We start from the raw sequence: 72,089 nt of genomic DNA, 5'->3' as shown, positions 1-72,089 counted from the left end.
GCATATGGCAACACTACATATACTTGATATGTGACATATGATCAAGGCAGTCAATTGCATTACAAGCCATATGTGTCACTTGTGCAGATGCTGATTGGGATGCATACCATTTGTGGGTGCATATGTGTGCACACACATATCATGATGGTGTGTAGCAATAACTGCTATGTGTACTATTGCGGTCACAATACCTGGCAGGGGAATAGTAGCATGGGCCATCATCATGAGCCAGTAGTTGGCCAGTCAGGCCTGCAAATGTTCCCCAAACCTGCATGTGTGCATGCTAAACATGTGCACAGCCCTTGGAGGTCATACAGTACCATCACTAATGCCATGTGGTCAGGGTTGCCTGCCACACTTCATGACCTTGACTGTGTGCAGATACAACCATTCTCAGTGGGTATGTCTCTCCCCTCCAGTGCACTGCTGTGTTTCAGGATGACACACCCTCACCATTTCCTGCTACATTGCAAATGCTCAACATCTGTGGCCTAAACATGTGTGTCATATTGCAGTATCCCAAACTAGGAACACCATGTGTACTGGCATATTCCTTGCCAATGCAGGGCAAACATGCAGGTGTACAGTGGCACCAGCATTGTACAGATGGGGATGTCATCCATGGGTTGGGGTAAGGTGTGGATTGTGCAGCACATGTATTATAACTGCACCTTCCTGGACTTCCCCAACATGGTGCTGGTACATCAGAACACATTGCAACAAATGGCTATGGTAATGTCTCACCATTATGTAGGTCATATCTGTATTGAGCCCTGGCTGATGCTGCCTGTGGTGCACATAGGTTCATAGGTGAGTACTGGTCTATTGGTCCTGGGGCCTACATAAGCCTAGCCACAGGGGTTCCCAGGCATGCATCACCCAATAATGTCATTCCCCTGTGCCCCTGACAGGCTGTGGCACAGACGTACTGCTCAGGGTGAATGCCCCATTTCCCATCCAGTTGTCAAGTGTTTTTTAAAGTGGGCCAATGAGTGGCATTGCCTGACATGAATGGGTTGTCTGTTCCAGAGTATGGGAATTCCCCAGGACAGGGCCCTATCCCTCCAGTATGTTCTGTGTAATGTGTTGATGAGTTATAGGACCCTGGAGCATGTGTTTGCATAGGGATTGGGATTTCCTTATGTGTAGCGTGTTCAACTGCTATGTGTATGACATAGCTGTGTATGTTAGGCAGATGTCAGCTGTGCATGTGCAATGTGCACAGGAGCATAGCTACTGTTGTCTGAGATGGTCTGTGTATTGCATGTGGTTGAGGCTAGTAATCCCATTAGTGAGGTGTGTGCTCTGTCAGTGAACATGTACAGCATGCATTATGGGTAGGTGTGTTAGATGTGTTCATGGCCTACACCTTAGCTATGACATGCACAGTGTATTGCCAAGCATGACCTTAAACCATACTCACCAGCATCTGGCCGCTGCCTTGCTGGTATCCCAGAGCTTTGGGATGAGATAGAGTTGATGTCAGTAGCCACAGCTGTGGCATTGCTACAGGGTGGGTGCAATATTACAGTAAAACAACAGTTGAAGTCCACAGTACTACAGCTTATGCACACCTGATTATCAGTATTACACAGCAACAGACTTCACATCTCACATATGCATGATCTACCTGTACAGATGCATACACAAATGTGGTCTACTGAGATGCCCTGGAACCTTACCTGCATGTTCCATGTCTGGTGTGTGGGTAGCACCCACCTCCATGACGGTATATGTCTGCAGCTCTTGTGGGTGGGCAGGTGCCACCAGGCTCATGAGCAGCTCCTCAACTCTGGTTAGGAGGGGATGGATGTTATGGTCCCCCCTGTTGCAAGGTGGTCACCCCGCACAGCAGTAGCACGGTGATGTACATGGCGGAGCAGGTCACTACAATGATGGCGGACCTGCTCATATGTACAGCTGTGCATGCCCACCTTATTTACCCTGTGGGCCACATCATTCCACATGGCGGTGCACTCATGCTGGTCATGACTTGTCCTGGAGAACAGCAGCTGATAGTGCTGGACGAGGCTGGTGAGTATGATGTCATCCTCTGCAGCCCTGTATGCTGGATTCCTTCGGTGTGCCATTGTCCCTGAAAGACATAAAGATGAAAATATGTCTGAGAAACTCATATGGCATGGTTACCATACCATAATACAATACACATATCAGTCTACTGCCACCATATCAGCTCCAACTTAATGTTCACACAACGCAAGTGGTATGCGTCTGGTTTATCTGTCATTGGGGCATATATTGTATTGTACAACACTTTCTGCTATGTGCTTATAGACATGCTCCCTGTGGGGATACTAGAGTTGCTGGGCTGTTACAGAGTATTTCACCTGCATGCCATTGTCACTGCCACTATGTTTTCACATATGCATGTGGTATGCTTTCTATGTGATTGCTACACATCTGCCATTCTGTGCTATTGGGGATATCTATGCATGTTGTTGGACATGTACTGGGATTGTGTGGACTATTATAACCCACATATGTTCCATGACAGTGACACAAAAGTATGTGTAGGGATTATTTGCCAGCAGGAACACCACTCCCACCTAATGTGGACATGTTACCAGGCCGCATCACATCTGCGACCCACCATGGAACCTCATTATCTACTGTTCCGGCACTAACTTCATGTGGAACCACCTCAGGGGATGGTGTGCTCCCCCCCCTCCCCCAGGAGCACACACAGACGTATGTCTGTCACCAACAGTTAGGTCCAGGGTCTGGTGCATAGGGAGCTCCACAGAGACAAGGGGTATGTGCTACATCACTTGGTGGCATGCAGTACAAATACATAAGGTTAGACATGCATGTTCGTCCTGCTTAGCCCACAGCCCAGACACCTTTATGACCATGTAGATGCTGTCATGACTGTCCATGGGTGGGCACCATATTCCCTTTGTTCCCATATGGGGGCTCAATGGCCTCCACATTCCAAAGGAAACTACCCATCACCAGTGTTTACCCACCACATGTGTCATATACTGGCCCTGTATGCTGTCTTGTTTGTCTCCCAACCAAACCTACATACCACTATGTGCCTACTACCCTTCAACAACATATAAATATCTCACCTTCTCAAACAATTGCATTGTGTTCCCAACATGGATTACACACCACACTCCACATTCCATTTTGCAGCCATGTACTGGTGTTTAGATATGTTGTGTATTGATGTGTGACATTCTCTCACACATGTCATGGCAAGGGACATGAATTGACATATATATACATATATATATACATATATATATATATATATATATATATATATATATATATATATATCGTATATATATATATATATATATATATATATATATATATATATATATATATATATATATATATATATATATATATATATATATATACATATATATATATATATATATATATATATATATATATCTACCTATACATGTCAGTATTATGTATATGTGTGTATGTGTGTGTTTGTGTATATATAAATATATATATATATATATATATAGACATACACACACACACACACAAACACACACACATGTATATATATGTATGTATATATATGTATATATATATATATATATATATATATATATATATATATATATATATATCATGTGTTGTTTATATACCTATATATATGTATAACTGTCCGAGGTTCTGTAGACATACACAGCTGTGAATATATATCACACATATATTTATCTGTATGTGGGGTGCATACAAACATCTGGTCCATACTCTTGTAGCTCTCTTTACTTCACAGCTGAACTGTTCTGCCTTGCTACAACATAGACAGGTGTCACATGTGAACACAGACTAACATTAGGGGGTTATATATGGTGACAGATTTTAGATAAGCATATTATACTGCTATGGCAGTTGGGCATGATATTCTACACTTTGACATGACTGTCCTGCAGGTGGTGGGCTCTCACACCCATGTGTCTATCATGGCAGTATTAATACCACCATACGTTGGCCACAGTAATGTACAGAACACATATATCATGGGTCACATCTTTGCCATTCACTGCTTATCTGCACAGTTTACAGGTATATCCCACTACTCACAGGGACAGACACTATTGTCCAGAGCAGTTGTTGAGCAGAACATCATTACAGGAACAACTACCGATGGCACATATAAATCATTTCACATTATATATCCTATTATTCTACACAATATACTACATGCAAGTAAATACATATCTGTTTCACATACCTTTTATATTTTTTCCCGCTGTAACAAATCCCTGAGCTTTGTTATTTGTTTCTAATTAATTTTTTTTTCTTTTTTTCTCTCTCTGTCTTTCTCTCTCAGTCTCTCCAGTAGAGTGATTGAGCTGGTTTGAATAGATTGCACTAAAGTTGGTGCGCCTTGTTTGCTGTGGCATAGACTGGATTCGGGCCTGCTGGATCTAGCTTTGTTTGTGTAAATTAAGCACTAATCCAGGCATTCTCTAAAGTATTCAATTGTATTTATTACTGCTTGGTAGTAACTTGATTAAAGTGTAGCTATCATTCTAAGTCTTTTGGATTAAGCACTTGGGCTTCAGACCAGTTGTTTTACATTAGGAAGGTTTGTGGCATGCACTGTGGTGGCAGGACAGGTAGCTTTCATCCTTCTAAGTTGGAAACTGCTGATTGAGAGCCCAGTGTCTGTTATTCTTAAAGTGTATTAGTTCTGGTTTAAGCACTTGGGCTTCAGGCCAGTTATTTTACATTAAGAAGGTTTGTGGTCTGCACTCTTGTGGGAGAAGAGGCTGGACTCTGCCCTTCTGAGCTGGGAATTTCTGGTTAAAGGTTTATAGTGCCTGAATATTTGAACTGTATCTTACTGAAATTGGTACACCTTGTTTGCTGTAGCATAGACTAGATCCAGGCCTGCTGAATCTAGCTTTGTTTATATGCTTGTTGTTTGTTTGCTTGTTATTTCCCTGGAACACTAATTCCACCTAATACGCAGCTTCTCAGCGCTTCTGTGGATCACTAGTGATATCTGCAATGCTTACTGTACTTATTTCCTTATTTCACTTGAAAGAAACTTACTGTTTGTCGTTTTTACATTTAAGTTACCTGTAACACATTGCACTTAAGTTACCTGGCACTTGCTCACTAAAGCAATTATATAAGTCAGTACTAAAAATTAAAAGCACTACACCCTCACTCCCCACTGGCCCTGGTTTTCAATTATTACGGAATTCCCAATATTATTCTAGCATGTCCAAAGGTCAGTTGTCAATCTCCTCTCCGGTCCAGCTGGTGAATCTGGGAATCTTGAGGCAATGTTACAACTGCCTCATGTACAGAGACAACCCTCTCCTCCTCCCAACAAATTCCAACACATGTGAGAGATGCAACCATATAGCCAAACTGGAGGCTAAGCTCTCTCAACTCAGTACTGGCATAACCAGTCAGGAGGAGAAGGAAACCACACTCACTACAATTCCAGTCTCACATAGACCTACCACGACAGCAAACCAAACACATAATCACACAAAAACATACTCGGAGGCTCTAAATAAAGATCTGCCGAAGCAGCAGAGACCTCCAAAGCAGACACCCAAGCAGCCTCTACCCCAAAACAAAACACGTGCAACACATATCTCACAAAGCCAGTGTGCTGAACAGTCACAGCCCTTAAGACTAAACAACACACCTGATACACTTGTAATAGGTGACTCTATCATCAGGCACACTGACGTCCCGCTCACCAGGCTGAACAAGGAGAGGGTCACGGTGAGCAGCCTGTCGGGCGTTGGGATCCGCCACATAACACAAGCACTCAGGTCACTCCAAGGCAAGTACAAATATGACTCAGTCATTGTCCATGCTGGTGTGAATGACCTGAGATGTACCTCCCTAGACTACATGAAAAGAAACATAAAGGAGCTCTCTGAGCATGTAGCCCAGGCCGGTATGACCCTGACCTTGAGTAGCATCTTACCCTCACCAAGAATGATGCCACAATATGAAGACAAGATGATCAATTTCAACAATTGGCTTAAGTACTGGTGTCATTCAAAGGGGATCCAATGCCTGTCAGCTTGGAATGATATGCTCGACAAGCCACGTTGGGACCTGTCACCCCTGGGCTTTTGGATATTGGCAAAGGCTCTTGCTACCCCCATAGTGCCTTTTTTAGGCAAGACTCAAAAGACAAACCCACCTCCATAGGTATCACAAGGGATAAGAAACTAAGAGTAATGCTACTCAACGCCAGAAGTCTAAACCTCAAGATGCACGCACTCGAAACTCTCCTTAGCATGGAGAACATCAATATCTGTGCAGTAACAGAAACCTGGGTCAGGGCTCCCGAGAGCACCCCAGCACTACCAGGTTATACCTCATACCATGCTTTTCAGCCCCAAAACTTGGACCGAACCACAAAAGGAGGGGGAGTATTGATATTCATCAAAGATACCCACACCTCCAGGTTGGTGGCAAAGCACGAAGCATCAGAGACTATCCATGTGCAACTAAAAGTGGGTAAAACTGCCTTCCAGTTTATAGCCTGCTACAGACCACCCTCCCAAACCCAGGAACCCCACTCGGCCTTCCTGAGAACACTGGAAAATATGAAGGTCTCTCCAAATACCATTATATTGGGCGACTTCAACTACCCAAACATAGACTGGGAGCATTACTCTAGCTCCAACACCCTAGCCCAAAGGTTCCTAGAATTTATAAACTCAAATGCTATGGAACAACTTGTTACCACTCCCACAAGAGGGGAAAACATACTGGACCTGATCATCACCAACATGGGGACTCTATGCTCCAGACCAGAAGTATATCCCTCACTGGTAAGATCAGACCATAAACTAATCTCACTGGATATTTACATCCTGACCCCACCCCCTGCCCAGAAAACCACAGTGAAAAACTTCTCTAAAGCAAATTTCACACTCCTCAAAACTGAGGTGGAATCCTTCAAAGCCCCCGGGCCTGTGGAAAATACGGCCCAGACCACAGAATACTTTATAAACGCATTCTATGAACACCTTCAGGAATGCATGGATCATGCGATCCCAAATAAAACCAAGACCCAATCCTCCAAAGGCAGACGTCCTGTCTGGTGGACCCCAGCCATAAACAAACTACACAATAGAAGGAGGAAGCTACTAAATGATAGAGCAAAATCCCAAAAAGGGAAGGCATCACTGATCAGTATTAGCAAAAAACTACGGGCACACATAAAATTGTCTAAGGCCAGCTTCGAGAGAAAAATTGCACAGGACACTAAGGATAATCACAAGGCTTTCTTTAGTTATGTTAGGAACCTGGGTGGTAATTCCCAGATATGCACAGAAGTAGTCCAAAATGACAAAAAATACACCGACCCCACAGACATTGCCAACATCCTAGCTGACATGTTCAGTGCAAACTTCTCCCCCCCCCTCCCCACCAAAAGGGCAAATATCTATCCCAGCAGAGTGCTGCCCCCCTGACATCTCAGATGCTCAGGTAAGAGCCGCCCTCTCCAAAGCAAAAAACACAGCATCAATGGGACCAGATGGTGTCCCGGGCTGCGTCCTACATGAACTCCAAGAAGAGCTAAACCCAAACATAAAACTACTGTTCAATCTCAGCCTTACTACAGGATATGTGCCCAAAGAGTGGCGTACAGCAACAGTGGTCCCTCTCCATAAAGGTGGTGCCTCAACGGATCCTGGAAACTATCGCCCATAAGCCTGACTAGCTTGGTCTGCAAAGCTATGGAAAGGATCATCATGGACCTCATAAATAAAGATATTGGGGACCTACAAACACTGGATCCTACCCAGTTTGGCTTTGTTAAGGGCAGATCCTGCCTCTTAAACCTGATTGATTTCTTTGAAACAGTCACCAAGGCCATTGATGAGGGGAAGGTGGTCCACACAGCCTACCTGGACCTTGCAAAAGCCTTCGATACAATACCCCACTCGGGCATTATAGATAAGCTCACCAGCTTAAATATAAACCCCTATGTCACTAGATGGATTACAAACTGGCTCAAGGACAGAACCTACATGGTTAGAATTGCTTGAGCCATGTCAGACTCCAAACCAGTTACAAGTGGTGTCCCACAAGGCTCAGTCCTGGGACCTCTCTTGTTCGGTATATATTTCTCGGAGGTACAGGCCAACATGGAAGGACCGTGGCTGACCAAGTTCGCAGATGACTGCAAACTGGGCGCCATAATTGACTCTCCAGTCGACACAAGCATCCTCCAAAAGGGCCTCATAGAAACAGACAACTGGTGCCATAGCCATGGCCTCAAGCTAAATGCCAAAAAGTGTATAGTCATCCCCTTTGGCAAAAACAAAGTGCCCACAAATTACCACATAGGTGGTAATCCATTAAGTACAGAAGAAGTAATTAGGGACCTGGGGACCCAAGTTGATAGCAATCTTTCATTTGACAACCACGTGGCCAAAGTGGTTAGAAAAACATTTTATATGGCCCACCTAATCATGAAGGGATTCACATCTAGATCAGGGGACGTCATCATGCCTCTTTACTCATCCCTCATCAGGCCCATAATTGAGTACAATGCCCCTTTTGGGATATACCTTACCAGACACCTGCAGCAACTGGAAAGACCCCAAAAGTACCTCACCAAGAGGATCAAAGGGCTCAAACAGATGCCATATGCTGCCCGGTTAAAGAAACTCCAGCTCTACTCAGTGGCATGCCGCCTGTTCAGAGGCGATCTGTGCCTGACGTATAAAGCCATGTCCAACCCGGAATTAATGGACATGCTGCACCTCAGAAAATCCAAATCCCATCGAGCTACGTGTTCAAGAGACTTGAACCTCAGCAATGAAATAAATAGGACATGCTGGAGGGACAGATTCATAACCCAGAGGCTCCCTTCACTCTGGAATAAAATCCCAGTCCAGGTTAGGCAGAGTCCCTCATTAACTCTCTTCAAGAGGAATCTTGATGAGTGGATGGGAGATCATAGGTTTACCCCGGGTATCACTTCTGTGTCACTGTTAGACAGAGGCACAGTATACTAACCTCAAAAAAGGGCATAGCAAAATAAATTTAAAATGGGTGGTGAAAGCCAAACACATTCTGGCTAAGCTTATAAATGCCCTTGGGCAGACAGCCTAGTATGAACCTATGAACCTATGAACCTATGAACCTATGATCAGGTGATGGCCTCTGCACCAGTCATTGTCCACCAGTTGCTAATTGCATGCAGTCTGCTGTGTAGTACTTCAGATAACCACTGCCATGGCAACCCAGTACTAAAAAATGCTGACTTCTGTGGACGTTGTCCCTTCACCTTTCCAGTATGGAGGACATCCTTCCTGTGTGTGGACATCAGTGTTATAGACAGCAGGTAGCAATACCTCTTACAGCAGAACCTTCAGACATGGGTCAAATACACATTTGGGTAAGGTTCCAGACCTACAGGCAGCATGAGTAGTGTTGTTGTGTGCATTGTATCTTACTGGTCTTACAGGGTTTCTGTGTACATGGTACTTTTGCATGGAATGTTGTCTGTCTGCATAGCTCTCAACTGTGGGCCTATCCATATGATAAGCCAGATAATTGGCTGTTAGGTTTTGTCTGTGCATCACACAGGTATTGTCCCAGATATATCAGTGGCATTCTGTCTGTTGAGATACATGTCAAGCAGAGCACTTCTTTGACCCTCTTCAAAAGGAACCTTGATGATTGGATGGGAGAAAGGAAATTCACCCCGGGGATCATGTCAGTCACCCTGCTAGACAGGGGTCCAGGGAAGGAAATAGTGTGGGAAGAAATAGCCAAGGAATTGTTATGGCTAGGCTTGTATAAGCCCTAGGGCCAATAGCCTAGTACCAACCTATGGACCTATGAACCTATGAGTGCTAACAGTACATGGCTACATCCATTTTGTATTTCAATGTCATATTCCTGCATAAGGGTATGCTGCAACAAATCCTGTAACACCAGTAATTTCCAGGGTGTGTAACATCAGTAATGCAAATATGGCCCTGTGTTTCTGCCTCTGTCCTCCACATATATGCCAGTCTTTGTCCTGCTGTGATACAGAAACGGGTTGTTAGGTAATGGCCTATCATTATTTACTGCTAACATTACTGCTATCATCCCAGTCATGTCATGGACTCCCACACTAACTGCTGGGGAAAGTCCATATATGTGGGGGCAACAACTGGACAACACATATGTCCCCTTGTACAATCCAGAGGTCAGTGTGTGGTACACAGTGTTCCTTGCCCTTGTACAGCCTTTTATGGGGGGGGGGTGTTCAATGCCATTAACCTAGGCTGTGACACCTTTTCAGGGATATAAGTGTTAAGACAAGGGTCAGTCAGTGTGATAGTGTGATGTTAGGTTAAGCAATGTTATGTATGAGATACTGTGACATTACCACAAGTGCTACATTTCCCTCTAGGACTTGACTACAGGGAGTAATTGGAGGCTGCTGAACTACATTCTACTGTTGTACTAATTGAAGGCCTTGTCCTGGACAACATAGTATGGCATATATCCACATTGCTTGCATCTACTGTTTTGTGTGGGACTTGCATTCATCACTGATTACATATTTCAAAATGTATGTGGTGTAGGTACTGGCATAAATTATTATATAGTACACAAATAAAGGTTTTTCTGTGTATGCATACCTGTGTGTCGTGTTATGTCCTTTGAATTGTGGGTGGGTATATATTTAATGTAAGTATTCTCATTTGTGGGAATGGTTGCCTTACTACACATTTCACAGGTGCCAGTTACAGGGCTTGTTGCACCCAGTACTTCCACACTACTTCTATGTATGTATGGCTACTAATACCTTTTGTCTGTGTATATGTGTATGTACCTATAAATATATATATATATATATATACATATAAATATATATATATATATATATATATATATATATATATTTATATATATATATCATATAGCTATATATATATATATATATATATATATATGTATCTATCTATATGTATATTTATATACTCACACACAAACACACACACACACACACACACACATATATATATATATATATATATATATATATATATATATATATATATATATATATGAACATATTTATCTAGCTATAAACAATTGATGTTATGTGATATATATATATATATATATATATATATATATATATATATATATATATATATATATATATATATATATATATACATATAGCTATCTGTTTACATTTACAGATATATATCTGTCCATATGTCTATGCATGTGTGGATCATATTTTGGCCTGTACCTCATTCTCTTGGCAAATGACATGGATGATTGCAGCACTGAAGTCAGTAACTAGTGCCAACACTTTTGTGTTTCAGACTTCATCTCCTTCTACATGTGTTCTAATACATATAACTGTGTAACTAGCAACACTTTAAGTGTATTAGAGCAGTAGGTGACATATATCCCTATTTGTACCCACATTGTGGCACACTTTGCCCAGACTTCTTGCATTAACAGGTTGTGTGATATGATATTGCTACATTTCCTGTACTGTTGACTGATTGTGCTGGATGATATGTTTGTAAAAACATCAGGGTTATGTATATTTGCCATGGTTTAGTGGTAAATCACTTTGGGTATGGAGTGCAGGGTCCTGGGTTCAAGACTTGTAGAGGCAGTTTATTTTGTTGCTGGGCAGAACATGGCCCATTGGATAAAGAGTGATTAAGGCACTTTAAAGCAGTTGTAAGTGGGTTTGCATGGAGGTAAGCACTGTTAACTTCTGGCTACAGTTTCTGATACTCTGTTAGCTTTTAAATAGCTTAACCTGTGTAGGCATAGCTTACCCCAGCACAAACAGGCTGAACCCACTTACTGCTGCTTAAAAGTGCCTACTCCCACTTACCCCCATGCTAATGTCTTTAAAATAAAAGAAAAAGGGGTGATAGGAAAGTGGTAAAAAGAGGCACAAAGAGGTAAAGACTGTAGGCAAGATAGCTAGGGATGTGCAGTGAGGGTGTAGGGAAGGTCCATAGCTACCCATTTCTTCTACAGCAACAGCTGTGCATATGCAATGAATTTGGAGGTACATTTGAACACTCCAACCCCTGGGAGAGGGGTGAGGACAACAATAATATATTGTTATACCAATTAGACCAGATTACATGTGTCCAGTGGACATGTGTGCAAAATGGACAGATATGTATGGGGCGTGATTTTTTTTGGAAACAGATTGCTTTTTTTTTTTTTTTTAAGTTGAGAGTGGGATGTTGGGGAAGGAGAATAGGTATGCTCGGGGAAGATAAGTTGGATAGGATGACAGACAAAACAGACAAGACAGCATACAGGGGTGGTATATGACACATGTGGGGGGAACACCTAGGATGGGGAGGGGTCTTTGGAAGTCACAAGCCCATGAGCCCCCAAATGGAAACAGTGGGACTGAGGTCCCCACCCATGTGCATTCACCACTGCACCTTCACGGCCCCAAAGGTGGCTGTGTTGGGGGTTGTGTAGGAGGGGCAGGCTCAACCTCTAATTGCACCACTCGGCCCTCAAGCTGGCATAGCCGGTCTTGAAACTCCATATTGCGCTCCCTACACACCACGGCCCAGACCTGACGACAGGTGACATTTTCCTCTCCATGCCCGCTCGTGGGGGGGTGAGTCCCATCCCCTGCGACGGTTCCACCCAAAGGTGGTACAGGGCCAACGGAGGATGAGGTCCCAGACAAGCTGGGGCTCGGTGCCACGGCCAGCTGTGGTGGGACAGGTCAGTCCGCTGGGACCGGCCTTCCCATACGAGCTATGTTGTAGCAGGTTTATGACAGATATGGGTTAGTAATAGTCAACAGCATTCGGGATTAGCTATAACAGCATGCATAGGTATTCCCATTAACACAAAACACCAGATTTAAAACAGTTGCAGAGCAAGCAGAACACATGCATATATGGAACAACAGTGGCCATTACAACAGCATGCAGGTTTCATTGATGGCGACAGGCCACCAATATGGGTGTATTTTAACATGACACATACATAGAAACAAATGTGAATATTTATAAACCATTAAGACATATGTCCCAACATAAGTTTGGAGTGTACACATACTGATTGAGATGTGTCAATGGGTTATTTTTGCACATATCGTAGGGGTGAGCGAGAGAGTTTAATTAACAACTAATATATTTGTAGGTTTCACAACATTCTTAGTCAATGCAGTGATCTGTCCCTTACATGTATTATTACACTACCCAATTGCCTTATATTGTACACTGGTATGTTTATAGATTATTATATACGTGACCTGTGTCTAATATACATGCGTGACAAGATACAGGTGTTAATGCAACATATGTTGAGAATTGCTCTCATACACTTTGGGTGAGCTGCTAGAATGACAGGCTTGTTTTCACATACATTCTCTGAGTATGTACACATCTGACTATCAGTAATATGTCATTAACAGCTGCCTACATTTCTTGGATCATCACACTGATTTTTCAGAGGAACAGGGTACCAGCCTGGTGATATGGGCCATTTATCTGGACATGCTGGACAGATTGGAACAGTTGTGGGGTGTGAATATGCATTCCACTTTCTATTTGAACTTTCTAGCAAATTCTGTACAGTTGGATGTAATTATGCATACAGCTTTCTATCTGAACATTGTAACAAAATCTTTATAGTTGTGGGGTATGATTATGCATACAACTTACTAGCACTTCCGGGATTCAAACCCCTGCTGTTTGTGACAAAAAAATTACAGTTAACATTATAGTACACTGTGCTATCAGGGAATTGATGTGAAGCATTCTACTGTTTTCTGTGTAAGTCTCTCTCACTTGTACAATATGAATGACCTCTTGGCACTTCCAACATTGTTATACAGAACTTCATACACATTTTATCTGCATTCCACAGTGTGGGTAACACTGTTTAATACAAAAGTATTATTTATAGTATGCAACAGTTCAACAACATATGAAAGAAGAGTAAACAGAAGCACTCCAGGGGTTATACCTTTATTCACAGTATATTACACATTTATTTCTACTGGTACACTTTCTAAGGCTCTTATATTTATTTGTTATGACAGTACATGCTGAATAATTACTAACCTGCCCTGTAATGCAACCTTTGTAACCTAGCATCATGGGCTTGCTGGTTCGTAGCCCACTCATCTGCAGCTGTCAGAGAAATACAGTGGCATTTAGCCATATCTATCCATACTATACACAAGCTAGCCAATTATTAACTACTTAATAGCATGGATACATAGTACTGGGGCATTAGACATCTGTCGAGACTCCTGGATCCACTGTTCCAGTACATCCCCCCTCCACCGCTTCAGGTCAGCATGGTGGTGACTGACCTGCTCACCAGTTCGGGGGATACCTGTGGCACTGGTGAGGTCATGGGCAAGACTGTCCCAGGCCTCCATTTTATACTGTGAGCCCTGGTACTGGCCCTGCAGTAGTCTCTGGTCATGGTGTTTTACCAGGAGTCTTACCATGATTTTTGACTCCTGGATGCCCCAACACTGCACTCTAAATCTAGTGACTTCACCCACACCAGCCATTCTGCCTGCAGTAGGGAGCTACAACCAGTTATGGGAAGTATTCCAGCCTGTGGGGGTTAAATACAGCCAAATTCCCACACTTTCCATGATTAGCCAGTTTTGAAAAGGCTAAGCTATGGGCACACCTGCTTACCTAAGGTTGGAAGTGCTTAAGTAGGTATACCAATGGGCAGATTGAATTGGCTGCCCTACACATTGCTTACACTTAACAAGCCAAGCTGTGCAGCGGTTAGCATTGCTTCACAGTTACTTAGCATTATATTTGCTTTTTGGCAGTGATTTATTATTCATTACAGGTTATATATGAGTCTGGCAACTATGATTCATGTGTGCATACACTGTATGAGGTCCTGGGGACTTCTACAATTTATTAAAATAACACTTCACATCTGTGCTTACTGCAGTACTCCAGTTCACATATTTAAGTGATGTAGCTGGGTATACAACATAAGGCTGTATAGAATGTCCTTTCACATGTTCAGCTTGTTTTCCTGTGGAGAGGTTTGTTTCTTAAACCCTCACTCTTATGTACTGTTGTATTCACTTAGTGGTTAAGTACTGTGACTGTAGTGTACAGGGTCCTGAGTTCGAGCCTTGCAGAAGCTGTTTACTTTGTTGCTGGGCAGAGCACGAGCCATTGGGTACAGAGTGATTAAGGCACTTTAAAGCAATTGTAAGCGGCTGTGCGCAGGTTTGCATGAAGCTAAGCAATGCTAACTTCCGGTTATAGTTTCTCACACTCAATTCACTTCTACTTTGCTGAATCTGTGTAGGCAATGCTTACGCCCACGCAAACGCACTTAAACATGCTTACTAGTGCTTATATATGCTTACTACTGCTTATTTGTGCATAAACCTGCTTACTAGTGCCATGTGCATTTAATGCAGTACTCCAGTTCATATTTAAATGTTATTTAGTAGGTTATACAGCAAGCAAAGTGTTCTTATACAGATTTCATATGGAAAATGGAATGAGCTGCAGTGGGACTCAAACCAGGAATGCCTGCGTGTTAGGCAGATGTTCTGCCCAGTACACTATTGCTGTGCTGCTTCATTTGCACATATTTTCCTTGTTATCCTCCTCAGCCTTTTAAGGTGCTTTAACCATAGGTAAGCAATGGGCACACCAGCGCACCTACAGTTAGCTTTAATCGGTGTTTTAAAAATCAATTAAAAGGGTTTCTTTATTTACTTTTTCAGTACTGTTGCTGTTGTACACATGGTGAACTGTTGGTGAGGATATCCAGGCACCTATGAGCAATCTTGCTCATCTCTTAACACTTTCTGCTTTTCTACATTGCAGGGGTGTGTTTATTCTGAGAGCTCTGCTCTCAAACACGCCCCCTGCACTCGTACACGATCCACGTAAACCTGGGAGCTTGGGCAGCGCGCCTTCATTAATATGCATGGCATGCTGACATCCTGCTCCTAAATGGGCGCTTCCATGCAGGACTAAACTAGTCCTACATGGAAGATTAGTGAATCCGGGGGAAGATGAGAAGTCTTTACACGTTGTTCTTTTCTAGCAGCCAAATTATAGCCATGGCCTGAGCTGATAAGTAGACAGCTTAATGGGTTAAGGGAAAGGCAGAATAACAGTGGTGACAGAGAGTCAGCCTGGAATACTCCCCATTGAATTTTTATCACTAGAATAATAATTTGTTCTTTATCATGACTTAATTGTGGGTGGCCGTGGTGGTGCAGTGGTTAGAGTTGCCACCTCACAGCAAGAAGTTCTCTAGTTCAATCCTCGGCTGGGGTGCCTTCTGTGTGGAGTCTGCATGTCCTCCCTGTGGTCGCGTGGGTTTCCTCTGGGTGCTCCGGTTTCCTGCCAAAGACATCCTGTAGGTGTTGGACACTCTAAATTGGCTCTAGGTGTGAGTGTGTGTGTGTGTGTGCCTTCTGTGGAAAGTTGGGAGCCAGGCTGGCAACTCGACACTGTAAAACTCTACTGCCAATCATGAGCAGACAAGTGATCTGCTGTGGCAACCCCTAACGAGAAAAAGAAGATCATGACTTAATTGCAAAATGATGTGTCACTGTACTGTAGTCGATCATTGTAGGGTGTATCTTATACATTTTATGCACTCTTTTATCCATGAATGTGGGATACTATCAAATGCTTTTTTGCAGTCAACCCATGCCATACTTAGATTATTCCCCTTTTTACAGTTCTCCACTATGACTTTATTAAACAACAAATGATCCTTTGTTCCATATGACTTTCTATTATTGCCGTTTTGTTCTACTGCCATAATTGAGTTTTCTTATAAATGACTATAAACCATGTCGGCATCAATTCCAGTGTATAGTTTAGACATCGTCGGACGGCAAGTTATTGGTCTATAATTTTTAGGGTAGCTTGCTTGTTCACTCTTAAGTACAGTAGACTCCCTGTTATCTGGTTTTGTTGGGACCGGACCTTAGGCTGGATAAATGAATGGCCGGTTAATCAGAAAATGCATACAAAATAACATTTATAGGTTATAAATCAGCTAGAATAACACAATTTGTGTTAGCATGCATTTTTCTAATGAATATGAAGTCTAAAACTCAAATATCTGTCATTATTTAGCCCAGAGGAGGCTGAATTGTTGTTCTTTTCTGTTGGCTTTTGCTAGAGCAGCAAAAATTTGATGACCGGTTAAAGAGAGGCCGGATAAGAGGTAATCTACTATAGGAGCATTGTTTTTCCTGTTGTTAGTGAGACTGGACTCTGTTCAGGGTGAGCATATAAATAATTCTTACTCATGGCTAAATCTCCATGCAAAGATGTTAATATATTTTACCAAAAGTTAGGTACTGCATCTGGGCCTGGGGTTTTCCAATTAGAGGCTGTTCTTAACTTTGTTTCAATCTCTCTGGCTGTTACTTCATCCCATTTCATATCCTGTACCTTTAAACATTTTTCTCCAAAATGTATCTATTACTTCTTTTTTTGGTGGTCTTTCAATTCCTTTTACCTTGTTTCCCAGTTCTATATAAAACTTTTTGGGCCATCAATAAATTGTTTATTTTGTACTTTTCCTTTATATTTATCTGCATATCTATTAAGTTTTTCTGCCTGTGTTGAGATTTTTAGTTTGTTATTTGCGACAGTGCATGATATATCCGGATCTGTTCTAATACTGTGCATTGCTTTTATCGTGTCTATCATTCTAAGTATTTTTGTTGATCTGTTTCCTCTTCTATACTCTTCTAACAGTGACACTTCTTATCTTAATTGCTTTATAGTTTTTTTTCTATCCGATACTTCCATGATGGATTCAGTTTCTCCCCTTCCTTTCAGTCACTACCCTGTGTTCTTGTGGTAGAACTTTTTATCAGTTATTAATTTAGCTGCACACTAATATATCCTGTTTACTTTTGTTATTTCACATGGATTTCTATGGACAGTTTGTTGTGTCTTTCAGCTTTTCCTGGTTAGGGGTTGCCACAGCAGAACTCCAGTCTGCTAATGACTGGCAGTTGATTTTTACATGCTGAGTTGCCGGCCCTAATGCACAACCTTAAACGAAGGTACGCCCATTCACACATGTCTCCACAGAAGACGCTCTAGCTGAGAATCGAACGGGACAACGTCTTGCTGTGAGGAGACAACGCTACCGCAGCACTACCACCGCCTAATTACTATTACTATTTTCCATTAGCATGTATTCTCTGAATAATATGAAGTCTGAAATATAAATGTTTGACATTAGTGAGAGGGGCAGATCGGGAGGTGGCACAGGTTGAAAAAATTAGTTAGCTGCACCTCTACTAGCAACCTGCATCACAAGCTAAACATCATGATTTACAGCCTTTTCTCAAGGAAACAAGTTAGATTTTTAACATAAGCTCAACACTATCTAGAATGAATCATATGGTTTGCAAGTCTGAGGACTGGCCAGCAGAGAAAATGTGGTGATAACAGGTAGGCAACTAGATTAGAGAGATAAAATTATGTGGACAAGACATGATGAATGTCTAATAATAAACAGAAAAAGAAAGACAAAGAAGATGAACTTTTACTACCTGTGGGAAAATATATTTCATTAAGTGGTATAGACTTTTGTGGAGCTGCATATGAATATGTATAAAATATGTGATGCTGTTTCCAAATGAAAAGATGAAGTGAAAACGAGGAAGTACAATAGCAAGGGAGAGAAGGAATAATGACAGAACAAAATGGTAGGGAAGGATAAGCTTCTTACAGAGTCCTTACCATGGAGATACAGAGATAGGCAAAGAAGACCAACACAAACAGCAAAGTCAGAGAATTGCAAAATAATGAGATAGTAGGACTGTCTTTGCTGACCACTGACTAACAAATGGTGTTAAATAGCAGAAATATGGCAAAGAATAAGGGAAGTTTCAAGTCACGGAGTGTGTAGGCAAAGCAAATATGCCAAAGCAGGATACATAGTCCACTAACTCCTAGGTGGGAATGAAAAACAAAATACATTTGTTCTAATAATGAACAATTCATCAACAACATCTTAATAAATACCAGGCAAATGAACAGAAATTCTGAGATTGTGAGGAAGGGCCTGCAAACAGAAATTCTGAGATTATGAAGAGTCTGCAAACAGATGTTTTGAAATTGTAGAAAAGGGCCTACCCTACACTATGAAAGCATTATAGTTCCATAACTCTTGACTAACAACAATATTTTCTAGAGAAACATGTTTAAAGTGGATTTAGGAAATATCACAAGGGCATCATAAAGAAATAAACTTATCAAGTTTTACTAGAAAAGTTTTAAAAAGCTTAATCTGAAAAAGTAATTATTTTTAGAACCTATTTTGTTCAGCAAGTAAGCCCACTGAACACAATGACCCTTTTAAGCAGTAACTTGGGAACACTGCCTAGTTAAGTGACTTACTCAAAGATGCACAGTACACAAATAGATGTGCAAGGAATTAAATCTTATACCATGTACTGTAGAAAGTATTTCATTAACAGCTCAAGACAAAAGCCCACCACAGAATTACACCGAAGCTCTAGGAAAGTATTAAAAAATGTCAGAAACTAAAAATTATGACTGAGAAACTTTTCAGAGATGCTGACCAAATTGGAAGTACAGCTCACTGTGGAAAACAAATAAAATTTCTACAAACCAGATAAAGAGAAATTACAGAAAATTCAACTAATTGGAAAATAGATCTAGAGGGATGATCGTGAGGATTGTAGGTGCCCTGAACATCTTTAAGATAATGAACTAAGGGGGATTTTTGAGAGACTTATAATAGAAATGAAGTACTTACCAAAATGCTTAAACCTAAATAATAAGAAGAGACACATGGCTGGATTACTACAAAATTAGCAGAAAAAAATATTAATTATGTGGTAGTTAATTTTTTAACAGTTTGGTAGTTCCCTGTTTCTTTAGCTGTTATAATTACCTCTAATTAGTGCTTGTACTGGCAATGATGCAATCATGACCTTCAGTCATGTTGTTCTTAATGTAGGACACCAGCAGGAGCATTCTTTACACTATTGCATTCATTAGGTGTTTTTAAAGTTAACTTTTAATATAATACTTTTGTGAAGCAATTTCATTGTTCCACAAAAGTGTTCACAGGCACGATAAAGTACCCGCACTGTCTTTTTTGGTAAAAAAAATAAAGCTTACGATCATTAAAGTTATTTCTTCAATAAATGTCTGGAAATGCATTAATGCAATTGTACAAAAATCACAGCATTTTAGTGAAGATTGATACTTTACAGATGGTAACAGTACCTGCAGCAAACACTGTATTAGGCTATAGAAACATTTCTTACCACAGGATGAAAGATGCTCATACTGACATGGATTATAACATGTGACAGAGGTATCACTAGGGTGGGATGCAAGGGGTAGCTGCTCCAGGTGCAAGTGGTTAGGGGTAGAGCCAGGTCATGGTCAAATGGGGTCCTAAGCAGGGCAATGGACCCTCTGCCTGGCCATATCAATATTCTGTTAGTTGGCTGTCTCTCCCCAATTACTATAAAACACTGCTCAAACATCTTAGTATGCATAATATGTTGCTCTTTTACAATAATCACAGAGATTTGGATTTAGTTTAAAACTTCTTGTTAAAAAAATTGCAGCAAACACTGAAAGCCATTTGAGGAATAAAATAAACCACTCGCATAAAAAAAGCAGACTTAGTAAGTCACATCTATTAGAAATGCATCTGGCAACCTATTAAACTACAACATATGCTCTGGGAGATATAGTCAAATGGCATATATATTGAAGCAGTAATCATCATCTATCTGAATGGTGCAGCATTTTAAAAGACAAATGTGTAATGCATTTGCTGACAGCCCACTGAATACAAGTAATCATTTTCAAGGACAGCTCTGGAGCACTGTTTGGTGAAGTAACTTGGTTTGACACACATTCTAGACAAATGAAAGCTGAGGGAATCAAACTCTGTACTATAGAAAACAGCTCATTAATAGCTCATAGCATACTCATCTACACTAAGTACCAGACAAGCTGTTGTAGTCCAACACAGTATATTTCACAACTGTGAACCGGCAAAAAGGTTAAATTAAAAATGCATTCATAGTTAATATTTAAGCATTAAACTCAGACTTCATGCTGCCCAGCTTATTCACAGCCAAATAATAAACATACTCAATAGTCAACAAAACAAGGAAACCAATGATCATACCTAAAGAACATGGTTCATATGATAATGCTCTTATTTACTATAACTAATTCCTGTTTTACACCATAACTACACTGAGATGCAGAATCTACGTATTCGCACACACACACACACACACACACACACACACACACACACACACACACACACACACACGGAACAATCAGTTACAGCCCTTTGTATAACTGTATACATTAAGATGTTTGTTTGCAATTAAATGAATGGACAAATACATGCATACTGTAAATAATGATCGAGAAATGCACCGTACTTTATAACTCACTGCATCCCCCATGCTCTCCCATCCTCTTAGCGCAAGAGTCAGAGACAAAGAAGCAAGAATCAGAAACAGATTTTAAATATTTCTCTAATATACTTTGAATATTGCCAGAATAAGAAGCTGCATATTAGCAAGCATTCCCTGAAGGACACAAAGTCTTAAACTGGCATTCCTGCATTTACTGACTGCAGTCCACAGTGATTTGCCAGAAAGCTACATATTTTACAAGGAGGAATAGACCAGAAAAGCCCAATTTTCTTACCCAAGAATTGTGGACAAAGCCAAACATAATATGGGGGGAGTGGACAGTCCCAAAAAATGGAAAAAATTATAAAGATTTCTTAAACATTTGTTTGTTAATGAGGTAAACCCACTAGACAAAGTGTTTCTTTGCAAGGGTGACCCAGGATAATTGACTGAGTGATTTGTTCAAAGTCACGGAGTAAACAAATGGAAGTGGAAGGACTCAAATATTTACTTTTGAATATAGAAGTAGTTTGTTAACAACTCAGAACCAGGCAACTCTAAATCACTTTAAAGGTTAACAGAACAACATCTGTTGCAGGAACATGCATTTTTGGAACAATATGAACTATGTAATTCTAATGATTGCCATTACTGCTGACTGTAATCAATGACTTAACAGAGAATGAATGCATTAATGAAGGTCTGATATTTGGCTGAGCTGCCTTCTGTAGTCAAAAGTATAGGGTTTGACTATTTCTTCCTCCATTTGCCTGTTATATGACTGTGAACTAGTCACTTAACCAGACAGTGCTCATATGGATTTTCATAAAGAAAAAAAGACAGAGTATGAACAATGATAATTATAAAACTCTAATGATAATTGATAGGCCATCTTAAATTTGCCAGAGTAGAGAGTACCTGTAAGATCTGTGTTCCTTTCTTTAGGAAAGGTAACACTAACACACACACACACACACACACACACACACACACACACACACACACACACACACCCACACACACACACACCCACAAACATAACAAAAAGGCATCTGAGTTCCTCTGTTCTGGAATGTTAACACACACACACACACACACACACACACACACACACACACACACACACATATATATACACACATGCACAGCAAAAATGTTGTCTGAATTTCTCTGTTCAGGAAAGGTAAAACACACACAACAAAAAACAAAATGCAATTTCCACAAAATATAAAGTCCAAATCCATGCCAATAAGAGCAGTAAAAAAATCAGATCCACAGTAATTCCATTCAAACTGAATCTGCAATAAAAAAGATGTCAAATACTAATTCCGTTCACAGTAATGAAAGCAGTCTAATCCACAGCAAAAAATATGTATGGCAGACTGTAGTGCTACTATTACTAATAACAGCAAAATCTATTGAATTCCATTAACACTGGCAAATTAGAAACAAGCTTTGAGTGTGGAGTCTCACTCTCACTTGCCCAAATGCAGAGACAATGAGAGAGAGAGAGAGCACCTAGAAATATATAGATACTAGCAGAACAAAGAGCAACTGATCAAATCCTCTCACCCCCACCACCACCAGGCAGTAGGCACCTACCTAGGTCACTTTTTACTGGATCCAGCCATGGTTAATGGGTGTGATCAGCAGATGCGGGCAAGGAGGTAGTACAGTATTATATTTGTATTCATGCCTGAAGAATGTCATGTATGGTATTATAACTGTAGTAAAGCCTCTGGTTACATTGGCAGCAAACAATTTCAGTGCAGAAGAGATTTTTTTCTTCATTCTCAACTTATCGATGAAGGTTGCATCAGATTGGAGACCAGCACAGGGTTCCAAAAATACATACGCATGGCTATGATGTGTGATTTACTTTATGACATATTTCTCAACTTGCAGCTATCAAAATCTGGACCATGGATCTTGACAAGCAGGTGTCTATGGAAAAAAATCTGGACAACTAATTACTGTACAATTTGCATACCTAGTAGCAAAACTCCAATGACTTACACTAGGAGTTTGGGATGATACCACTCAGAGACACAAGTTTAAGAAAATAGTGGCAAAATGATGCAAAATATAAGTGTACCATACCATATTCAAGAGAAAAAAATCTAAATTATATTTCTTAATTTTGTCAGATGGCTAAAAAGATATATATTTGAGTTATGTGACACTTAATGAAGGGCCTTACTATCCTTTGTGTAGAATCAAGAAAAAAAAAAACATGCTGAATTCATATATAAATACATTGGTAGAGGATAGCTCTAGGTTTCATTCTTCTGTATATTAATGTGAAAATGTTATTGTTTTATGACCTTCTGCAGAGATAAGGTACTGGTTGATAAAATGTTGGCCCCATGGTCTGGAGAAAAGAATGAAATAAAAGTAATCAGCATATACACACCTGCACCTTCTACAAAAAAAGGGGCAACCTGTTCCTTTCCAAAAGAAAGGAAGAATAGCTGGGGGTCCCAAAAAGACAAACATGTTTTCTGCACTTTCTCACTAGGAGTGACTAATGGGAGAGTAAACAATTTAATGTAATAACTGCCCTTTTATTTATAAGACTGGAAGCTTGAATTTCAACTTAACTCCCAGAAAAGATGCAGGACATTCAGAATGTAAACTTTTTTTAAAATAATTAAAACTTTACCTATCAAATCAATGGATCTGCTCCTGTATCTTTCCAGGATAAATGCCACTGTAATCTTCAGCATGCCATGTAATCAAATTATTTCTCTTTATTCAGAATCATATGATCCACAATCAATATTCCCCAGTAACTAAACATTTTTTTAGGGTCTTTCAGCCATATATCTAGTTTTGTGACACTGTTTACCAGCATACCTATATACTTCTAATATAAACATTGTGGCAGTTGTATAACTGTCTCTGAACCTGCTTAATATCCCTCCTCTTAACTACAATATTACCATTCTCTACCGTACTGAGTTCCTTCCCTTTTTTCCTTTTCCTTGAATTTCTAATTGCAAACCAAAGGATCTTTTATCTTTTCGATAAATCTTTGAATGCACTTCTCCAAATGCTCAGTGTTTAATAGCTATAAATGTAAAAGTATTTTTAATTCTCTCAAAATTTTATCTACACAGTAAAAATGGAATATTTATCATATTTTTTTTCTTTATAAAGTTAAGCTTGCTAGCATAAAGCAGCCTTTGCCAAGTGCAATCATTCTTTTACATGATATAACACAATACTGACTGTTCTGTATGTGTCTGTATATTGTATTGTATTAAGGGCTTTCTAGCAATTGTTTAGTGGTGGGCTAACATAGAATTTGGAATGGATTGTTCTTGAATTTGTTTCTAAATTCTTCTTTTTACATAATTATTCACCAGGTTTTGTGATTAAACGGGATTATTTATGATGGATTATTTATGCAGGATTATTTCTGTTGGGTTTCATTTAATGGGTATGAGATGTGCTGATCTAGTACAATTTTACACGATTAATGGTTATCACACAAGTCAGGCTTTGCTTTAACTCTCTGACTATATTACAGAACGCATACGTTTAAAAAGTTGAAAAGAACAATAAAGGCTATGAAAAACTATTACTACCTGACAATTTGATTTTAAGAATATTTGCATTGGCAGCTGAAGCTCTGCTTCTCGCTTACAGCTCAGGCAGATGGAGAGATGCTGAAGGGCAGATTTTGGCACTTATTCAGTACTCATAAGCACTACTCAATCATAGTAAACTACTTCTATTAGAAAACCAATTTATTGACCCACCTGTTCATCATAAAGCATTATCCAAGTCACCCTTATTATTTAAATGTGTTGAAAATTGAGATGATATTATTTTTTTATTTATGCATTTATTTACTTATTGTTTCACAGACCAAGTTATTATAATGTTCACATACTCTATCTGCACAATGATTTAACACATTAAAGTGACTTATTTTTTAATTGAATTAATCTAAAGGAAGGTTGGGATAATTGAATAATCTTCCACATGCTCTATTATCCATAAATATTTATTAATGGGGGAATTTTATACAAAATACATGTTACAAGCTCTCCTTTTCCCCTTCACATTCACAGGATTGCATTTGCTTAAGACATACACCAAAGTATTATATAGTTTCTTATGTTAATTGTTATAACTTAACGATATGTCAAAATATTAAAGTATTCAAATCATATACCTTTTATGTTACTATTGCTCATCATTACTCATTATAGTATATTAACTGTAATCCACCCAAGAAGTAATTGACATGTATGTATTGTTTGATTATATCCAACATGAAGCCACTTGATAAAATAGAACATAATTTTTATATGATAACTACAATTAATTTTGCTGGTCTTTTAAGTAAACTATACATGGCTTCAGAATCAACTGAATCTCTGTCCTTGGGGTAAAATAGGGTAATAAAGACAGATTAAATTTTAGCCTTTAATCTATGAACAAGAGAAAACATGACTGTTAACAATAACTTTCTGCATTTGCAGTAATACAGTTTCATAGGACTTACATTAATACAATTACATAAAGAACATGGAAGAGTGAGAAGGAAAGGGGAAATTACTCTTGACTAGAATTCATTAATCTATGTTCATATTTCTCTACTGACTAAAATAATAGCTAGAATTAATTTCATATTATAGTCATTTATAATCTACCTGAACATCTTACATCTTTGTATATCATTTACTCTTATTAAAGGAATATTTTATAAGGAATATACATTTATGAAGAATCTTACTGTATATTTTATATATAATTTAATTACACACATCACACACATACATTAAGTCAAAGAGACTGAGTATGGTTTGATTGTTTTTTTTTTATTTTTGAAATGATTGCTTTGTTCACATAAATATAGGTTTACATATGTGACTTTAACCAACAAGAAACATTTTAACACAAACCATAGACACTCAAATGGAAAACTGATTTAATTAGGAAGATCTACACATCAATATTTACATTTCTTTATAGCATACCTATGAATAAGATGTTAGTTCAGTACTAAGGCTCATTCTTAAGAATATAGATGTACCTAACACTTGTATCTTAACACTTATATCTTTAAACATTAATGATATAATTGATATCCAGACCAGATGAAGTGTATTAAAACATCAAGATATTATTAACCCCCACATTATTTTCCTACAAGAAATACACTTAAAACAATTAGATACATGCAAATGGTCTCCACTTCAATATGAAATATAGTCTCAAACCTCCTTTTGGAGTAGCATAAGAGGGACAGTGATACTTTGTAAGAAAAATACAATAATGTCTAGGATCTTAAATGAATTTGAAGATAAAGATTGCATGTCATCTGTGATCATTCTACAATATAACAATAAAATTAAGTCGATAATCACCATATATTATTTTCCTTGATTGGGTGTAACACTTCTGTTGGAAGGATCACCTTATCCCACTTGACTCTTGCCCTGTTCCCCTCACAGATAAAATATAACTCTTTATTAATTACTATCTGTGACTTCTCTGGTTGATAAAAATGTACCTGACTTGTGTATAAAACTAAATGGACTAAAACATTTTTACTGCCTGTGTCTTGTTATCCATATCCATAGACAAGAGATTCTCATTTCTCAATTTTTGTAATATCTACTGTTTAGTCTCTTCCCATATATCCTTAGCTACCATAGCAGAATCCTTTATTAATCCATACTTCTAAATACTTCATGTTATCATGCACCCACAAATAGGGGCAATGATAAACACGTTCATTTGTGGGTACATAGTTTACAGCTATAGCCTCTGTATTATTTTCATTAATCATATATCCTGAAAAAACTTGAAACTCTCTCAGAATGTTCTACAACACTGAAATAAACATTACTTGGTTTTATTAGGTGGAAAATAATATATTCTGCAAATAAAACCAACCCTTCTTGATTACCATACAAATTATATGCTTGAATTCCTAAGTCCCTTATTTTCTTTACCAGTGGTTCTAAATGTAATGTAAATTACAAAGAGGAAAGAGGACACCCCTGTCTGGTTGCTATGTTCAGATTGAACTTATCAAAGATGAACCCTCCCATTTTGATTTTTACCTCTGATCCCTCATATATCCTCCTAGTTAACCTTATTATTGTATCAGGGAAGCAAATGCCTTCATTGCCCTACTCATAAAATCCTATCTTACTCTGTTGAATGCATTCTCTGCATCAAGGCCCATCAACAACAGTGGATTTTTTTATATTCTACTTCCCTCTGGATTATCACTGTTCTATTAATGTTGTCAGATATTTGTCTCCCCTCCACAAAATCACAGTGATCAATATCTATAAATTTTGGCAACACCTTTGCCATTCTTTTAGCCATTATAGACATTAACTCTTAATAATCATGGTTTAAAATTGAAATGAGCCTTTATGAAACTGGATCTAATGGTTCTTTACCTTCTTTAGCTATTACAGCCACCACAGCTTTTTTTAAGGATATTGGTACTTCCTCTTCTTTTAAAACACTATTAAGCAAAACCTTCCAGATAATCTTTTCCATCCATCCTAGCTTCCAAACGTCTAGTGGAATACCATATATTCCTAGAGACATTCCTGCTGATAGGTTATGCATCACCATCTTTATATCATCTCCTGTTATCTTAACTGTTAATTTCTGAGCCTTATCTACCTCTATCCCTGGCATATTTAAGTCTTGCATAACTATTTCCCTTCATGATTTTTGTTGATTTCATCATTTTTCTGCTTTATACAAATTGTCCTAAAATTTCTGAACTATCTCTAAAACCTCTACAGGATCTCTAGGTGTTTTTCCTAGTTATAGGCTCTCTAGGTTTAGTAACAATCCTTTCTACTTTCTGTTGCCTAAGTTGTTTTAATAAAAGGTTTTGTCCTATAAAGTTGTCAAAAACAGTTGCTTAACAGGAATTTTTTCTAGTCTCATGCATATTATCCACATACTCGGCTATTTTCTCTTCAACACTCTGCAGTTGTGCCTCTTCTTGTTCTGTGAGATTCCCCTTATTCTGCAGTACTTTAGCATTTTGAGACCCTCTAAAGAATTATTTTTACTTCTTAAACATATCTATTTTTCTTTTATTTATACCCTAATTGTAAACTCCACTTTCATTTTATTCCATTCACTAGCTATAACTTCTGAAGAACATTCTATCTTCCCTAATAACTCCCCAAAAATTTCACTACCCATTCTTTAAATTACTCTCTTTTCAAGACATACATGGGGAAGCACCAGTGTCTCATTTTTACTTCATTACCCTTCATTTTTATATTAGTTATTATTGGAGCATGGTCTTAAAGAGTTACTGGATGTGTGTCAAAGATTTCAATTAAATGCATGTGTTCCTGTGAGATACAACTTCTGTCAAGTCTAGCCAAGTTATTGTACTTTGGGGAATAATACATAAATTATCTCCTGAGTTCCTACCTCTGAATTCATGTCTTCTATACCAAATATATTCATAAATTTCATGAAATGTACCCTCTTTTGTTATGTAATCCCTTCTAGGCCCCCCAGATAATTCCCCACTGTTCCAAATCAAACTCCAGTTTCCATCTGTAAGTAATGTTCCCTGCTAAAAGCTGATTATTTCTCCCAAATTATTAAGCTCCATAATAGCAGATTTAGATGGAATATAACTGCATGCCACTGTAATCATCTTCCCATGAAGAGTCCCTACTACCATAAATCTAACATTATTAACTTTTTTCTGCTTTCAGTATAAGTACTCCTCTTCTCCTTTATACTTGATACTCTACTGAATATCTATCCTGAAACCCTTTCTTTATAAAATCCACATGCTCAGTTCTTTCCAAATGTGTCTCCTCTAGCATTGCTAGATGTACTCTGCACTCCGTATTTCTTATACCTGCATAACTATTCACATTCAAATATAATATGCAAAGTGTTGATATTATGACAATAGGATATTATTCCCATTTATTATATATGGAGCTTTTTTAAATGTCCATTTCCAGCTTTCGTGATACATGCACCCACTAATGTTTGTCAGGTTGATCTTTTAATCAGTTGTTTCTTGTCTTTTACATTCAAACTTATGCACATTGTAAAAGACAAAAAGTACATTACAGAACACCCCCATAACCTATTAATTTAATACAAACTTAATACAAACACACAAAATGATGTACATCTTCAATTAATGCAATTTAATCCCCCAATAGGAAAAACTGCCTAAAATAGACAGTCGAATGCACAAGCATTAGTTGACCTAAAGTTAACATTATTCATGCTAAGATGCATGCTACTGCTTGTGCTCATGCTTATACTAATTGCTGTCTGATCTTTCTTATCTTTATTCCCTCCCAAGTATGAAAAATACTTGTATAGTTTCAGAAAACATTAAATTTTAGCCTCAAAGAAACTAGTGTTCTGTTTTTTTCTTATTGCCCAGTAATCAGCTAGTCTCCATAGAAATATAAGAAAAAATGTAGCCTCAGGGTTCTAAAGTCATGCTGATCATTTATTTATGTATTTATTTATTTATTTGCAGTTGGTTTATCAGGATAGTCCATTGGGCCTAGAAGAACCCATTTTCAATGGAGTCCTGGGGAGAAAAGCTCCAAAAACAAAACAATAATTACAAGAAAATTACAACCAATGCTTTTGTTATAGTAAGTATAAAAGTACTAGTAAAAAATTGCATTTAAACATACAATATCTAAAGAAGAAATGACAAAGTTTAGGTTATACTAATTACAGATAAAATATTTCATTTAACAGAGACAATTTCTGAGATAAAAAGTATCAGCATTGTAAATCAAGAGTAGTTGTTTACACATGGATTGATTCCTGTTAAATCCATGTATGGAATCTGGGAAGACTGAGATGAAGAGAGGAGAAGAGATTAAGAGGGGGTGGAGGCAGGAGCATTCCCATTGAGAAATTAGTTGTAAGTGGAGTGAGTTTTTAAAGGAAGGGAGGTTTGTGGTAGTACAGATGGAGGTAGGGAGTTCCACTGGTGCACGAGGGTGAAGGATAGGAGATATTTGCCTGAGGGACAGGTAAGTTTATGCAATTCAATTAGGTTTTAGTTGTTAGATCTTAATAGTCTTTCAGGGAGGTGCATTCTGAAGGTTGAGGATAGGGAGGGACAGAGGGAGGAGTGAAAATGAGTTTGTGGGCATGAGTAAGTTGAATAAAGGATAGATAATTGGGCAGCTCTAACCAATTTAACTGATGAAGGGCTAGACAGTGATGGGTAGAAGACTTTTGGCTTGTGGCAAATTTTGCAATTTTATAATAGCAAGAGCAGAGTTTTGTCTTTAGAGAGGATTGTAGGTTTGTTAGAAGTGCAGCACCATAAAGAAGAGAAGAGAAGGGATAAGATATGTGGTAGAGAGAACAAACTTAGTAGAGGGAGTAAGGTAGCAATTATGGCGGTAAAGCATGACAATTTTTTGGTGTTTTTTTTAATATTTATTTGTAGGTGAGAGGTGAATTTGAGCTTGTCATCAATGAGGACACCTAGTAATTTAGCCTCAGATACTAATTTGAGAGATGTATTGTTATGGCTTTTGATGGAAAATTAATTCTTGTCAATGATGGTTGTTTTTGTAGGGGTAAATAACATTAGTTTGTTTTTTGAGGCATTGAGTGCTAGGTGATTATCTAACATCCATTGTTCTTTGGTAGAGAAAGCTTCTTGTGTGAGCTTTATTAGTGTGGGGATGGAGGTGGCAAAACAGATTATGATTGAATCATTGGCATATTGGATAAGTTTTGCATTAGAGACTGAGCGATGGAAATCATTTATGAATATATTGAAGAGGAAGAGACCCAGTATGGAACCCTGGGGGACTCCAGTGGGGAAATCGAGGAAGGAGGAGGTTGCTGTATTCCATTTGACTGCTTGGTGTCTATTTGAAAGATAACCATTAAACCAATTGAGGGTGGAAAGGGATAGGTTTAGTTTAGAAAGTTTAGCTAGAAGAAGTTTGTGAGATATTGTATAGAAAGCCTTAGAGAGGTCAGGTAGAGGGGTGGATACTATGCAGCCAGAGTCATGGGCTTTGTTAACAATTTCTAAGAAGGAAAGAAGGGCAGTGGTAGTACTGTGGCCAGGTCTAAATCCATGCTGTGTTGGAGTAAGTAAGTGATTGTCGGTAAGGTAGGGAAGAAGTTGTAGATGGATGCATTTTTCAATGAGTTTAGAGATGGGGGATAGGATGGCAATAGGGCAGAAGTTTGTAACACTATTATTATTACCCCCTTTATGCAGGGGTATAGTGAAGGCCTTTTTCCATAGTTGGGGAACATGACCTTCTTGGATAGAATGGTTGATTAATATATTGAAGGGTAAGGCAATGGCTTCAGCAACTACAGTTAGAAAGTGTGAGGGTATGTTATCAGGGGCATTGGAGCATGGTTTTAGTTTTTGGAGAAGTTTTTTTATGGAATATATGGGTATGGGTTTTATGGAGAAAGCAGGGGTTGGGAGGTGGAGGTATTAGGGAGTAATGGTGAAACTGAGGCCAGGGGAGGGGATGTGGAGGTAGAGGGTGTAGTGTTGGTAGAGAAGGGCAAGATTAGTTTGGAAATTGATTTTATGAAAAAAGAGTTAAATTGAGTGGCTAGTTCTATGTCTAGACCATCAGGATCTGGACAAGGGTTTTCTTTTTTGCCAGGGTTAAGGAGAGTGGAGATACCATTCCAGAATTTCTGTGGATTTGTTTTATGGCTATTTTGTAGTGAGATGAAATAAGTTTTTCGGTCTGTTGTAACAAGGTTTTGACTTTATTGCAAAGTGATTTGTGCTCATTGAGGGTGGAAGGAGTCTTATTTTTCTGGTGGCGTAACCAGGCTTTATATCTAAGCTGCATGACAGCTAGTGTATTTTTGGTTAGCCAAGGGACTGCTTTCTTTTTATTCTTTTGGATTTTAGGAGGGCATGGCTGTCTAAAAGGGTTAAGAAAGTTGAGTTGAAGTAGGTAACAGCATTTTATAGGGGTAGACTTCTTAGAGGGCTCCAGTTTATTTATTTTAGAGAGTTAAAAAAGGTAGTGGGATTGAAATGTTTTAGGTAGCGAGTGGAGATATAATTATGAGATAACTGTAGGAGAGAAGTAACGTGCTGAGCAAAAGTGGGAAGGTAATCACAGAGGGAGTCAGGAAGTATGCCACTGTCAGAGAAATAATGAGGGTGAGAGACTAAGATCCAGTCGAGGATACTACTGCTGGAGTAATCTTTAGAGGCCTGGTTAGGGAGTTGATAAGTTGTGAGACATTATAAAGGTTGATATTTAGGGAGTTTGAGAGGTACTGAATTGAGGACCAGTTGATGTTTATGTCACCCAGTATTATAGTTTCATTGCTAATATTAGTGGAAAGACAAGATAGGATATCTTCAATTGCTGAGTTATTGTCTCCTGAGGGAATGTATAGTGAGGCTATGCATATGTGCTTGTGTCTATTTACTTGAAGTAGGGTCAGAATTCATTTAGCGTTGGTGAATTGGGGGATAGGTTTAGTGTAGGGGGTATCTGATAAGGAGGATGAATAAAGCAGAGCTACTCATACACCCTTTTTGTGGGTTCTGTCTTTTCTGATAATGGAATAGTTGGGTGCTACTATTTCTGAGTCTTTTATATGAGGTTTTAACCAAGTTTCAGAAATAGACAAGATATCTGGTTTATTGTGGTGAAGCCAGGCATGGAGGTTGGGAATTTTGTTAGCTATGCTTTGGGCATTTAGAGAGGTGAAAAGGGTAGATTTGGAAGTAAGGTGGAGGGTATAGGGGAGCCAGGGTTTGGGTGTATATCACCAGATAGAAGGATAGTGATTAGGTATTGAAAAATGCTGGAGAGGTACTTGAATTGCTTATTATTGGAGTTGAGTGTTATTAGATTTCTAAGGGTTTGGTTGGTTAGGATGGGGTAGAGTGCCTGTAAGGAGAAATGAGTTTGTAGGGAAATAGTAGATAGTTACTGATGGGATATGCATTGGGGGGTATTGGAATGGATGAGTGTGATTGTAGTATGGGAGGTGTGTTTGTAATATGATAAGATGGGGAATGGTGAGAAATAAGGGGCTGTGTAAGATAGTAGATATAGGACTGTGTTAGAAGAAGTAGCATTTGAGTTAAGAAGGCTTTGATAGCATGGTGGAATTATATTAGTAGAATATATTCTACTGTCTCCAACTTTTAATATTTTTTCCTTCTGCCACAGTTTTGGTCAGGTTCAACTCTTTCTGCTGGAAGGATTGTATCTTTACTAATCCAGGTCCTGGCTGCTTTCTCATGGTCAGGTTTGGAGCATTTACACATAGTGCCCTTTCAATTAACAAATCTTGATGTGAAATACATGCCTTGTGCGTTGTGCCTTCATACAATTAATACTGTATGTTCCTTCCAGTTTCTCTGGTACAGCAGAAAATCTCATGTTTTCCTTTTGTGCTCTGTCCTTTAATTCTACTATTTTTGAAACATTGCTTCTTGAACAGTCTCATACTCACCCAGCCTTTTCTTCACTTTGACCTCTGATTTTTGCAGTTTTATCAGTTCATATGAATATCTGTTTAAAGCTTCTTCCATTTCTTCCAGCCTTTTGTTAATTTGAGTTAATCTAATTCTTCAGTATTTTATTGAGCAAATTTGACTATTTTTTCTCTAAAATACTGGAAGCCATATCTTGCACCAAAGCAGGAGCTTCAACCTCTTTTTGCTAAACAGCTGCAAGATTATTTGCAGTTAGTGTTTTCTCTTTGGCTTTCTTAGTTGACTTTCTTTCAGGCTTTCTTAGTTTCATCTTTGCTGGCATCCCAGTCAGTGTACTTACTAGCCAGTGACTGAATGTACTAAAAATTGAAGGGCTTCTGCCTCTAATCTCTAGTTTCTTTTCTCAAACTAGGAGAGCTGAAGTCAAGCTGCTGATTAGTGCACCTACTTGATTAGTGTGCCTACATCTTGGAAGTTCAAAATAATTAATACTTGAAAGAATTGATAAGACTGTAGTATGCTGCAGTTAAGTTGAAACAACTGAAATGAGACTGGAATGAATGTCTTCATTTGTTAATTACCCAGAACTGTGCTGAACAGGTGCCTATCTCTCCATTATGGACCAAGTCTTCTTGTACCTTTCACAATAAAGTCAGCAAGCACTGTAGTTCAGTTAAGAATACTTTATTATGTACAGTGAAGGTAGATGTCAGCAGTATTCAAATATTGTTTTGAATAGCAGTGCTGATAAACTTCCAGTCTATCCAAAAGTTTCTACACGTATATTCAGATTCTCCTGAATAATACAAACTGAAACAGTTTTTTCCTCATTTATAGTATCATTAATATTCTGGAAGGCTGGATATTTGATCTGACTTTGGTACTCAAGTTCCAGTGTCTGTACTGCAAAGACTTTCTGCATATCAGTTAAAACAAACTAACTTAACTGGCTCAGCTTAATAATACATAAACCTTGTAATATCTTACACACCTCTTTACTGGTACAAAAGTTCAGTCGGAGTTGCACAGCAAGGGAAGTAACAGGAAACTATGGCAACTTTGACACAGTCAGCATTGTGGAGTGATAGACCAGTGAGTTCCCATATGAAAGAGCAACGGATGACACAGGATGAAAATGAAGAGAATGTGACACAGGAAGATACTCTGGAACTTTCTGTAGAATGCCCAAAAGACATAGAAAACAAAGAATGTAGCCTCAGTTTAGAAGAAAATTATCTAAGAGAAGAATTGCTTGATTTAATAGAGATGGTCAGACATATTAATATCAGTGAAAGAAATAGACTACAAAAAGTCGATAAAATCCCAAAACTTAGAAATTTTATAAAACAAATGAACACAGTAAGTTTGACTATTCATAGAGATTCATGTGATATAACAGAAGTAAATAGGATTTGTTACAGTGCAGCTAAATTAATAACAGATAAATTCTTACCACAAAAACTCAAAGACAGTAAGGGAAAGGAAGGGGAGAAATCAAATGCCACCCTAGAAGTACTGAACAGAGAAAACTATAAAGTAATTAAGACAAGAAGTGTCACTGTTAGAAGAGTATAGAAGAGGGAGCAGATAAGATAGATGTGATAAAAGCAATGTGCAGTATCAGTAGAGATCAGGGGTTCTATATTATCTCGCTGAAATGGCAACATAACGAATGCCATTTCAGCGACATGTAAACATCAATCCACCACTTCCGTGAATGGCCAGAACATCGATTTTTTTCCAAGGGAAAAAAATCACTTGGCTGTCGACGTGTAAGTAAGTGCCCCTTTACCACTGTAGTGTGATCTCAGAGTTGGCATATTTAGTTAGGGGGTGCAGTCCCCCACATTGGGGGTGTGAAGCCCCCCACTTTGTAATGTTAGGCATGGTGTTTTGTGTGTGGTTGGACTAATGATTTTTCCCTTGGAAAAAAATTGATGTTTTGGCCGTTTGCTGAAATGGTGGATCAATGTTAACGTGTCGCTGAAATGGCATTCGCTGTATTGCCATTTTGGCGAGATAATAATGACCCGACATCAGGATCTGTCATGCACTGTCACAAATAATATCTAAAAATATCAACACAGACAGAAAAACTTAGAAGATATGCAGATAAATATAAAGGAGTACAAAATAAGCAATTTATTGATGATCCAAAAATGTTTTATGGAAAATTGGAAAACAAGGCAAAGGTAATTGAAACTCTGTCAAAAAAGAAATAGATACATTTTGGAGAAATATCTATGAAGATCCATGGGGAGCATAGCAAAGATACGGAATAGATAGAAGTAAAAGAAAGAATAAGAAGTTCAAATGTACAGGATATGAAATGGGATGAAGTAATGGCCAGAGAAATTTAAACTAAATTAAGCAAAGTTCCCAACTGGACCCAGATGCAGTACCTAACTTCTGGCTAAAAATATTAACATTTTTCTAGATTTAGTCATGAGTAAGAACTATTTCTATGCACACCCCGAACAGACGCAGACCTGGTTAACAACAGGCAAACGATGCTCCTACTTAAAATTGAACCTGCAAGTGATCCTAAAAACTACAGATTAATAACTTGCCTTCTGACGACATATAAATTATGCACTAGAACTGATGCTGAAAAAGTCTATAGTCATTTAGAAGAAAACTCAGTCATATCAAGAGAACAAACGAGTAACAAAAGAAAGTCATATGGAACAAAGGATCATTTGTTGTTAAAGTCATAATAAAGAAGTGTAAAAAGGAGAAGAAACTAAGTATGCCATGGATAGATTACAGAAAAGCATTTGACAGTATCCCACATTCATGGACAAAAGAGTGATTAAAAATGTATAAGATACAGCATGCACTGATTGATTACATTACAGTGACCATGAAACAGTGGCAAACCACTTTGCAGTTAAGACATGATAAAGGACAAATTATTATTTCAGGGAAAAAAATTCAAAGGAGGATATTCCAGGGTCATTCTCTGTCACTGCTGCTATTTTGTCTTGCCGTTAATCTTAGGGCATGGCTTCAATTGTGAAGTGCAAAGACTTATCTTATTTTTATGAATGATTTAAAAACAGTATAGTTCTTCAGATGATTAACTGAAAGCACAACTGCAAGTAGTCAAAACTTTTCTAGATGATATAAGAATGTTGTTTTGTCCTCATAAATGCAAAAGTAACCTTTAAAGCAGGAAAGCTGCAGCACCAAGAAAAAATGAGCCTGGGACAGGAATGTGATATAAAAAACTAGAGCAAGAGGGAATCTATAAATTTTTGGGAATTGATGAAGGATAAAAAAACATGAACGAATAAGAATAAAACTTAATAAGGAACATTTTGGAAGACTAAAATTAATACTGAAAACAGTTTTGACATCTAGGAACAAAGTCCAAGCTATAAGCCAATTAGCTCTTCCTGTCCTAACTTATAGTTTTGGAGTGATCAACTGACCCCTAAAGAAGTTGGATAGGTTGGACAGGAAAACAAGAAGGGTGCTTCATGCTTATCAAAGGATTTGTAAAAATCATTGTATACTAAGACTATAAATTCCCCATTCTGAAGGAGTTATGAGCCTCCTCAAAAAATGACTACATGTATAGATCTGCAGTCATAGGACTGCATACATATTTGCTGACTTCACAACACCTAAACATAGTGAAAGTTTTAAAACATAAGGAGAATAGTTCGATGATGACTTCCCTGCTTAGTTTAGCAGAAGCATACTGGTGTCAAGCAGAAATGAAAATCAAATCAGAAGTAGATAAAAATCAGACAGCACCTGAATGTGCCAAAAAACAAAAGAAAGAATATAAGATGAAGGATCAGATGAGAAAGCAAGAAATGTGGTAAATGCATAAATATAGTTGCAGGTACAGAAAACACTTGGAACAACCTTATATTGAACATGATAGAATGCAGGGATTGTTAAGGACAGGTGAATTTAAACCAAAAGATGAAGGGCTAATATTGGCAGCCTAATATAGTGGGCTTTGTACACATGGGTTTATGAAGTCCATTGAACATGTGGGAGAAACTGACAAATGTAGGTTTTGTAAAACAGAATTGAAAAAAGTCACACATATTGTTGCTAGTTGCGATATAATAATTGCAGAAGGACTGTATAGTGAAAGGCATAATAATGTTGCAAGACTGTGGCATTGGGTATTGTGCAATCATTATAGTACTGAATTAGCCAAAAGATGTTATAAACATGTGCCATAAAGCATTGTAGAAAATGATGAAGTTTATATCACATGGGATCACCCATTGCCAACAGTTCAAAAACACCAAAATGCAAAGGATGCTGGGTGCATAGAGTCCCCCAACAATGTTAGAGAAATGATTGGTGCCAAACTCATGGACTAAAACTTAATGCAAAAAATGCCTCATTATTCCTTTTGGCAAAGAAGGAGCCCCTGCTAATTATGATATAGATAGCACCCGTCTAAGCTCAAACTCATTGATGTGAGACTTGGAAACACAGGGTGATAGCAATCCAAATTTCAATTGCCATGTGTCTGTAATGGTAAAGCAAGCATTCTACTTTGTGCATCTCATAAATAAGGGCATCATATCCAAAACCATGTAATATATAGCTCCTCTGTACTCAGCCTTTATCAGACCACTAACTGAGTACAATTCTCCCTTCTGTATATACTTCACCATACACTTCCAGCCACTGGAGAGACCACAAAAGTGTGTAACTAAAATAATCCAGGGTCTCTAATACATGACATACATGGAAAGACTGAAAGCCTTCTCACTGTACTGTGTATCATACAGGCTGCTGAGAGGTGACCTGTGCCTGGCCTACAGAGCACAGACACAAGCAGTAGGTGACCACTGCCGAATGAATCCCAGAACAGACCACCAAATCCAAAACGAAAAGTGGGTAATCCACCACAGATAAACGAATGATAAAACTATAAAACTTTTTTCTGACAAGCAAAACTTCAGGAACCGGACAAGCGCTTTCAGCAATTATGCCTTTTCATATCCTAATTCAAAAGTCTTGAAATTGCTTATTTAAGGCACCACAATCCAATCAAAGCAGAGACATTATCCAATAGTTAAAAAGCTGGCTAAAAACCTATTAAAAACAGAATCTCAAATCCATCTTCCTTCATCGGCCAATCCGATCTATAGAAACTGGCATATCTCCTTTTAAACCAATCAATTTCTTTCAAATAACTTCCTGCTAAGAAGAGTTCTCAAATCATAAAATAGTAAAATGGCCCAATGGGGTCTGATATGCTAATTCTGCAACTTACTGGAACCTAATCCTAAAGCTTCATTGTGTTCTCCATAGACGTGCAACCTCTCTGCCCTTAGCCTATCATGACTTAGTTCACTCTCTCTTTGAGTCTTTAGCAGAGTTCATATCTACAATCAAAGGGCTGCCAATCAATTACAAGTACCGAAAACAATAATAATTTTTCTTTCTCATATCAATCCCTCCATTCTTAGCCTATGCTGACATAGCTTACTCTCTCTTTTAATAATCATTGTCTTCGCCATAACTTTGGCACTATTCCCTTTCGTGATCAGGAAACCTTCAATCACCTTTGCATAAAGGAGAGACTGAGTGATAATTCATCCTTCCTAGGCCATCATTAGCCAATCAGAACAAATCTTTTGTTGCCAAGATACTGTAGATTTGCTCAATTCCATTCACTGGAAAACACATAACTTAGGTCAATTCCACTGACATAATTAAAACTATGAACCAAAATTCTAAAATACTCGAGACAAGTGCAAAATGATCAGACTCTTCCAAATGCAATTCAACAAGCTGAAAGCTACTCCTGGTTGTTGGCCATCCTTCTTAATTAGCTTTCCTAAAAATAAATGTATTTAATACTAAATTCATATCAAAAAGGGATTCCTCACATCAGGCGGCAAAAATAGAAAACTTCCAAAGTTAAATTTTTTCCTTTGATCATTTTATATGGAAATATTATTTAACCAATTCTTTAACGTATTTAAATTGAGATAGCAACATCTTTTAAATTTAGTCTCAATTCAAGAAAGAATTCCAATGGGAGACACATTATTAAAGTTTTATAGTTTTATCATTCATTTTTCTGTGGTGGATTACCCACTATTCATTTTGGATTTGGTGGCCTACAGGGCAATCTTAGACCCTGCCCTAATGAAATGCTGCACATTCACAAATCACATAGGACAAGAATAACTTGCTCCAGGGATCTGAAGCTAGACTTTGACATTAACAGAACATGCCGGAGAGACAGATATATCTCCAGTTATTGTCACTTCTATGGAATAAGCTCCCACTCCTTGTGAAGCAGTGTTCCTCAAAGACCCTATTCAAGCGCAACCTTGACACCTGGATGGGTGACAGTGAGTTCACCCTGGGGGTGGCATCTATTTCCCTCATGGACAGGTGCAGTCAGTGCTGATCACAAAATCCTTCTGTTAACAATGAGCATCTAACTATGGTCAATAAAGATACTTGGGTTATTACATGGCTAGGCTTGTAAAGGCCCTAGTGCCATTAGCCTAGTAGCCTCCTATGCACCTATAAACCTATAAAAATAGATGCGAGAAAGCCAGATATAGCAGTCCATGAAAAGAAGACAAAAGTATCATTGATCATTAAAATTGCTACACCTATTAACTACAGTATTGTATCTACAGATAGACACAAATTCAAAAAATACCAGAATTTGCAGGCAGAAATGAAGCAATGTGGAATATGGATATCGAGACTGTTCTAATAGTAGTAGTAGGAACAACAGGTCTTATAAAAAAGAATTTACAATTGTACTTAGATATGTTACCGACACATTTAACTTCATATGAATTGCAGACGTCAATACTGGCACATTGCAGGTGCTGCAAAGAGCACGTCTAGCTAACATCAAAGAGTGGAACAGTACTGATTTCATGAACTTTAATCATACTTTGACTTAAGAATGGGGTTCATTCCATCATGGTATTAGAAACACAAAAGACTTGGAGAAATTAAAAAAGAGAGGGACTATATTCTTGGAATTGCTTTCACAGAGTGTTTTATACATCCAATAAACTGGTAAAAATAAATAAAAGTCCTAACCTTAATACTGTAGATGCAAACAAAAAACTAGAACATACTGGCTTTGCATAATGTATTAATCCATACATCTATTTACTGTGGAAAATCAGCTCTTTTTTCAAAAAACTTGTCTAACAAAATAAGCTTATGCATAATCCTTGCATTGTATAACATCAGAGTTTTAATCTTAAGAATGATATCTTTTATGGACTATATTAGCAGCATCTAGAAAGATCATCACAAGAAAATGGGTAAGTAATACTACTCTCTTATACAAGTACTTTTGTCTGTTTATATAAGACCAAATTTATAAAGAAGTCATCATAAAGAACAGCTCAACATTCTCAAGAGCTACTTGCATGAATTCAAGGACATGAATGCTGGATCAAATAGAACAAGTTAAGGGCATTATTTAATTCATTATAGCCTAATGAAACTGTATCACTTTAATCAACAGTCTTATATGTTGTTACTGAAATTGTTCATAGTTATTTAGACAAGTTGACTTATGCATAACATTTTATGATGTTTAGTTGCCTTAATTTACTGTGAACTTAAACATCAATAAAGTTATAAAAAAGTTATAAGCTGTAATATGAGAAGGTGGGTGACAGGTACTAGACAGACAAACACACATAGCAGGATGATTGTGAATTTATGTGCCTCAAGTCACAATGGTCCTACTTTGTTTTTTTTTTTTCAGTTCCTTAAATATTGGTATACATACACTTAAGCAAGCCATGCATCACTCATAGCAGAAGACTTTATCATATTTGACCCCAAAAGAGATGGATTGTTTGGAAGAAAAGAGAATTATAAGAAACTGCAGGTCCATTTAGTATAAAACTAGAATTAGAGTAATGGATAATCACATGGTGACACAGACAAAATAATATATACCGTTCACCTTTTCAAAGAGTATTAATATACAGACTAGGAGGATAAACTATGTATTAATGAAGGAATCTCAATTAGAGAGACTTTAACTTCAAAAGATGCCCATCTGAGAGAATCAAATGATTCTCCAACACTTTTAAACATATCACACGAAAATAGAGGATGAAGCTGGGCACAGTATAGAAGGAGAAGCAGGGATGCAAAACCAAGAGAATCAAATGATTCTCCAACACTTTAAAACATATCACACGAAAATAGAGGATGAAGCTGGGCACAGTATAGAAGGAGAAGCAGTGATGCAAAACCAAGAGAATCAAATGATTCTCCAACACTTTTAAACATATCACACGAAAATAGAGGATGAAGCTGGGCACAGTATAGAAGGAGAAGCAGTGATGCAAAACCAAGAGAATCAAATGATTCTCCAACACTTTTAAACATATCACACGAAAATAGAGGATGAAGCTGGGCACAGTATAGAAGGAGAAGCAGTGATGCAAAACCAAGAGAATCAAATGATTCTCCAACACTTTTAAACATATCACACGAAAATAGAGGATGAAGCTGGGCATAGTATAGAAGGAGAAGCAGGGATGCAAAACCAAGAGAATCAAATGATTCTCCAACACTTTTAAACATATCACACGAAAATAGAGGATGAAGCTGGGCACAGTATAGAAGGAGAAGCAGGGATGCAAAACCAAGAGAATCAAATGATTCTCCAACACTTTTAAACATATCACACGAAAATAGAGGATGAAGCTGGACACAGTATAGCAGGAGAAGCAGGGATGCAAAACCAAGAGAATCAAATGATTCTCCAACACTTTTAAACATATCACATGAAAATAGAGGATGAAGCTGGGCACAGTATAGAAGGAGAAGCAGGGATGCAAAACCAAGAGAATCAAATGATTCTCCAACACTTTTAAACATATCACACGAAAATAGAGGATGAAGCTGGGCACAGTATACAAGGAGAAGCAGGGATGCAGAACCAAGAGAATCAAATGATTCTCCAACACTTTTAAACATATCACACGAAAATAGAGGATGAAGCTGGGCACAGTCTAGAAGGAGAAGCAGGGATGCAAAACCAAGAGAATCAAATGATTCTCCAACACTTTTAAACATATCACATGAAAATAGAGGATGAAGCTGGGCACAGTATGGAAGGAGAAGCAGGGATGCAAAACCAAGAGAATCAAATGATTCTCCAACACTTTTAAACATATCACACGAAAATAGAGGATGAAGCTGGGCACAGTATAGAAGGAGAAGCAGGGATGCAAAACCAAGAGAATCAAATGATTCTCCAACACTTTTAAACATATCACACGAAAATAGAGGATGAAGCTGGGCACAGTATAGAAGGAGAAGCAGGGATGCAAAACAATCAAATGATTCTCCAACACTTTTAAACATATCACACAAAAATAGAGGATGAAGCTGGGCACAGTATAGAAGGAGAAGCAGGGATGCAAAACCAAGAGAATCAAATGATTCTCCAACACTTTTAAACATATCACACGAAAATAGAGGATGAAGCTGGGCACAGTATAGAAGGAGAAGCAGGGATGCAAAACCAAGAGAATCAAATGATTCTCCAACACTTTTAAACATATCACACGAAAATAGAGGATGAAGCTGGGCACAGTATAGAAGGAGAAGCAGTGATGCAAAACCAAGAGAATCAAATGATTCTCCAACACTTTTAAACATATCACACGAAAATAGAGGATGAAGCTGGGCACAGTATAGAAGGAGAAGCAGGGATGCAAAACCAAGAGAATCAAATGATTCTCCAACACTTTTAAACATATCACACGAAAATAGAGGATGAAGCTGGGCACAGTATAGAAGGAGAAGCAGGGATGCAAAACCAAGAGAATCAAATGATTCTCCATCACTTTTAAACATATCACATGAAAATAGAGGATGAAGCTGGGCACAGTATAGAAGGAGAAGCAGGGATGCAAAACCAAGAGAATCAAATGATTCTCCATCACTTTTAAACATATCACATGAAAATAGAGGATGAAGCTGGGCACAGTATAGAAGGAGAAGCAGTGATGCAAAACCAAGAGAATCAAATGATTCTCCAACACTTTTAAACATATCACATGAAAACAGAGGATGAAGCTGGGCACAGTATAGAAGGAGAAGCAGTGATGCAAAACCAAGAGAATCAAATGATTCTCCAACACTTTTAAACATATCACACGAAAATAGAGGATGAAGCTGGCCACAGTATAGAAGGAGAAGCAGTGATGCAAAACCAAGAGAATCAAATAATTCTCCAACACTTTTAAACATATCACACAAAAATAGAGGATGAAGCTGGGCACAGTATACAAGGAGAAGCAGGGATGCAACACCAAGAGAATCAAATGATTTTCCAACACTTTTAAACATATCACATGAAAATAGAGGATGAAGCTGGGCACAGTATAGAAGGAGAAGCAGGGATGCAAAACCAAGAGAATCAAATGATTCTCCAACACTTTTAAACATATCACACGAAAATAGAGGATGAAGCTGGGCACAGTATAGAAGGAGAAGCAGGATGCAAAACCAAGAGAATCAAATGATTCTCCAACACTTTTAAACATATCACACGAAAATAGAGGATGAAGCTGGGCACAGTATAGAAGGAGAAGCAGGGATGCAAAACCAAGAGAATCAAATGATTCTCCATCACTTTTAAACATATCACACGAAAATAGAGGATGAAGCTGGGCACAGTATAGAAGGAGAAGCAGGGATGCAAAACCAAGAGAATCAAATGATTCTCCAACATGTTTAAACATATCACATGAAAATAGAGGATGAAGCTGGGCACAGTATAGAAGGAGAAGCAGGGATGCAAAACCAAGAGAATCAAATGATTCTCCAACACTTTTAAACATATCACACGAAAATAGAGGATGAAGCTGGGCACAGTATAGAAGGAGAAGCAGGGATGCAAAACCAAGAGAATCAAATGATTCTCCAACACTTTTAAACATATCACATAAAATAGAGGATGAAGCTGGGCACAGTATAGAAGGAGAAGCAGGGATGCAAAACCAAGAGAATCAAATGATTCTCCAACACGTTTAAACATATCACATGAAAATAGAGGATGAAGCTGGGCACAGTATAGAAGGAGAAGCAGGGATGTAGAACCAATAATGGAATACTTTGTGTAGGTGGTAATATGCAAGAGCAAATCAAATGGATGAACAGAGGTGTTTATTGTGGTGGGATGGAATGAAGGTGCCAGTGCATGCAGAAGTAATGGCCAGATAATGTATGAATAGGAAAACAAGAGAGAACACACTGAAGTAAAAAGGAAAGAAACTGAGGTAATGAAACTATACAGTAAAGACAAAACCCAAAAAAGAAAGAAGAGCTACAGAAAGAAAAGTTTGCATTATAAATGGAGATGGGGTTCATAGCAATGACACAAACAGTACAGTTACGTCATCGTGATTTACAGTTAACAAGAGTAAGCTTGATAAGTCACTTTCGTTTAGTTTTCCGGGGCTTCGCTTTTCACCTCTGTACAAGAGAAAAAAAACAAACCTTTCTTCCTTTCAAACCCAAAAGGGCCAAGGAAGGAAGGAACTCAGGAAGAAAAGGACTACACTTTTAAGATCAGTGGTGAAACTGTGACTTGTGTAACGTACGTAAAACTAGTATCTCTGGTGTACTTTCAGTGTCGACGTGTTCCTTAGTGTCTTGGAGTTATTTGTTGAATGACACAAACAGAGGCAGACTTAATAAGACTGAAGATGCAAGCTGATTCAATGGAAAGAATAAAACACATTTTGGGAAAAATCACGTTTTGGGAATTCAGACAGGAACAAAATACCACTCCAAAGCATACGTCTCAACATCTTAAAATAAGAAATTAGACAAAGCCATGAAAAAAGTGGTACAAATAGAGACAATATTTAAATATTGCTCTTACAAACTTAGAAAGTTGATAGAATAACAAGTTTTGCAGTAGCATGAATTTTCTGAAGGGTATGAAGTCTAAAACTCAAATGACTGTCATTATTTCCTAACTTCAGTCTTTAATGAGTTGCTACTAATTTGCCAGAAAACCACAATTTTATGAAAAATGGGCCAAAAATATAAGGCAAAAAATCTGGACATTCTGCGAATATCTGTACAGTTGAGAGGTATGCTCCAAAGAGGTTATATGCAAAAGAGGGTCATTAGCATCTATTGATACAAAAATTACATAAGAATAATAAAAAGTTCTATAATTTATTGTGAGAGTCTAAAGTATATATATATAGATATGAGGTTTACTATTATAATTGTGACCACCATATGATCATTTTACAATTGCATGAAAAGGATAATTTCGAAAAGATGACCATACCTAACATAATGGCACCGACATATTGGCGGTGGTAATTTGTCAGCTGATTAAATTACATCAACTTAATGACATGGATGACATGTGTCAGTACTGATATACAAGCACAGTGTAGCCCAAAAACTGCTGCTACTGCATATATTGATTTACTGAAAGTGGTGAATATAGATTAACACGCACTCGGTAAGTACATAGTAGTACAACTTAAATTATTAAAAAGCATGCCATTGTACTGTGTAAATTTGACATTGTATTACAATTTCCATGTAGGAAACCGTCTGACAGTGCAGAGGCAAACGAAAGTGGTCCAATCATAATTGGTTTACATTATGATAGCTTAATGTCCCGGAAAGGAAGGAAAATTCTGTGTATTGATGGTTACCAATATTATTTAGAAAAAAGTAAGGAGTTAAAAAAGTATTAAAATTAAAAACAGTGGAAAAACTAAGGGTCGTGTGTCACTGAAATAGATGGTGATAAGGATATATTATGTAAGATTATGTTCACTTCCATGCTCCAGATATAGTTAAATGCAAGCAAATACAACTTAAGGAGAAAATAAAATGTAGAGCACAGGAAACACTGGAGGACCCCTGTAAAACTGTTTCGGAGGTGCTTGCACATAGTTCTACAGACATAGTCAGAACACTGCCTAATACGGAGGCTTTGAAACAGATCATATGCAGGATAAGGAAGAACACTACTAGTAATCCTATCAAAGAATTACGTAGTTTGAAAGACTTGACTGCAGACATGATACCACTAAAACATGGCCAGTTTATAGTAGAAAACACACTAATGCATAGCAGTAATGCAGAGGTGTTGGTGGAAATGTAAGGGTATTATGTTGATCAGAATACATTTTGGTTGATGGGACATTTCCCATCAGTACGAAAGAATGCAAGCAAGTGTATGCAATATATTGCTGCTTCAGTGTTGAAAATCAGAAGAAGGTTATACCAGCTGTTTATGCAATTTTGCCATCTAAAAGTGAAGAATAGTATGATTATTTCTGGAGAACAGTGCTGTCCCTATGTGAGCAGTTTCAATTACTGTTGAAACCGCAAATGGTACTGAACAATTTTGAAAAGGGTGTGATTAACAGTATTAACAGGAATCTTCCAAATAGTGTCCCAAAAGGCTGCTGGTTCCACCTACTGTATGTCAGATTCTGTAGAGGCAGATTCAACGTTTACGTCTGATGTCCCTATTTGGAAGTGACACCAAGTTTTTATTACTCTGCAAGCAGATAGCAGCATTAGCATTTGTTGCCCCTGACAATGCTTCAGCCACCTTTAACATTATAGAAGGTACTATGCCAGGGTCTGCCAAGGAGTTATGTGAATTCTTTAAAAACAATTATATACTAGGAAGGCAAAGGAGGTATGGGATACAGGCTTGTACCAAAGAAAGGCAACCTCCATTATTCGATATGATATTTTGGAACCACTGGGATACATGTAGGAATGGGCATCCCCATAGTCAAAATTCTGTAGAAGTGTGGCATCATTGCCTACATAGTCTGCTCAGTAAAAACAGCTGTTTATCCTAGATGTTTTACATGCCATCATGCTCGAGCAAAACCATGTTGAAGATGTCAAGAATAGATTGCTGTGCTGTGCTGTGTTGTGTGTCTCCATCTCCTAAAAGACGCAGACTAGTGATCAAGAAAGCAATGTTTGTGAAACTGTTGGCACATTGTGAGGAGTTTACCCCTGAGGAGTGTGTACAATTATTAGCGCAACATTGTGGATTTTAGTTCCAAGTACTAGTACATCTCTTTAGTTGGAAAAATTGTCTGAAATGTTATTTACTAATAACAACATTACATGCATATGTGAAGTCCAGCATATGTGCCTCATGAAATACATGAATGATGAAGTGTGTACTATAGATATTCACATATACCTTCAGAGCATAGTGTTTGTACAAATATCCCAATTGTTCGATTGTACTGCTCTTTACCTGAATATAGCACTTATTTTAGATATGCACAACAAAAACACTACGCAGGGGTGGTATTTTGATTTGGAGCATTCTACTAGATATCAAATCAGGCCATGTCATGTTGAATTCACATATTTACTTTTGGATTTGACATTTTGGCCAATGGTCAACACAGATTTTGGTCTTATTACTCAACATTATAGCATTTCACACAATTGCATGTTGACATTACGATAGTAAACCTATATACAGTGGATATAAAAAGTTTACACACCCCTGTTAAAATGCCAGGCATTTGTGATATAAAAAAATGAGACCACAATAAATTATTTCAAAACATTTCCCACCTTTAATGTGATCTATAACCTGCACAATTCAATTAAAAAACAAATCTGTTAGGGGAAAAAATATAAAAAATGTACAAAAGCTGGTTACATAAATGTGGACACCCTTAAAGTAATACATTGTTGAAGCACCTTTTGATTTAATTACAATATTTAGTCTTCTTGGGTAGGGGTCTATCAGCATGACACATCTTGAATTGGCAATATTTACCCATTCTTCCTTGCAAAAGTGCTCCAAATCTGTCAGATTTTGAGAGCATCTCTTGTGCACAGCCCTCTTCAGGTCACACCACAGATTTTCTATTAGAGTTAGGTCTGGGCTCTGGCTGGGCCATTCCAAAACTTTAATTTTCTTCTGGTGAAGCCATTCTTTTGTTGATTTGGATATATTTTTAAAACAAAAAAGACAAGTCCCAAACACAGCAGCTTCCACACAGAGATTTAATAAATTCAGGACAAAACGTCACTTAAAGCGCTTTTCATCTGTTACCAATGCAGACATCTTCAGAAGTAATAAAACCAGACTACTAACACATTTAAATAGTTGCTGACACCAAGAACCATGAGACAATTAAAACTTTAACTATTTAAAGGTACACTGTCATAGAGAATGAATGAAGAAAGATCTAAACTTGTAAAATACATTACTTATAGTCGGTCTGTAGGAACAAGGTCAAATAACCACTTATAAGCAAAACAAAAAACTTTACATATAAGATAGAATATATAAAAAATATGTGAAAAAAATAAAAATAAAAATAAAAAAGCTTGCAATAGTAAAATTAAATCGAATTGGTTTCTTTACCTCTGCAGGCTCTTCAATTTTAAAACACTACTAATAGAATTAGTTTCATTCAAGCCTGGGACATTACTTGCGTCAAGCCTGATTTACCATATAAGTTCTAACTCTTCAAGTTTAAACGTTGAGGGACCTCCTCTATTATTACCCCCAACTTTGTCAATCACCAAGAATTTAAACTTATGGTCTGTATTCAAGTTAATGTGTTTAGCCAAAGCATTATCAGGCTTATTGTGACTGATTGCATACAAGTGCTCGTACACCCTGTCGCGGAGTCTACGCACCGTTTTCCCTACATAAAATGCAGGGCAATGCATACATCTAGCAAAATAAACAATACCTCTAGAGTTGCAATCAAACCTCTCCTTTAGTCTATATTTCTGACCAAGTATCGAAAAGGAATTTGTAGTGTCAATAAATTTACAAAAATTACAATTTTCACATTTGGACATTCTTCCTACTCTAAAAGGGTTATGGGAGTGTTTTTCTAACAGATCCTTCAAATTTCTGCCCCGTTTGTACACAATGTTAGGTGAATCCCCAGACTTATCAAATAAGATCTGATTACATCTAAAAATTTGCCAGTTTTTCTTTATTATTTTTACACAAAAGGGACTATGTGTGCAAAATGTGGTTATAAAACCACTACATGATGATTGTACCCTGTGTGACACCATTGTGCCATGTTGAGATGATTCCATAATTTCAAAATTTGATACACTAACCACAAAACATTAAAGATAGAACTTGAAACAGTGCTACAAGAAAGACACTCGGAAGAAACCTCTGTTGTGGATATATCTTCCTCACTCAGGGAATCTTCCGTATTCATTACTGGAATTTCTTGTTGGCTCTGGGATTGCCCCTGTTCACAAACTGGTTCTTCTGTTGCTGTTTGGGTCTGGCCCCTGCTTGGTTGACATGCCAAAAAACCTGTTGATCTGTAGTATTATTATTAACCTGCTGTCTATTGTTGTAATTATAAACCACACATGTGACTTCTTTATTGAGGGTTGCATTAACCAGACCTTATTGAACTATATGACTACAGTATTCCCAGTCTATCCAGTCTTATTTGGTATTCCCAAAATTCATAAGAACCTGGTCGATCCACCTATGTGACCCTTAGTGGATGGACAGGGTTCCCCAACCTATGCCTGTGCAAAAGTGGTAGATGCCATGTTACAGAAATATGTTGCATTGGAGGAACAAATTTTTAAAGATTCTTGGTCCTTTTTAGCCAAAATAAATACCATAGATTTTGCTGAAAGTGACATTTTTTTGACAATTGATGTTAAAGATTTATATACTTGTATTCCTCATCAAATATGCACAGAATGGGTAGCGTTTATGATGTTAAAGCATAACGCTCCAAAGGGAGACGTCTCTTTATTGATGGAGCTTCTTGACCTAGTTCTTAGTAATAATTTCTTTCTATTCAACAACCAATTTTACCTGCAAAAACTGGGGTTAGCAATGGGCTCCCCTTGTGCAGCCAGTGTGGCTAACTTGGTCATGGCCTACTGGGAGTCCAAGTTCGTTTTCAAAAATGCTCATGTTTCTAACGTCCTAGCTTACTATACCAGATATTTGGATGACATTTTTGTTCTACTAAAGGGTGATGAAAAAATGGGTGCAGACTTGTTAGAAACCCTTAATAAGACAACGGACTTCTTTCAATTTACTTCTAATTTTAGCTTGGATTCTATAGCCTATTTAGATATCTGGCTTACTAAGAACAGAATATTTAATTGCTATACAGCTAAAATATTTAGAAAAAAGACTATTCCAACATGTTTTTGCATTTCACTAGTTGTCACCCTATTTACCAAAAGAGGGCAGTTATTAAGGGACAACTAGTTAGGGCCTCACGTATTATTTCTATCGATGGTGACTTTCACGAAGAATGCTTGTTTCTTAAAAAATTGTTTCTTCACCGTGGGTACCCTGAGTCTTTGTTGGAAGCTCTTATTGACAAAGTTACTAGTAAGAGAGAAAACCATGTCTTTAAGCCAATATTGGCCCATAAGACCTTGGAACAGGTTAGTGTATCAAATTTTGAAATTATGGAATCATCTCAACATGGCACAATGGTGTCACACAGGGTACAATCACCATGTAGTGGTTTTATAACCACATTTTGCACACATAGTCCCTTTTGTGTAAAAATAATAAAGAAAAACTTGCAAATGTTTAGATGCAATCAGATCTTATTTGATAAGTTTGGGGATTCACCTAACATTGTGTACAAACAGGGCAGAAATTTGAAGGATCTGTTAGATAAACAGTCCCATAACCCTTTTAGAGTAGGAAGAATGTCCAAATGTGAAAATTGTAATTTTTGTAAATTTATTGACACTACAAACTCCTTTTTGATACTTGGTCAGAAATATAGACTAAAGGAGAGGTTTGATTGCAACTCTAGAGGTATAGTTTATTTACCAAGATGTATACATTGCCCTGCATTTTATGTAGGGAAAACGGAGCATAGACTCCGTGACAGGGTGTACGAGCACTTGTATGCAATCAGTCACAATAAGCCTAATAATGCTTAGGCTAAACACATTAACTTGAATACAGATCATAAGTTTAAATTCTTGGTGATTGACGAAGTTGGGGGTAATAATAGAGGAGGTCCCTCAACGTTCAAACTTGAAGAGTTAGAACTTATATGACAAATCAAGCTTGATGCAAGTAATGTCCCAGGCTTGAATGAAACTAATTCTATTAGTAGTGTTTTAAAATTGAAGAGCTTGCAGAGGTATAGGAACCAATTTGATTTAATTTTACTCTTGCAAGCTTTTTTATTTTTATTTTTTTCACATATTTTTTATATATTCTATCTTATATGTAAAGATTTTTGTTTTGCTTATACGTGGTTATTTGACTGTTCCTAAAGACCAACTATAAGTAATGTATTATACAAGTTTAGATCTTTCTTCATTCATTCTCTATGACAGTGTACCTTTAAATAGTTAAAGTTTTGATTGTCCCGTGGTTCTTGGTGTCAGCAGCTATTTAAATGTGTTAGCAGTCCGGTTTTATTACTTCTGAAGAAGCCTGCATTGGTAGTAGACGAAAAGTGCTTTAAGTGACGTTGTGTCCTGAATTTATTAAATCTCTGTGTGGAAGCTGCTGTGTTTGGGACTTGTCTTTTTTGATTTCGATATATGCTTGGGGTCATTTTCGTATTGAAAGGTGAAATTCCTCTTTATCTTCAACTTTCTAGCAGATGTCTGAAGGTTTTGGGCCAAAAATGACTGGTATTTGGAACTGTTCATAATTCCCTCCACCTTGACTAAAGCCCCAGTTCCAGCTGAAGAAAAGCAACCCCAAAGCATGGTACTGCCAGCACCATGCTTCACTGTGGGAATGGTGTTCTTTTGGTGATGTGAAGTGTTGTTTATGCGCCAAACCTACCTTTTGGAATTCTGGCTAAAACGTTTAACCTTGGTCTCATCAGACCATAACACATTTTCCTACATGCTTTTAGGAGACTTGATGTATTGTTTTGCAAATTTTAGTTAGGCCTCAGTGTTTTCCTGTGTAAGAAAAGGCTTCCATCTTGCAACCCTAACCCATAGCCCAGACATTTGGAGAATACGGAATATTGTTGTCACCTGTAGTACACAACCAGTACTTGCCAGAAATTCCTGCAGCTTCTTCAGTGAGCTGTAGGTCTCTTGACAGCCTCACTGAGCAGTTTTCATCTTGTGTTGTCATCAGTTTTGGTGGGACCTCCGTTTTTTGCAATTTCACTGCTGTCCCATATTTTCTCCAATTTTTGATGATATTCACTGTGTTCCATGGTATATCCAATGCTGCGGAAATTATTTTATACACTTCTCCTTACTGATACCTTTCAACAATGAGATCCATTTCATGCTTTTTAAGCTCTCTGTAAGCCATGGCTTCTGCTGTAGTAGGCTACGGAGTAAATAGGTTCATAGGTTGGTATGTCAGGAAAATCCTACTAGGACAGCTGAACTTTATTTGGGGTTAATCAGTCTCTTTAATTAATGGCAGATGTGTTCCAAAGAAGACTGAATGCTGTAATTAAATAAAAAGGTGCTTCAACAAAGTATTAGTTTAAAGGTGTGCACACTTATGCAACCAGCTTAGTGTATGTTTTTTTATTTGTTATATTTTTCCCCTAACAGATTTGTTTGTCTGTATATATGTATGTATATATATATATATATATACAGATTCACTTCAGATGATTGAGTTTCCGAAATTTCAATACTCATATGAGTGAGACCATATGTTAGAGTTTTCAGAAACTCGAACATCAGAAGTAAAAATAAAAAAGAAACACATTTAAAGACTTTTTGCAGGGGGGCAAGCCGCCCTGCACCCCCACACCTCCTACTTATTTTTATTTTATAAAAAATAAAATAAAAAACGTAAAATGTTATTTTTTATTAAATGTAAAGGATATATGATTGTTATATACATGTTTTTTGTGCTTTTTAATGTTGTGTGACAGTCTTCAGTGACGATCCCTGTTTTCATTCATTGATTATGTACTTAGGCAGGTTGTTACAAATATATTTTATTAATCAAACATACTTTCAAAATACTAACATCTGATGAAATGCTTTGTATTAAAAGTTCTGTTGCAATGTAATGAATGTAAACAGTTCGTACGATAGCTGTTTTGAGGGCAGTATGCCTTTAAAAGTTTGAATACATTTTGGCGCCAAATAAGTGATTTAAGGCGTCTTTGGCATTAATGGAGTGTTCTGAAGAAGCCCACTAGGATGGGTGAAAGCACTTAACTATCAGTTATAAGTTTGTATCGCATTGCTAATAAAACAACTTTATATCTGTGAAGTGGCTGTTGGATTGTTGGATTCGTTATTCCATAACATCGTTTTTGTGGTGAACGGGCACTGAAAAGGGAAATCTCCCATTCCACACTTCTGTAGGCACTGCAGAACAAAAGATTTCCCTGTTCCCCGCTGTAGCACAATCTTGGACTTCATATATTTGAGTAGCAGGGGTGCAGAGGGCTTGCCCTCCCCCTGCAGAATCCCTCATCTAAGGCACTCACACACTTTATTTAACTCCCCCTTCAGATGTTCAAGTTTCTGAAAATTCGATCATATAGTCTCCACCATATTGATGCTCCTTTTAGATAAATCAGTTTTTGCAGGTAATAGTAAAACAACTAAATCTCAGTAAAACCTCTGGTCTTGATGTCAATCAAGTTGAGTCCTATAAATGGGTAGAGGAAAGCTGAGTCTTACAAATGGGTAGAGGAAAGTATAGCAAAAGTGCAATGTGTGAATATGGAAGGATATGTCATACTGTCACCATGCCTATGAATAAGGCAAGAATAATAGTACTACCCAAGGGTAAGGGAGATTCCACAGACATAGCACACTTTTAGACTACTTCTCCAATAAATATTATGTCCCAGGATTCATGAAAGGTAAATCCCCATGTAGGAACAGTGTAGCAGCTCCTGCTCAGAGTTCAGCCACCAAGCGATTCAGCAAACAGCTGATCCAGCATGCACAAGCCTTTCTACACTGTTCCTGCAAGGAAGACTGTGTGGCATGCTAATCACCTCCTTTGCTGATGAAAACCATGCAAATGAGATGAATTAGTGATTCAGGAAGCTGCCACGTCTTCATGCAGGAACAGTGTCAGTGCAGAAATGGTGTTCAGTTACTTATTGAAAACATTTCTGCAAAAAATAAAAAGGAGGCATGACAGCTCAAATAAAAGATGCATTCACATCTGAAGGCATGCCAATGGCCAAATATATGGCCACTGACATGAATAAATGTTTATTTTCTTTTATAAAATAACTTTTTTTGTGGCCAATCTCAGATGTTTAAGCATAGAGCGGTGGTGTGCAAACATGATAGTGACAAAAATAAAAAAAAATTGAAAAACCAAGTTTAAAGAAAATCTGCATTTTGCCATTACTGTCTATGGCATTCAGAATCAAAACAATACCAGGGGACAGTGGTTGTCAAGGGGAAAGGCTCTGTGTCAGTGCAGTATCTATGGGCTAAAGCAGTGGGGTATGCAAATGAGAGAAAATTTACTGAATCACAAAATATTCTAAGTCCAAAACCTGCACCTAACCATGTAGGTGCTATAACAGGATCATGTATGCAGGTGAAGCTTGGTGTTATGCTTGGTGTGAGCACATTGGAGCACTGTTGCCCGGGTTTGCATTTAGCTAAGCCCAGCTAAGTAAGGGGGTGTTTCTGAGGCTGTAATATCTTACACCATGAAATGAAAAGCATGTTCGCATCCAGGAAGGGACATTTCTGTTAAAACGTGTTTAATTTAGCTAAATGGATTTGCGCAGCACACACTGGGGCTTGAACAAAAAAAAAAAAATACAGCAAATGGCAGCACTGTATAGCCTTGTTTACCTTGCCTAAACAGGTGCGCACAATGTGCACTGGGATTTAAACCACAAAAATAAAAAAAATACAGGAAATGGCAAGTGGAACAAGAAAAAAAAGTAAATAGCAGAATAGAAGCACTGAAATACAAGTAATAGAACTGGCAGATGGAATGTATTATACTCAGCCAGTCACACAGACAGCATCTGCAGTTCACCACTATAAAGTATGCAGACACCTTTCAGTCTGGTTTTCCCTACAAACCATACACCACCGGTGTACACAGATGGGGAAATTACTTGACAAAACCAACAAAATGATAGGGTCTGCTGTTGCTTTAATACATCAGTATGTGCAAGAGGCTGAGGGTGGTGAAGAGGACAGTGCTGACAACTGCCCCAGACTTATGAGGAGGAGAAGAAGTGTGTTCAGGCCCGGGGTAACCTACCAGGGGCTGCATGATCTGGAGATAGTAGAGCACTACAGGGTGGACAAGGACATATTGCATCAAGTTGTGGAGCTGTACCAGCCTCGCCTCACCTCAAGAACCAACTGAGCAGAACCCATCCCAGTGGATACCAAGGTATGTGCAGCTCTAAGAATATTAGCTACAGGTACTTTCCACAGACCAACTGGGGATATCATGAGGGTCTCACAGGCATCTGCATCCAGGATACTCTACCAGTTCCTGGATGCCATGCAACCACATGCCCAGGAGCACATTAAATTCCTCACCAACTGTGAAGAGAGGTCCCACAATATGCATCTCTTACACCATGTAGCAGATGACCCAGAGGTACTGGGTGCCATAGACTGCACACACATCCATATCAAAGCACCAACTAGTGACCAGGGTAGGGTCTACATAAACCACAAGGGGTTCCACTCCAACTGCCAGGTCATATGTGATGCCCAGGGCATTATCATAAATGTGTGCGCTGGCTGCGCTGGAAGCTATCACGACTCCCACATCTTGCATTCCTCACAGCTGACAGCTGTATCAGTGTTTGCCAGGGAGGGGGCATCCTGTATGGCTATTTAGTGGGGGATGCTGGCTACGCACTTGAGATGTCAATGATGACACCCATCAGAAATGCACACACATCCATACAAGAACTCCATAATGAGGGACACACACAAACCAGGATCATTATAGAGCATGTGTTTGGGATGCTCAAGTCACTGTTCCACTGCCTTGACATATCCAGTGGAGACTTGCAGTACTCTCCAGCCACATGTGCACACATGGTCATAGTATGTGCCATGCTACACAATATGATCCTATGGAAACAGCTGCAGCAGGAACAAAATGGTGAAGGGCCACAGAGCCCCACACCATTGCCAAGACCTCCACAGGCACAGAGGGACTCAGAAGCGGAACATCCTGAGCTTGCCCCTGTAGGCAAATAGAGGTGTGCCTAGTATGCCCTGGCCTTGGCAAAGAGGCAATGCATAGCACATACACTGACACTCTAGGGCCCCAGGGACTGTTCTCTCTCTCTGTCTGACTTGCACACACCGCCTATAAATGACCATGTATAGGCAGTGTATTGCGTGCATCCAACATAGTCAGCCTTCAAGCACCACCCACAAAATAGCTGCAGGCACAAGGTAAGCCAACCTATGTAACAAATTAAAATAATGGGGTGGAATATTCTGATAGCATATCTATGGTATTGATCAAGCATGTAAGGGAATGGGGTGGCTAACTGGGATAGCAGCAGACAACTGACAGCTCTGTGGGACAGCAAGATGTGTATCCCCAGTACTGCTCTAATCACACCATGCAGTACTACCTAGTCAACAAATACCACTTCAGTATATGTGGTAAGCCTAATAACTGGGGGGGGGTCATAGATCACATGCATGGATGTCAAAGTGGGGGTCCCATACCCACCACTAACCCCACATAGCAGATCAGCTGTAGATAACTATACAGAAATGCCTGGCAAAGGTCCCACATGGTGACATCCATGAAATCCCTACCCACAGACTTTTACACAGTGATATCACATGAGGTCTGGCAGTGGCAGTATGGCTATGAAAAGTAAGAAGTCTGAAACTACAAATGTCTATGCCAGAACAATCTGACCTGTGGATGATACAGTTATGACTGTAGTTTGAAAGACAGGGCACACCACTATGTTACATGGACCAAAATGTTAAGCAAATATCAGCACAGTCCATGCAGATGTGTATTGTGTACAGATGTGTCACCCCCATAGTTGCATAGAAATGCAGTAACATGTTCTTAGACTTAAGCAGCATTCAGCTGTCACCCAGACTGATGATGCAATAATAACAGAAAGCAATTACCTGTAACACCCACAGACAACTTACTGGTGCCATCCCGGGGGTGTCTCCTGCCAGCAGCCTGGGAACATATGATCATCAGAATACACTGCCCTGCTACAGATGGCCTGCATCTGTCACACCTGGCCTACAGGCCTCTGGCAAATGCCTATGCCTCACCCAGAGTGCTCTATAGGTAGTGTCATGGGGTCCATAACACCAACATAACACAGTCCAATAAATGCAAAGAAAGGCCATGCTGATAACTGCTAGAAGCAAACCTGCCAGCCTCAGGGAGCCAGAAATAAGGACAAAGCCATGATGGGGAGATGAAGGTCCAAAGAGAAGGACACCTGTGAAATACTGCTCTAATAATGTTATAAAGTTGATGGAATGATTTGTAGTAGCATGGAATGTCGGATGGGTACGAAGTCTGAAACTACAATGCCAACTGCTAGTAATATCTGACTTCAACCCTGAGGAGCGACTTGCACAACACTTTTGCCAGAAATCCACACTTGTTTGGGTAACCAACAAGATATATGCATCATGGATGTGGACATTCTGTGATACGCTGTAGAGTCAACAAGTAGGGCTAGAAGTTTAAACATGGGAATACACTCACAGCAGGCAGGCCTAACCCTGGAAGATAGTGATAGTGACATGTCTGCACCCACAGAAACCTGGGCCACAGCCATGGGGAGTAACACACCCCTCCCAGATCACTCATCCTATGCAACATCCTGAGCCCAACATGCAGCCATCCAAGCAAAATGAGGTGGGCCATACTTATATGTGTGACAAACACATACCTCCAAGCTGGTCAAACAGTCTGACACACACAAGACCCTCTAGGTGCAGTCAGCCATTGAGGAGAGCCCAATGCAAAGTACTGGTAGCTATAGGCAAACATATCTGCCCAGGACACACAGACACCACATATCCTAGCCCCATACAACTCTATATGGAGTCTACCTGTCACCCTGATCCTGTCTGATTTAAATTAGCCAACTGTGGACTGGAAATCAGACCAGGCCAGAACATAAATGCACAGATATTACACCATTGTAATATATCACCAAGGTGCTGGACCATTTCTACAGGACCAACAGTCAATTGCTTGTAGGCACACCCCTCAAAAGGCTGGATAGTGCAACACGTTGAGAAGTATGGCCATAGGAAAAAACAAACCAGATTGGAGTACAACAAACCCTGGAATGGAGTGGGAGGGTGGCCTAATCGTTAAGGTGTTTGCCTTACAAACACAAGGTGCAGGGTTTGAGTCTCACAAGGGATAATTAGTTGTGCTATCCCTAACAGAATTCAAGATGCTATCCTCCAAAAAAAGGAAGCCAATCTGGTGGTCTTCTGCCATATACAAACTCTACAACAGAAGAAAGAAACTGTTGCAAAAAAGAGTAAAATCCCATGATTGGAGGAACTCCCTGGTCAGCCTCAGTAAGAAGCTGAGATCTCTCATAAAATCCTCCAAAGCTAGTTATGAAAACAAAATTTCCACTGATTCTAAAGACAACCACAAAGCATTCTATAGCTATGTCAAAAATCTCAATGGCATCGCTCAGATCTGCTCTGAGTTACACAACAATGACACTAAATATACAGAACCAACTAAAATTGCCAACATCCTGGCAGATAGGTTCAGTGCTAACTTTACCCCCCCACACCACCACCTAAAGGGCCAATCTTTATACCAGAAGAATGCAAAGTTCCTGTAATCACGGCTGCACAGGTAAAAACCTGACTCTCCAAAGCCAAGAACACAACATCTATGGGGCCTGACAACATCCCAGGCTGCCTTCTACATGAACTACAGAATGAACTGGCACCCCACCTAAGTACCATGTTCAATCATAGCCTCACCTCAGGCTTTGTGCCCATTGAATGGCACACCGCGACAGTTATCCCACTTCACAAAGGAAAGCCACAACAGACTCCGGGAACTACCGCTCCATTAACCTGACAAGCCTAGTCTGCAAGGCCATGGAAAGTATCATCATGGAACTCATAAACAAAGACACCCGAGATCTCCAGACTCTGGACCCCACACAGTTTGGGTTTGTAAAAGGCAGATCATGTCACCTAAACCTGATAGACTTCTTTGAAGTAGTCAGCAAAGCCATAGATGAGGGTAAGGTGGTTCACACAGCCTATCTAGATCTCGCCAAGTCATTCAACACCATCCCCCACTCTGGAATTATAGATAAACTCACTAAACTAGGTATAAATCCCTATGTCACAAGATGGGTTGCCAACTGGCTTACTGAAAGAACCCACACTGTAAAAGTAGCAGACTCCAAATCAGACTTCAGACCAGTGGCAAGTGGAGTACCACAGGGTTCAGTCCTGGGTCCTCTCCTGTTTGGTATCTACTGCTCTGAAGTACAGGCTAACACAGAAGGTCTTTGGCTAACTAAATTTGCAGATGACTGTGAACTAGGAGCCATAATCGAAACTCTTAATGATGTGGACATTCTACAAAAGGTCCTCACTGAGACAGATGCCTGGTGTCAAAGACATGGTCTCAAGCTTAATGCCAAAAAGTGCATTGTCATCCCCTTTGGTAAAAACTTTGTACCCATGAACTACCACATAGGCGGTAGTCTACTTAACACCAAAAGTGTGATAAGAGACCTTGGGACACAGGTGGACAGTAGTCCCTCCTTTGATAATCACATCGCCACAGTGGTCAGGAAATCCTTCTACATGGCGCACATCATCACAAAAGATTTCTCATCCAGAAAAAAAGGGGTCATTGCTCCCCTCTACTCATCACTCATTAGACCTATTATAGAGTTCAACACCCCTTTTGGTATGCACCTCACAAGACATCTACAACAACTGGAAAGGCCGCATAAATACCCCACAAAGAGGATTACTGGCCTCAAACAGATGCCCTACGCAGACCATCTCAAAAAACTCCAGCTTTACTCCATCACATATCGCCTACTCAGAGGCGATCTCTGCCTAACATACAAAACTATGCCAAACCCAGAGCTGTTGGACATGCTCCACTTAAAGAAATCCCAAGCCCTCCAAGCTACATGCTCTAGGGAACTAAACCTTGTTACCACAATAAACAGAACATGCTGGAGGGATAGAGTCCTATCCCAGAGACTTCTCATACTCTGCAACAGACTACCTATTTATGTCAAGCAGAGCTCCTCATTAGCACTCTTTAACAAAAATCTTGATGATTGGATGGGTAATAGGAAATTCACCCCAGGGATCACTTCTGTGGTTTTGCTTGACAGGGGCACAGGAAAATAATTTTATTGGGTGGGGAAAGCCAGGGTACCTTTTTGGCTAGGCTTGTATAGACCCTAGGGCCAATAGCCTAGTACCTACCTATGAACCTATGTACTATAAAATGACACACTGGGCATGCTCATACACTTGGAGAAATGTCAGCAGGATGTAGGAATGAACAAGCCTTCCCCACCCAGTGCACTTTCCATTGCCCCACCTTAGCAGTCCTGAAGATGTCTGACACCATAGAGAGAAATGTCAGCAGGATCTAGGAATGAACAGGCCTTCTCCACCCAGTGCACTTTCCATTGCCCCACCTTAAAAGTCCTGAAGATGTATGTCACCATAGAAGTCACTTTTGTTAGGCTTAGCCCCATAACCTCTATGGTGCATGCAATAACTGCATAATACTATAGTGTAAATGACTAGTTAGTAGGAGTTCTAATTTCAGTTCTGGCAAACATAAAAGTAAGTGTGTGTTCACAATTAAAAGCTTTTGGGTCCATTCAAAGCTAATACACTTCCCCTTTCCCTACTTTAGCAGTCCTGCAGCTATAGACGTGCCTTCCATCAGCCCTTATCCCCATAAGCTCTGTGACAAATGCAATAACTGCATAACATGATAATACAGATAACTAGTTAGGTAGGAGTTCTTATCGCAGTCCTGGTAAATGTAAAAGTGTGTGTATTTTCTCAACTAAAAGCTTTTGGGTCCATTCAAACCCAGTACACCTCTCATTTCCCCCACTTTATCAGTCCTGCAGATATCAATCATCTTAGAAGTGCCTTCTGTCAGGCTTCAGCCCCATAATCTCTGTGGCACATGCAATAACTGCAAAACATGATAGTACAAATAGCTAGTTAAGTAGGAGTTCTAGTCTCAGTCCTAGCAAATGTAAAATAGTGTATGTGTTCACAACTAAAAGCTTTTCAGTCCATTCAAACCCTTTCCCATGTTTAGCAGTCCTGCAGATATCAGTCATCTTAGACGTGTCTTCCATCTGGCATCAGCCACATAAGTTCTGTACCACATGTGATAACTGCATGGCATGATAGTAGAAATAACTAGATAGGTAGGAGTTCTAATCTCAGTCTTGATAAATGTAGAAATATGTGTGTGTGTGACAGCTGTGTGTACACGACTGAGGGAGTTGTGTGTTTGTTTATGGGTGATACAGTTTTATGCCATTCCTACCCACAACACGTCGGACTGCCCCACCTTATTAGTCCAAATGAAGTCTGTCCCTTATCAGCAACCTTGGACAGCTATCAGTCCTATAAGCTCAGTAGTGTGTGTGATAAATGCTTAACACTATAGTACAAATGACTAGTTTGCCAGGGGTTCTACTCTTGTATCCAGCAACTGAGTGTGTGGATATGTATGCTTGTAAGGAGAAGTAGTTTGATATGTTTCCCACCCAGTGGTCTACTTTATCAGTCCTGATGATGTCATTCACCATATCAGCATCTTTGGCTGACTACGCCTTATAAGCTTTGTAGTGCATGCAGTAACTGCATAACACTATGGTACAAATCACTAGTTAGACAGGGGTTCTACTCTCACATCTGGCAAGTATGTGTGCCTGTTTGTAGGAAAACGAATTTTGATAGGTTAAACACCCAATGCACTACTATATTAGTCCTGCTGATGTCATTCCCTTATAGGTTCACAAGTGTGTAGTAGGAACTGGTCCAGGAGCCTTAACAAGCCTAGCACATAGAAGGGCCCTGCCATTGTGCCACCTGATGTTACATCCCAGTGCCTGTATCAAGTACAGCCACTGCAGTGATCCTTGGGTTGAACTGTCTATTGCCCATCCACTCATCAGGATTCCTCTGGAACAGGGTCAGCTAGGTGCTCTGCATAACATGTATGGGAAGTGTATTCCAGGGCATGTACAGTCTCTTGGTGAGGGACCTGTCCCACCAGCATGTTGTAGTGATTGTGATACTGAGGTAGAGGTCTCTACAATGTGTGGTGTGGATGGATTTACATTTAGCATTTCTAAACCAGCTGGGTCAGACATGGCTTTGTAAATCAAGCACAGAATGCTGCTAATTATGTGATATGACACAGAGAATAGCTTGGGTCTGCTGAGTCTGTCTGTGTAGGATGTGTGTTTAATGCCTAGAACCTCTTTGTGAGGTGCTTCTGTGGATTCTCTAGCTGTAGCAGGTGTTTAGTGAGGTGCATGGTAAATGGGCCATAATACTTGGGGAATGATCTAATGAGGGAATAGTAGACAGAGATCATTACCTCTGCCTTCCTGGATGCTAAACCCTTGGTAATGCAATGTGCCATATAGAAGGACTTCCTGACCACAGTGGCAATGTGGTACTTGAAGGGGAAGTTGCTGTCAACCTGTGTCCCCAGATCTCTTATAATGTCTAAAGTGTTCATTGGTCTCCCACTGATGCGGAACGTACTGGGAACTGAGTGTTTTACCAACTGGGATAATGATGCATTTTGTGGTGTTAAGCTTCTGGCCATGGTTTTCATACCACTCATTGATCTCAGTGAGCCCTTTCTGTAGGATTTCTGCATCAATTATTGAGTTCATGATAGCTCCCGGCTTGCAGTCCTCTGTGAACTTGGTTAGCCAGAGTTCCTCTGTGTTAGGCTGGACTCCTTAGAAGAAGATGCTGGACAGGACACTATCCAGTACTGATACCTGTGGAACACCACTAGTGACTGCTTGTCAGTCTGACTTGGAGTTTGCCACTGTCACACTGTGTGTTCTGTGAACCCATTTGCAAACCACCCACTGATATAGAGGTTGATACCTAGTTTGTTGGGTTTACCAATGATCCCTGACTAAGGAATGATGTCAGAAGCCTTGGCCAGATTGAGTTAGGCTGTATGCAGTGCCTTACTGTCATACACAGCCCTGGTGACTCATTCAAAGACATCAAGCAGGTTGAGCAGGCATGATCTGCCATTCACAAAGCCAAACTGTGTGGGTCTAGAGTTAGGAGATCACCCATATCTTGGTCAATCAGGCCCCGATGATATGCCCATACCCGTACATACTAGGCCTGTCAGGCTAATGGCCCAATAATCCCCAGGGTCTGTAGATGCTACCTCTTTATGGAGAGGGATGACTGCAGCAGTGTGCCATTTTGGTAGGACAAAGCCTGAGGTGAGGCTGTGACTGACCAGGGCACACAGATGTGGTGCCAGGTCTCCTTGATTGTTATGTAGAACACAGCCATGGATATGTTGGGATCCCATGGAAGCTGTGTCCTTGCCTGTGGACAATGCAGATCTAACCTGGCCTGCAATAATTCTGGGTGCCTGGCAATTATTTGCCATTGTGATACTCCCATGGGGGGGAGAGAGGGGTAAGGCTGTCATTGACTGTGTTGGCAAGACTGTGGCCAATATCTGTTGTGTCAGGAGAGGAATCAGCATTGTGCAGTAACTCAAAGCACTTGTGGTTATTGCTGTGGAGGTAGTTGATATAACTATCAAAGACTTTTGTGATTGTTGTTAGTGTCTACTGCAAATCTGCCATCATAGCTGCCTGTAGGTGATTCCATGAAGGATTCCAAGTTGTGTTTGTGGATAATAAGGGGGGTTCACCAGTCTTGGGATGCTACCATTTTCTGCAGCAGTGTCCTCTTCCTGTTGCACACTTTAGTAATGCCAGGGGACCATCAAAATGGATTCCAGTGTTTGGAAGACAGTGTCTGTGTTCTGTTGGCTATGGCTAGTACCATACATCCATGTACATGTTGGTGCAGTGCATATGTGTATGATGTGACAGTCATGCAGCAATTTCCCATTGGCATGGGTACAGTGAAGTCATCCACCCCTGTTTTTATGACTGCAATGTCAGCATTGGAGAGGTTTTGCAAGGTGGTTACCTTTGTAAGGGGTGTGGTTGTGATGTTGGGCTCCATGTTGATTACATCATGTTTGGATCTCACTAGGTAAGGATTAACAACTGTGGTCGAGCAACAGTCCCATATGTAAGTAATCAATACAGGTCAAGGTTGTTGCTTCCTTTACTGGGGTCAGTATGAGCCAGTCCAGGCCATTGGAACTGATGATTTCCATGATGAGTTGGGCCACTGTACTGGTGCTTGACTACTTTCCCCAGAGGATGGAGGGGTAGTTGAAGTCTCCTACTATGTCAGTCTTGGGTTGGACCTTCATAGATGCCAGGGTGTTGAGGAATGTGAATTGACAGTCTAGGGACATAGCTTGGGACTAATAGCAGGTTATGGTGTGGACTGCACTATTCCCCAAAGTCAGTTTTACAGGAAGTACCTATGATGCATTATGCTGGGATACTAGTCTGGAGCTGTGCATATCCATTATGGATATGGAGACAACACCATCTGTGGAGTTGTGGTCCATGTTTTTGCACTGACAGCTGTGGAATGCATCATAACCTGTTAGTGCAGGGCTGCTGTCTGCTGCTGTGAACTACCTCTCAGTTGCAGCACAACTGTCAATGTTCACCAGTCTGAGGAGTGCTTTGAGTGACTGCATTTTCACAGATGTCTACTGTTGAGCAGCATGACCCTCAGATTGCATACATGTCTAGCTGTTACGGTGTTAATTTCGAACACTGCCTAATAAGACACTATAGGGGTGGCAAGACACTTACCCTGTACCTGGAAACCCAGGGCTGACAGATTTAGGACATCTCTGGCATAGCATTGATGTCTGTTAATCATGTTATCAAAAGCGGAGAGATACCAGATCCCCTGAGAATGACACACAAGTAAGCCAATGTTGCAGTCAATTATCTGTTGATAGTACTACAGCATCAGTCTGGGTATGGCAGTAAACTGCCCAGGGCTACTATCATGCCTGCCTGGACCATATAATCTGAGTGTTCAACTATGACTATTGTCGTAGCCCAGGGAGATGTGTCTCAGGTCATTCACACACACACACATGGATGATGACAGAGTGATACTTGTAGCTGTTGTGGAGTGGCCTAACTGGGTGTGTCATGTGTTGGATGCTGGCACATGATAGACAGTTGGCTGTTAACTCCTCCATAATCAACATAGTGAGTGGGACATCTGGTTGCCGCAGTACTGAGTCACCCATGATCACTGTATTGTGCAAGGTGGTCAGGCTTAGGAGCTTAGGTTGAGGGGCACACTGTGTAAGTGACATATATGTCCTTTGGCATGTGCTATGTCATGGTTTCTGAGTGGGTGTCTGTCTTGCTGGTCTTTGCTTTTTGTGTAAATGTCCATTGAATGCCTCTGTGAAGTTGGGTGTGTGGCATTTTGGTGTATGCCAGGGCTGTCATAGTGTGTGTTGTGGTTAGCTGTGTGGTCCATATGGTGTGGTGCAGGTGTTGATCTCATCCTCTTGACCAGCTAGTCCAGTCTTTGCTGGAGAGTGCATATTTCCACATTTGGTGATATTGGAGTAACTCTCACTGGTCTAAGTGTTTGGGGTTTAGAGGAGATGATTGTCTGTGTACATGTGGCAGTTGCAACAATGCCTCAGAATGGACAAGTGCACCAGGTTAATGGGTGAAAGCACAGAAAACTGCACTTCAATCATGCCAGGAGTGGTGGTCATAAGTAGTACGTATTGGGGCTAATTCCGCAATGAACTAGTACTGCTGACAGCTCCCAGGTGTGATGCACGTATTGATATGATAACCTGTTGAAGTGCAAACCTATAATGCTATTTGAAGTGCAAGACAGAAAAAGCTAGCAAGATTACAGTAGAAACCGAAGGCAGGCTTCCTGCCACCTGTAATACTGTAAATCAGCTGTGCAGTTATCAGCATCTTTGGCCAGTTGTAAGTCCAGTAAGCTCTGTAGCGCATGCAGTAACTGTGTAACACTTTAGCACTATTGCAGGATTTCTCATCCCAATACTGGCAACTGTGTGTGTGTGTTTGTGTGTGTGTGATACCATTTTTGACTTGCGTACCACTCTTTACACTTCCCCTCACACCAATTTAGAAGTCCTGTTGATGTCATTCACCTTAGAAGTACCTTTGGACTTGGTGAAATTGTATAAGGTCTATGGCGCATCTGATAACTGTGTAACACTATAGTAGAAATAAGTAGATAGTTCTGATCCCAATACTAGAAACTGTATGTGTGTGTGAATCAGATACTGTGTGTCTTATACCATTTTGAGTTGTGTTCCACCCATTACACTTCCACCACCATACATTACTACTGCTGTTGTCATTCACCTTAGAAGTACCTTTGGACAAGGTGAGATTGTGTAAGCTAGGTGGCACGTCTGCTAACTGTGTAATACCATAATGCAAATAACTAGATAGACAGTAGTTCTAACCTCAATACTGGCAATGGTGTGTGTGTGTGTGTGTGTGTGTGTGTGTGTGTGTGTGTGTGTGTGTGTGTGTGTGTGTGTGTGTGAAGTACAGTGAAAGTTGCACCATTTTGGGTTGTGTAACACCACACTTGTCCTGATTTAGTAGTCCTGTTGATGTCATTCACTTTACAAGTACCTTTAGATGAAGTGAAATTGTGTAAGCTCCATCTTATGTCTGATAACTGTGTGACACTATAGTAGACATACATAGATAGGTTGGAGTTCTAATCTGAACACTGGTGTGCATGTGTGTGTTGGGGTAATATCTTGTGTGACTGATACCATTTTGATGTGTGTACCATACATGGCAGGTGACCACCTCCTGATGCCATTACTTTATATAGTGTGGTAATGGTATCTGCCTCACATGCAGCATGTGAAACCATTGTACCATACCAGTCCTCTGTACAGATGTGTCTAGAACCTTCAGATGTTTGTAACCTATTAGTGCTCTGTCTGCCCTAACAATACCCAAGTATGTGATATAGTTGCCAAGTTGACCACAGTGAGTGTATTGACACATATGGCATCATCAGGTATTATACCTGTCTAAAACAGCATACTGATATAACATATGGACCCTCACACTTGTCCAGGCTTGTAGGTGCAGTACATGAATACTTGGTATTTACAAGGGAATTGTTCATGTCATGGGTCACATTAAATGTTGGGAAAGGTGTGGGCTGATATATTGTGGTCTCAATCAGTATATTTCAGGTACAAATGGCATCTTAACAGGTGTCTGTATGCATGCTATATCCACTATATAGCAGTAATGTTTCACACATCCCTACCTTAGTCTGTTTGTCCAACACATTTGCTGGCGTCTGTCTAGATGTCTTGCACTGACATGTTGTGAGGTATGCTACAGGAGTGTTACATTCTCTTCTGATAGGCCCCTGTGGTGACCACTGTGATGTAATACAATTAACCCCACCACAAGTTCATAGGTTCATAGGTAGGTACTAGGCTAAAGGTCCAAGGGCCTACATAAGCCTAGGCAGCAAGGTTCCCTGGCTTACACCACCCAAGAAAGTTATTTTTCTGTGCCACTGTCAAACAGAGACACAGAAGTGATCCTCAGGGTGTATTTCCTATTTCCCATCCACTCATCAAGATTTTTCTTGAAGAGTGCTAATGAAGAACTTTGCTTGACATAGATGGGCAGCCTTTTCCAGAGTATGGGAAGTCTCTGGGACAGGAATCTATCCCTCCAGCATGCCCTGTTTATTGTGGTGACAAGGTTTAGGCCCCTAGAGCATGTAACTTGGAGGGACTGGGATTTCATTAGGTGTAGCATGTCCAACAGCTCTGGATTTGACATAGCTTTATATGTTAGGCAGAGATCACCTCGGAATAGGCAATATGCTATGGAGTAAAGCTGGAGTTTTTTGAGGCGGTCAGTGTAGGGCATTTGTTTGAGGCCAGTAACCCTTTTTGTGAGGTACTTCTGTGGCCTTTCCAGCTGCTGCAGGTGTCTTGTGAGGTACATTCCAAAAGGGGCATTGTACTCTATAATGGGTCTAATGTGTGTCGAGTATAGGGGAACAATGACCTCTTTTTTCCTGGATGAGAACCATTTTATGATGAAGTGTGCCATGTAGTAGGACTTCCTGACTACTGTGGTGATGTGACTATCAAAGGAGAGACTACTGTCCACCTGGGTCCCAAGGTCTCTTATCAGGCATTCAGTGTTAAGTAGATTGCTGCCTATGTGGTATTTCATGGGTACAGAGTTTTTACCATAGGGGAACTGACACTGCACATTTTGGCATTGAGCTTGAGGCCATGGCTCTGACACCAGGCATCTGTCTCAGCAAGGCCCTTCTGTAGGATGTCCACATCATCTGGGGACTTGACTATGGCTTCTAGTTTGCAGTAATCTGTGAACTTCATTAGCCAGAGGTCTTCTGTGTAAGCCTGTACTTCAGAAAAGTAGATACCAAACAGTAGAGGTCCCAGGACGGAACCCTGTGGTACTCCACTTGTCACTGCTTTGAGGTCAGATTTGAAGTCTGCAACTTTTACAGTGTGGGTTCTGTCAGTGAGCCAGTTGGCAACCCATCTCGTGATGTAGGGATTTATACCTAGTTTAGTGAGTTTAGCTATAATTCCAGAATGGGGGATGGTGTTGAAAGCCTTGGCAAGGTCAAGATAAGCTGTGTGAACCACCTTACCCTCATCTATGGCTTTGGAGTTTGGAGGTTACCAATGTCTTTGTTTATGAGTTCCATGATGATACGTTCCATGGCCTTGCAGACCAGGTTCATCAGGCTAATAGGTCGATAGTTCCTGGGATCAGTGATGGCTCCCCCTTTGTGGAGTGGGATAACTGTTGCTGTGCGCCATTCAGTCGGCAAAAAGCCTGATGTGAGGCTATTATTGAACATGGTGCTTAAGTGGGGAGCCAGTTTGTTCTGAAGTTCATGTAAAATGCAGCCTGGGATGTTGTCCGGTTCCATGAATGCTGTGTTTTTGGCATTAGAGAGTTAACTTGCACATAAAGCAATATGGCTATTAGTCATGGTTGTGTACATGGTAACTTGCTTGCCTCCACATGCCTGGGTATTGCCAAAGCACAAATGAACAATTCCATACCCACCAACATCAGGCTGCTGTCCCATATGCAGACCAGAGTGACCTATGTAGTTGCAGGAGGGAGGTATTGTCAGTAGACTCACAAGTGCCCTTGTAAAAGAATGGATGCAGTATATCTGCACATTTACAGTACAATACCCAATACTACACAATTTGCTGTCCTTCACCATAGATTTGCACTTCTGTGCATTAGAAATCCCCAACCACAACTGCAATCAGACTTGGCACATGCATGTAGATACTGTACGGTTGCAAGTATGTCTCATACAGTAGTCTGCTAATCCCCACTGGGACCTTACCTGCACGCTCCTTGTCCATTATGTGTGTGCCACCCACCTCCAGCAAGTGGGGCTTTGTACCTTGGTGTTGTACTGTAATGGGTGGCCCATGCTTGGCAAGGAGCTCCTCATTTGGTGTCAGTGGGGGTTGCATGGCTGGACTCCCACTTGTGGTTGAGGGGTCCCTGGCCATGGCAGCAGCCCTTTGCAGGCATGGCATATGAGGTTGGTGGCATGATGCTGCACCTGCTCATATGTACGTGTGTGCAGACCCACCTAATTTACCCTGTGGACACGGTCATCCCACAGGGTGGTCCTCTCCCACAGATGTTGCTGGCCTCAGCCCAACAGTACTGTGTGGTTATGTATTATGGCTTCCATTATAAGGTTGTATTCCACTGGTGAAAAGGTCTCCCACCGGTGATGTGACATTGTACCTGGTAGACAGTAACAGAGAAACAAATCACAGGACCTATACATTTGGAAACAGTATCTCCAGTACCTGCACATGTACCTTGAATACCAGTAGCCAACACTCACAACCATACCAGTAGCCACCACTCACAACCACAGCATACCCCTGTAATCTAGCAGCACAGTATCAGCTTGCATTGCACTCCTGGTCCTGAGTCATATTGCCCGCAGTGAGGGCAAGTTGTTTGCATAATCTGTCAGTCCTCATTCAGGTCTGTGTAAATGGATGACATTAGCCATCGTCCATGCAGATGGTGTGTAGATGGTACTGCAGCTTGGTGTGACTACAGTGTGTAATGCAGCTGGGAGCAGATGCCTGAGTTCATGTAGGATGCAGACAGGGATGATATGATGTCCCATGGATACTTACATTTGTTGTTTTTCAGTAGGCAATATGTACCTGCTCACTGATGATGAGGAGAGGAGTGTGGCTGTATTACATACCCAGCAAAAGTGATGCTGAGCGAGGGGGGATGTATGACCTACCCTATCTGCATCAGGTTTCCTCTAGCTATGTTGTGTGTGTATGTGATCTGATCAGCCACCATTACCGGTTGGGTTGTTATATTGCCTTTGAGATTGCAGACATATGGGATGATGTCCTTGTGATTGTCTCTGGTGGATGTCTTCAATTTGTACTCATAGTTTGCCTTACACTAATCCACCTGTGACCCTTTATGCCTGTTCAGACAATGGCTGGCTTGATGCCAGGTCAGTTCCTGCCCCTACTTTGCCCTGTACAGCCACTATAAGGACAATGTCTGTGGTTTGTGTAATGCTGCTGTCCAGCAAAGGGGATTACTCTACATTGGTGGAGGCAGGTATGACAAGTAAGGTATTGCTGAGTCCATGCAGCCATGTATGTGTTCAATCAGTTGTTTGTAGCGAGCATGGCCACAAAGTCATAACAAATTTGGACACCTCTCTAATTTAGTCATGATAAGCATGCTTACTGTACTAACCATGTCTGTGTCAGAGCAATGCAACAAAAAGTAGCTGTAGAAATGTCACTCTTTTGGGTGCACAGTAACTAAGATTAAACATGTGTACATGTACAGCTGACATTTCGCATCCCTTATCTGTTTTCATATGGTGGACACATACATCTACTCATACTGACATGTGTATAGCTAATACTTCACATACATGTCTGTTCTATGTCAGTATGGCACAATAAATTCACAC

This window comes from Protopterus annectens, chromosome 6.part0 (assembly GCF_019279795.1).
Source record: "Protopterus annectens isolate FY-2018-M chromosome 6.part0, PAN1.0, whole genome shotgun sequence".
In the NCBI taxonomy this organism is placed as follows: Eukaryota; Metazoa; Chordata; order Ceratodontiformes; family Protopteridae; genus Protopterus; species Protopterus annectens.
The sequence above is the reverse complement of the archived record's forward strand: the minus strand, read 5'-3'. Positions refer to the sequence as shown.